The following is a 66862-nucleotide window of genomic DNA, read 5'->3' as shown; positions in this document are numbered from 1 at the left end:
CTCTCTCTCTCTCTCTCTCTCTCTCTCTCTCTCTCTCTCTCTCTCTCTCTCTCTCTATGTTAATTTGAAAAATATTTTAATTTCGTGATAAAAATAATTGCTCGATCGAGGACTAATTGACAGTTAATAGATCTCTTATGTTACAAATAGGGTACTCCATTCGCGCGTTCCTTTTTGTTCTAGTCATGAATATTTTTAGTTGATCTCGTACGCTCGATCTCATTTTTGGTTCAGCGTGTCTTAAATAAGTTTAAGTTAATTAGGTGTACATGTACAACGTCCGCCAGTGCTCTTATCGTATATAATACGGGGAATTGCCGATTCAGGGAATATATATTGTACATAATTTATACTTTGCCAATAAAAAAAGTGCATATTTTACCTAGAACGTGTCGGCGATTCATTCTTCGCGATCCCGTCCCACCTTAACAATGCTCTATGAAATGTTCCGATCCCACTTTACAGGAATGGAAGGAACAGTCGCTCGGGAATAAACGAGCACGTGCCGCGACACGCGTCCTGGCGCGGGAAGCCACCGCAAGGCAGATGCATCACAAATCGTTTCTGAAGTTACATTTACCCGTATAATCCGGGGGATTACACGTAAAACAGGCCTGCGAAACGCCCAACGGACCTGAGAGTTGAATAATCGCAATTATCGCGACTAACTCATTTCAACCATTCGCTCTCAAATTAGTTTCGCGTCCTAAATGATTTAATTTTGATAATTAAATTTAGATTTTCGTTTAAATTTTGTCGTTCTTATTATGGATTTTTTATTATTTTCATTATATATTATTTATATATTATTATATATTCTTATATTATTTCATTATCATTATGAATTTATTATTACTATTAATATCATGAATATTATTTCCTTCGCAATTTCAAATTTTGTATACTTTTAATTGTGAATGTTATTTTCTCTAAATTTAGATTTTGGTGATTAATTGTGGCTAGTAATGTCGATCATTGATTTTGATAATCGTTATTTTTTTCATATTACGTTACTATGTTCTCAAGTCATAAGACGAGTCTTGAAATGCGAATATTCTCACAAATGGATCGATCTTAGTGTGAATTCTTTCAGAACAAAGGAGATGCTTGCGAAGAATTCCCATCAGATATGTATGAATTTCGTTGAACTCGTGGAACAATCGCTCCTTAATATGAAGAAGCCTCCCGAAGAAAGCAATTTGCATAACTAGAGCAAGTGGGTGTTACCCCATTATAGCTGCCAAGTGTTAGGAAAATAAATAGGCGAGTTCGATCGCTCGATCAAACGGCGAACGAACGAGAGAGGATCTGTCAAAACAGCCGTTGGTTGGAGCGCCCAAAATGGAAGGATAATATTTTCCCGCCTGGTCCTCGAGAAAATTTTATTCTTTCTCTCTACTCCCAAGGACCACCCTCATTCGCTGCGATAATATTGACTTATGATTAACTATTGCGTCATATTATTCATTTTAGAATTACTCGACATTTTTACCATTAATTATTATATTAACTATTCATTTATCAATTACTGCATGTATATCTAAATTTATCACCTTTATACTACTAAATTGCGAAGATCTGGTCATTATATTATATTAACACTGCTACTGGCAGGCAATTGTTAATCTTCCTTTGCGCACTGAAATTTAATCTTTAGGGACAAATATGATAAGCTCGGATTTTTGCAGATCGCTGATTCGGACATGCCGATCCATCAAAACGGCTCCGCCGCACGAACAAGTAATTTCCTATACGAGGTCTATTTGCAAACAGCCTGCAAGCTGCAACGAATCCGTTAGCACGCTCGATCGTTTCCCTAAATTTCGCCAATAATAGTAATGCCTCAATGGCGCTATTATGCGGACGATATATCAGTGTGCGCCGAGCGCGCGACAGACGGCCGTACATAAAGGTGTTGGATTTTGGGGGATTCAATCAGTTTTTGCCAAGGGATTACACCCCGCATCCCCGTCCTCGTATCCGCAGTGACGTTAAGAAAAAAGGACGATAATAGCGCACAAAGGCAAGCGCAACAAACAGTTCCGTCGCACGTTCTGTCGTTTCCAACAGAATGTTGCTGTCACAGAACGTTCATCAATAAAACAGCTAGAAATTTTGTTTTATAGATCTCTGGACCAATTTGGAGCTAATTCTTCTACAGCTTATTTTATAGTATTAAATATCTCGACAATCAAGCATTAGATTAAATGTATGACAAATGTGTACTTCGATTTTTTTCTAATTTGGGACAAATGTAGAAGTACAAAAAATATTTAGATCTTACTTTTTCATTTTGGTACACTTTGAGTTTCACGGAAAATTTATAGCTTTTTAATGTTCTTACTCCTATCATCAATAAGTGCAACAAAAATATATAAGAAATAAAATTGAATATAAGATACAGTTAAATAATTTTAACAAAATAATTTTAACTAAGACACGAACTATAAATTTCTTTAGGCAAGATTCCAACCGAAATGTTTTAAATTTGTGTTAAATTAATTAAAAATTATTTGGATCTCGGCCAAACCGAGAAAAATCAGGCAATTTTAATTAAAATTTTAACAAAATCGACATAGCTGACATACGACCATTCTAAATTTTTTAGTCGAGATTCCAACTGAAATATTTTAAATCTGTGCTAAATTAGTCAAAAATGGTTTGAATCTCGACTAACCCGAGAAATTATTTATATAAATAATTTTTTCAACTTTTTACAGGTTTTTATATGTTCATTTAAACGTTTTATTATTTATATAAATAATTTTACACATTAGACTTCATATTCATAATCAATAAACCAAAAACGCCTTCTATCTTGTATTCAATTTTATTTCTTATGCATTTTTGTTGCACTTATTGATGATAGAAGTGATAACATTAAAAAGCTATAAACTGCCCGTGAAACTCAAACTTCTATATTTGTGCCAAATTAGAAAGAAATCGGAATGTAACTTTTGAGTAGGTTTACTTGTGAGAAAATAAGATTTCATAACTCCGTGCAATTCCAGGTCGTGTTGTTTTACGAGTAACAGTTGTAACACTTATTTCGCGCATTAAGCATTATTCAGTTCTGCGGAGACAGTTTTCAGCCGTGGATTGTAGTCAGGAAGGAGTAGAAAATAAGTTTAAATATAGTCAGTGACCGACCTAACTAATTAGTTTGTTCTGATTAATATTTATCTTTTTGATCAGAAAAGATATCCTTTTGTTAAGAACTAGAATATCGTGAGTTTTTATTGAGAATAACTATCAGTTATTAATCTGTTTGACCAGCTAATTCTAGCTAGTTTTAATTCAGCAAATACATTTTTAATAATGTCGGCTATTAATAATTTACCTATATATTGACCAATAATTAGTCTCAATGTGATTTCCTTACTGAATTGTTTAATAATTACTGTCTAGTAAAGCTTAAATAGTAAAGACTGACTAGTTTCTGACATGTGACCAGCTTTTCCAAATTTTTCTGAACGATACAATTCTGAGTTTTCCTCAGTATAGAAGCGATATTCATTTTCTTTGCCACTCGTGTAGAAGTGATACTGATTTTCCAAGGTGTTCTCGTGGGTGTTGGAGCATACAAAATCCACAGATAAAACGCCCAACGATATGCTCGTCGCATGATATTTTTTGCGAGCTCGCAGACGCAGTGATTTCGCTTTTCGATCGACCTTTCGTTGGGTTGTTTCCGTCGAGTGCACATATCGATCGCACGGTCGACCCTCATTGTACCGGCGCGCTGGTCTGTACGGTGACATACTGGTGGCTGACAGAGACGGTGGTTCCCCCGTGGAGAGCGAAGGGGGCGAGCCGAGCACGGCTACCCGGGGTACCAAGAGGGTGAGGCGGGTTTTCCTAATTCGGGAAAACTCGTGAAATTACCTTGACCGATCGTTGAGCACTTAATCGAAGATTAATGACGGTGCCTTTGGAGGTCAGCCCTCCGACAGCGATTTGTTTCTCGCGCTGGCGGTTTAATTCGCCTCGCGAGCAGCAATCGCGTTGTTCTCAATCGAAACCACATAGTTCAGCAAAATTCCGCGTCGACCAGACGATTGCAAAACTCCCTGCGCAAGCCGTAATCTGAGAGTACAACAAACAACGTCCGGGAATGTTCTTCAGAGAAGAAAACGATGCATCGATTTAGGCAAAAGAGAAAGTTACAATGAAGACCAACTGATGAGAAAAGCTCACTTTTTCTTCATCCGATCATTTCCCTATTTTTTCGACATAATTTTTACCTAATCGTGATTTTCTGTTTTGTATTATACATGAAAGAATACTATTTAAGTAAATCCTATACTTGTTTTAAGTATTTTATAAGTTTATATATCTGCAAATCTACCATGAGTTCCTAAAAGCATCAAATTTATTCAGAATATATTCTGAATAGTAAGTTTAGCACTTCAATCAAAGGAAGATTAAATTAAAACGAAAATTTGCTTATTGAATGAAGTTGAACCAACTTTTTCTTCGAGAATATCTCAAATATTCTTCTGAAGAGAATAAATTCTTTTTTCGAGTACACGATAAAGAGCTTTCCTGAGATTACTATATATTTTAAGTCTGTTATATCAAGAAAATATTTTTTGTCGAAGATAACCATTACTTAGAAGAAAGAAAGCAAACTGAGTAATCGCTTTGGCTAGCAATAGAATGATATTGAGTGATACTTCTTCTCTATGTACACACAAAAATATATATTATATATAAGGAATATTACTTATTTCATAAATTGTATCATAAATACAATGTGTATCATAAATTTATATATTTATAAATCTATCATAAGTTTATCACAAGCATTAAATTCAAAATACATCCTGGATCCCGGTATATTTCAATGAATATTAAATTAAAACAAAACTTTAATTTGTTTATTACATAAAGTCGAATCAATTTTTCCTTCAATAAAGTCTCACAATACATTTTTGTGAAGAGAATAAATTCTTCTCTCTAATACACGATGAAAAGCTTTTCTAAAATTTGAAATAAATATATTTTAGTACTATTATATTAAAAAAACATTCTTTGAAGATAACCATTTATTTAGAAGAGGGAAAGTAAACTGTAAGTTACTGAGTAAGCGCTTTTCTTAGCAACTGAATGATATTTTTCTCTATGTATCTGTGTGTATAATTGTCCTCTGCTTATTTGTCTAAATTAATTTTATTTCTAATCGTTTATACCGACTGCTTGCCGATTGGATCACTGCCGATCAAATTGTTTGCTAATTTGATGACGCTTACGGAAAAGCGAACACGCACGTCCGATCGTATGTCAGCGGGAAATTCGGCTGACGTGAGAGGTCCAGCGTCGAATTTCCGCATCTGTTTAGACGCGCGCACGCGGGGTAACCGGCTTTTCATTGCGAGTCGGCCTTTGTGGTAAACCACGGACAATACCGCGGTTAGGCTGCATCATACGATCGACCCCAAACGCGCGAAATGAAACTCTCAGTTTTCTCCATTCGCGATGACTCGCGCGCGCCGGAATACGAAAAGCCTCGTTTGAGTTACTGGGGATCGATTGGTCCTAGCCACGAGACTCGCGAAATTAATTAAAACGGACCGCGGATTAACACGCGCACCCTCGTCTTGCGTGATGCATCGGCGGATAAATTTGGCCTCGAAGCAAGGATCAATCATCGTGTTTGTACATCGACATTGCCGAAATTGATGCAGGTTGCGAGATTGGAATGTTTTTATCAATTACTCAAGTTTCAACTTATTAACGCAATTGTTGAATTTAACGATTGAACTTCGATTGCCAAGTTTGCAGAAACCTTGATGGTTGCATTTATCGCGCAAAAATATCCGCGCGCCGCCAGCAAATTCAGGAGTTAGATTAGACTATAAGTCTATTCTTTTTAGCTGAATTATCTGAATTGCTGCACTCTGGTGCAATAAGTTAGAGCGAGACAAATATATTTTGTTTCACTCTAACTTATTGCACCAACCTGCACCTGTTCAAGCAATTCAGCTAAAAAGAACAGACCTGACATCGGTACATTAGTTCACAGATGTATTAACTATCAATAACGAGACTTTTCAGGAGAAATATTTGAATGTTCATGACTTTGTAATAAGTCATAACCTTAATACATCTCTGAAACCGATATCTACGCTGTGAGAAAAAATACCTGAAAATAAAAAATGGTTATTCATTGAATATTAATGACATTTATTTATATTATTTATACTAACATATTAATATACATATCTTTGCATTAAGAAAAACTTTTTCTCAAATGAGAAAATATACATTTTCTTCAAAGCGTAGCTTCTCGTGGAAAAACACAATTATTTGTCCTATTTAAATAAAAATATTTAGATTTAACTTGTAGAAACTTCTGAAAGTTAATTATTGAAAAATAAACAAGTTTTTTCTAAAGTACTCCATTTTGCATAAAAAACATAATAAGATCAAGTGATATTTTGAAGAAAACAATTATATGTAATTTCATCCTTTTTAACTAAAATCTTTCATAGTGAAGTTTGTGTTTTTCTTATAGTGAACATTTTCAAGAACATTTAACGAAATATAAAAATTGCTTATCTATCTCTAATATATTTAAAACTTATTTAAACCTTACGTTCCCATTATATATACATTGAATATATACATATATTCTATGTTGAAAATTTAAATATTATGAAATGAATGTCCAGAATTAGGTACGTGCCCGGAAATTGGCATTTCCACCTCAATCCGTAACATTGATCTTTGAAACTCGAAAGAGTCCTCGCGAGTTACATTTGCAATTTTATACGAAGAGCGATTCATATCCTGAGTTAAAAATAATCTCAGGCCCAATTAAACACATAGGAACGGTGAAACGTTACCCGGCCGTTAGTCGTACCGTTCTCCGACAATCGGTGCTGCGAAAATTGACGGTTTCGCGAAACGTCGAGCCGACGACAGGGAGAACTTGACGAGAATCCACGTGTACACAAACACCCATGCGTGCGCTCGCGCACGAACCCCGTACGTTTGACTCCAGCGCTAGACGCGCATGGGGGACAGATGTCTATGGGGGGCAGGTGTACCCCAGTGGTGCGCGTGCCAACCAACCCCCCGCCGCGCCACCCATTGAAGACTATAATTTACTTGAAGAATGCCCGACCCAGCCGGGCATTCATCCCGGAGTAACGTGGGTCGTGCTGCTTTAGGTGGCAGCGAGGCTTCCGATCGCGAGGAGTCGATCGCAGATCACGACGTCCGATTGCCACCCGTGAAACCTCGGATATCACCGTCACGAATCGTGTTTGTCACAACAACGACGACACGCGTAAACGTCAATGTATGTCTGACTAATTAGTGCGAATGTTTCCCGAGGATCTCGGGCCGCAAATCTTCGAGCTTCCTTAACTTTCTTAGATATTCTTTCTCTCAGTATGTAACACGGGATTTCTCTTTTTTTATTGTGGAATTTTGTGGTGAATATTTATCCAGGTTTACTATATCTGATCGACAATATTTGAATTAAAATAAACAAAATTTAACGTATCTAAACATAGATATGTTTGATGATATATGCATGACATATGCCAGTATTTCTGAGAAGATCAATTTGCAATTAATCGAGTTCTGATTCAAACTCAACAGTATTATTCATTCAATTTACAATGTCCTTAGTGTTTCTGATTCAATTCAACCCGCCCTTGCTCTCGAAGCATACAAATTTTCTCGCTACTTTATCGTAACATAATCGTAACATATTTTTTTATTAAATGAACAAAAGGAATGAACGATTTGTAACTCAAAGTTCGGAATAATCAAAGCTCGCGACGCTAGGCTGTTTGTAGTATTGATCAGACTCGGGTGCGAGAATGATGCATTTTCGTAATGGCATCAACCGCCTTGACACTTCCATCCCGGGCTTTAATCACATGTAAAACCGGGATTAAGTTCGCGCCAGAGCCCCGCGTCGGACAAATCATTGATTTACCTTCATTGTGAAGCGCTCGTTTTATTGGGCCGGTAGGGCCGAGCTTACGCAGGATTACACGCGCGCTGAAAGTATGTTTGATCTCTCGTCTGCTGTCTGTGTCTGAGTTTTATTCGAATCGAAGGGGCTCGAGAAAACAATCCATTCGAATCCCACTAAAACTGGACTTAGTAGACTCATCGAAACAGATAATTTATGCTTGCTTTGTATACTTCATTTAATCATTAGGCAGTTATTTTTACCACTGTTAATTGCTAATATTCTTAGTCAATATTAACTAGATTGTCGTATGTAACTGAAAATAGCAGAGAAAATAATCGCCCAAAAAACGTTCTCTTCTTTGATTTCTGCTACACTATTCAGCTCAATATGAGATGCGAACGCGACTTTGACAGACTGCTCTTCAATTTTATAACGGCTGTTTACAGTTATGCGCGCGTTATATCCGATACGGAATTCGCTCTGAAAGGATCTTCCCGTGCAAACAGTGGATATAGAGTTTCCTCTTCACGGCCAATTATCGAATCGTCAGGAACGAGCGATTTTCCCTGACCGTTCAAATCGTCTGCAAATAGTAACACAATACAGTAACCAAGCAGAGCCCTATGTGTTTCGAAATGGCTAAGCTACTACTAACTACCGCTAGCGAATTAGTAATTTAATATCATACAAGCTCCTTCTCCTCGTAGGAGGAGGAACTCAATGGGAAGAAGCCACTGGTCTGGTTTCACGGAGACGTTGTTCCCTTGAATAGCGGAGCAACCTCTAGGAATAGGCGGTCAGTTGAGCGCAAAATCCGATTGACACGTAAAGTGAAATAACGTGGGCGCATATTATCATAAATATTAAAACGCTTCATAGAACGCGGACCTTCGATCGATCAAAGCCTGATACAAGTTGCACGTATTAAATTATAATTTTGAGATAACAATGAAATTTATAATTAATGAAGTTAATCATTATAACGAAGTATCATTACAATGATGTTAGACAGCGTATTAAATTTAAAATTTAAATTCAAGATAAAGTAATAAGTAATTTTGTATGTTTTTTTTTCAGGTAGAATTAAACGATTATATTTTGATATCGTTTTAATTTTATGAAACAACGTATGTACTAATTCAACGTTTGTAAATAGAATTTACCAATAAAACAAAACGATTACACTTCTCCAATATATTGTACATCAATCTCAAGAAATTATCGGGTTGTGTAAAAAGTAATTTCGGATTTTTCGAGTATAGAATAAGACGATTGTACTTTTATGTCGTTCAAATTTTATGAAACAATATATGCGTCGTTTCTATATATAATCCTTTGCCATGTCTCGCATGCATAGTTTCATAAATTTATAACGATATAAAAGTATTATTAATTTTTTAGACGAAAATATCATTTTATCCGAAAAATCAGAGATTACTCATTGCACACAAGCCAATGCAATATCATCGATTCTGTATTTGTCTAAAGGTCTCGGTGCTATTTTCGTTACTTGATCAGTTGACATGCCACCTGTCATTGTCGATCTTCCTTTCCACGGCCGATGCGCGAGGTCGAAATCGACGAGAGCGCGTCGCGCACGCGGATCCTTTTAAATATATTCAATGTTATTCCTACACACTTTACACCGCTGCCGGTCCCATAAGCAGTCAAGTGGTGCCGTAGCTCGTGCCCCACGTATCCCCCGTCCTCGTCGCACCCGCCGGGTGCTCCGAAATCCCGAATCCGTGGACTCCCCCTGCAGACCCCCTCTCGTCATCCCCCTTTCAGTCACTGGCTGGCAGCTCATTAAACACCCACAGCGCCCTCGGTCGCCCCTCGCCCTGATTTAACTATTGTTTAGCGCGTGTGTGTGCGTCGTCGCCCACACGGGCGCGTATACACGACGGAGAGACTCGCCGCGTCGTGTACAGGGTGCTCGAGAAATTAATCGCACGAGGAAGGAAAATCGTGCGCCGACGAGAGGAGTCCACGCTCGCAACGCGTGCCCTTCCGAAGCGCGCTGGAGGAAGCGAGGGGGCACGTCGAATCGAGGATTCGCGGATGCGAGATTGTATGAAGTGGAAACTGTTGTTAATGAAGCGTCTGCGAAAGAGAGCATCTGTGGATTCGAGTATCCACGAAAATAAGAGCTGCTCAGGGAAGCAAACGTCTTCTGGAGAATGTGCAGATCCATGAATCCGAGGACGGCGAGTTCGAAGACCTCCGCGGGATCAAAGGAAATTTTTCAGAGAAAGAATTTTCACGGAAAAGGAATTTTTGAAGTCCACTCGCGCAGTACGCCGATTGCTTTCGGAGTGAAGACCGGTCGAGCCAGCGACTTTCGAACACCCTGTATACGGGGATGCTAATGTGTGCGCGTTCAGCAACGCCGTTGTTACAAACGCTCGCTCACCACTACCAGCGAAGGGATCGAACGAGCCATCTGTCCGTATTTTGATGTCGTACGTATCGTACGAATGGCAGTGGTTCTTACTTTGATGCACTTCGCGCAGTTCATGTGATGAGTTATGCAGGCGGGGTGAGAAGGCGAAATTTCGCGGGTCCTTTTGCGAGAGGCCGATCCTCCGACCTCGAGGGAGCTCGTAACGAGGTCGGCGACGGTCAGCTAAATTCGTTGGCGCGACCGCGCTTTCAATTTAATTGCAACGTCAGCACGGAATCGTTATTTCACCTGATTTCCAAAAGATAAGACCGACGAAATGGCGAGACGTTGCAGTAAATTCCGGAAACAGATTTCAAGTGAATTTTATTCGCGATTATCGAAATTCAATGTTGAGTCGTAGATTGCGGTTTAACCCTTTCGGCCCTATTCTCTACCTGAGGAATTTCAGATATGTATGTACTGTTATATGTAGAAAAGTCAGTAAAACAATGTTAATGTGAAATATATTTTTAAATTACTTTATAAAACACACACACACACACACACACACACACACACACACACATATATATATACTCGTATATATATATATATATATATATATATATATATATATATATATATTAGCCTGATCCAATAAGTTCGTGCGGATTATTAAACAAAACTGAAATGCACTTTATTCCTGTTAAAAACAATGTTAATCAATAATATATACGCCATTTTTTTACAATCTTCTGTCACTTTTCACGCAATTTCATAAGACCCCTCTCATAAAACTCTTGTGTTTTTCCTGCGAAGAAACATTCCAAGTGAATTTTCACGGTTTTTAAAGAAGCAAAGTTTATACTGTCAAAGAAATTTTGTAATGAGTCAAACAAATGATAATCGGAGAAAGCAATATCAGATGAATATAGTAAATGAGGCAAAATATCCCAGCTAAACTCTAACAATTCTTACAGAAATAAGTAAACATAATGCACCGGAAAAACTTATTACTGCCTTCCATTTTCAGCCGCAACAAATACAACTGTACGTTATACACTATTATTTACATTATAAAATACTCTGAAATATATGTATATATATATATATATATATATATATATATATATATATATATGCATATATTATATAAGGAATTTAGAACTGCATATAATTATTTTCTTCTAAAATGAAAATTATGTCCTTAAATCTTGATTTTTCCATTAATTTCGAATTAACATTAAAATGCAATATTAAACCCCAGATTGTGATTTAAAAAATCTATATCTGCCATAATTTTTCACACTTACATGTTATTGAATCATATTTTTCCTACCAGATTCTCACTAAATTCCACCGGAGAGCCTCGATTTGAAATTTAGCCTTGAATTCCGCGTTGAAAACCGCACGATCAATAATACGCGCCAGATTTCCGGCGGCAGATTTTTAATCGTCCCTCATTATCTACCTAAATCCGGTCACGGATATTGAGCACCGCCGGAAATACAGCAGTGACGTGGCCCTCTGCCGACGTATACACCGGCTTGAGCTTTGATTGCGATCGTTCAACCCCAGCAACGTAACTCACCCCTTCGCGCCGTTACGCTCTCGCCCTCCGGTGCGTCGAAACATTATTATTTCATAATAATTACACCGCATGCGCGCGCGGAACGCTGTTTGTCGCGGGTAAGCAACCAGTTAAAAGCCCGATCAGAAACGCGCGCGATAATGAAAATCTCCTCCGCCGATGTGTAATAGGAGAAGATGGACAATTGCCCGTCGGTTTGTCCGGTTGTCCATCCATCTGTTGAATCATCTGCCGACGAGTTTAAATTTCATCCGGCGGCAAGCTAAAAGTTAATTAACTCTTCCGCTGTCCACTTCGGCTGAAGGATTGATAAAAAAGCTTTCACTCGCTTAAATGACTCCCCATTTATAAGTCTTGAGCTAAAGACTTTGATGAAACTCCTATTACGTAATCAGAAACGTTTTAATGGAAAAACATCACGATTCTGTCAGGAGAAATGGAATAATCAGTTAATACCTACGATATAGTTTGCATATTTTACAATAAAAATATCATTTTTAGCAAAAATATTTTATAATACATTTATAAATAATTCTATACAATATTATATATATTGTATATATACTATATATTTATAAAAAATATTCATATATAATATTATATATATATTATATATTATATATATTATATATTTTATATATTATATATTATATATATTATATATTATATATTTATATACATTTTATATATGTATATATAATGATTTATATATTGTTTGCATGTATAATATATTATATTCATATTTATAATTATAAAACATACTTATTAAATACTTATTTCAACAAAATCTTTTAGAATTTAAAATAATTTATGTTCTACATATTTTATACACCTTTTATTTTGTTACCATGATTTTATATTTATAAAATATAATATTATGAATAGATATTTTTTTACAAAATTATAAATTACAGATTACAAAAATACAAATCCAAAATTATATTAATAATACTTTCGCGTAACAAAGCATTATTATAGACGAAAGAAAAGTGGTTTCCCCCAATCGTCCACTTTTGTAAAAAATAATGTGGATCCCGCTGAAAGACGAAAATGTACGGTGAGGCGAACGCGTCCGTCCTCGAGGACGCTCTTCCTTGAGCGAACAGATTTCAAGATCACGTTCCTCGATCACACACGCCTCAGTGTATCCCCGAGGAGAGCGCTCCCCTCTAGATAGGAGTTATGTATTTCATAAATTTCCGAGTCCTTTCGCGCAAGTCCGAGTTTTCTCACGCGCACCGGCCGGCCAGCGTCCTCACGAAGGAAACGCGTTCCTGACCACCCCGAAATCTTGCTGAAGCGTGCGCCCAATTTCATGGTCGTTTTGTAGAACGCGGCACAAGAAGCCGGCCCAGGGCGGTCCTTTGAAACCCACCACTTAGCGGCGAAGATCTGAGGCGAGCCGTCGAGAAAGGATTTTCGCGCTCTTGAGTCATCAAAGGGCCTGACTCGATGGGCCTCGCCAGGCCGGGACACGTGTAATCTCGTGTGCGGATCATGAAGGATCGCTGCACGGGCGTGATACACCACCCTCAATTTGCCCAACTTTCGGAAATATCGATTCGACCGGGTCCTTTTGATCCTCGTAACGTAACGTAGCGGATCCGCCAGATCAAGCATGAGAAGGACACCTCGAGGGTGGATCTCTTAATTTATCCTTCCGACCGCGAAAGCGCCCCTCGTGAGAATGCGTTAAACATCGATGTCGCATCCGGATAACCGTAAATCGTCGACAAAAAGAAACACGAAGCAGACAGGAAGTATTGCGCGTAACCACGGAGATCCCGTTATGTCCTCGTGGAAGCTGAAAGGGTTGCGTAGGAAGAAAGGTTGGTCCCGTTTGGGTATCTGCTACTCGACGAATCGATTTGTTCAGAAGGAGCCTAATAAGCCGTGCCGAAAATAACTGAACTGCTAAATTATCGTACATCACCCTGAGTGGCGATCATGTATGTATTTTCTTTCTAAAAACGCAAACGCGTGAAAAGTAAAAAGCTTTGTTTCGAATTTTCATATTTCCATTGTTTGAAAAGATACACGACCGCTAAAGTCATGGAATTTACATGTAATTTTTCATATTTTCGCGCTCAGGAAAAAGTGACACGTTGATTATCCTGAATACAAAACCGTAAGATTCGAAAAACGAATCGTCATGTACACACATATCCTAAGAGGACTTTCGAAAATCCTAGAGTTTGTCTCTTAAAATCATTTTCAGAAAAATTAGAAATTTTTATATCAACTTACCAAAAAGAACTTTCATTCTCTTTATATTTGCAGTGAAATGAAATACTTAAGTGAAAATTTGCGATCTTCTGCGATGAAAATTTCTGTACATAATTCTATTCTACAGACTTAAAAGTGTACTGATCATCTTTTATAAAAATATCTTTATTAATACTTTAGGAAATATAAATAAGCGAGGATGAAAGCGAGACTGTATGCCAGATTGAGGTGCTTAAGATATGTATGTTGTGTGAAGGCGAAATCATGAGGGACATTTTGTACGTCTGAAATTCGACGAAAAGAGTTAAGCAGTGGATTGAAAAGAAGATTCTTGCTCTCTGCACAACAGAGAGCATATCGCCGTTTGTCCCGAGCAATCTGCTAGGAAAACTCTTATTTATTATTACCTTCCTGGCATATGCCTTCATTCCGGAAACAGTCTGCGAGGAACGAATCGGTATCGCCGGTGTCCCGCTTCGATGTTTTTGTAGCGCTGCTTCCGGAAGGTGGAAAAAAGCTTCCGTGGGACTATTGCATCGCGCAGTTGTTGCGGACATTCGCCGCGCGGGCCAAGTTACATGTTTTCCACGCGTGGTGCGCGGAAGGAACGAGGGGAAAAACGCGGAGCAGGAAAATCGGAGCCCGTGGCTAGTCGCGACGACCATGGCGAATCGATTAGAATGCGGTACGGGGGTGCCCGCCACCTTTGTGAGCCACCGAACGTGTAATTTCAAGGTAGTTAAGTCGCTTAACGAGATTTTCATCCCGCTTGGTCCCATTCTGCCCTAAAAAGCGGGCAATTTCCATCATTAAACGTGTTTATTACCGCTAACTTTTGACAATTTGCATAAATAACAAAGTCATTTTGTTATTCTTCTTTTACTTTTATTTGTATTTGTGTTTTTTTAAGATGACGAGATGTTTGATAGCACACGGGGAGAAAAGATATTTAGAAAATAGTAAATATTGATGTAGGCACTAATAACATGTTTACTCAAATCTAGATTCTTTTAATTAAATAGAATAAACAATTGCTTTCACGAAAAGCTAAAATTTAAGCTTAAGATTTTAAGAAAATGTATATCTTCTCTTTTGAAAAAATATTTTATATTACACTGAGAAAAAATATTTAAAAATTAACAAATATTTATTATGCAAATATTATTAACAAGTATTTCTTAGATAGATACAATTTACTTTAAGTCAAAATTTTTTTTATTTAAATCAAGTATTGTTTACATGGTTTACGTAAATAATACTCGGTTAAAATGAAGAAAATGTTGATTTAAGTGATTTATATTAATAGTATTCTCATCTAATAAATATTTGTTAATTTTTTAATATTTTTTTCTCGATGTAGTATAAGTAAGTGTGTTATTAATTTGTGTATGTGTGTGTGTGTGTATCCACCGTGCAAGTAAATATTTCTTATTTCTTAGATATCTTTTCTCTCAGTGCAGCGACAGGTGACCGGAAAACAGCGAATTTGTTGAAGCCGTTATTAATACGCAAAAATTACGATCCGCATGAATGTTCTCCCATGACGGAAACGCGATATGATAATTTGACAGGCAATTGACACACACGTTATCGTATGATAATCCTTTCCAGGCAATTGGCCACGCCGCTCTTCACTTTCGTGCTCTGCGAACTATCGCGCGCGACACGTGTCAGCCACGTGTCGGAACGGATCGTTACCACGCATCCCTGTGCGTATATTTGCCTACACAGAGTATAGGCGTCAATTTGACCAAGAATCACTCGCAGATAACGGGTGTCACGATAAAATAAAAAAAAGAAAGAAAGAGAGAGAGAGAGAGAGAGAGAGAGAGAGAGAGAAAGCGGCCAGAAGGATCGCGGTGATAAAATAATAATCTTCTCGTCTGCGACAGCGGCAACAGCAAAGTCACGTGGCAAGGTGAGTGGCTTAAAAAAAGAAAAGAAATCGTCGAGAGAGAAACGGGGAGCAATAGCATTTAGGCGAAACACCACCGTCACATGTGTAAACGGAAGGGTGATGCCCTTTGACACGTGGATGCTGAAACAATCCATATGTCGACGGAAGCGCCGTTACGTACAAAGTAAGTAGATGCGCTTTTATAAGAGAAATGTAATGCAAAATAAATAATTACTATCTGTCTCCTCCGAGATCCAATTCCTCTAATTCATTAAGATATACTATACTTAGATATATAGTACTTAGTGTGTTTTTCACCCCAAATTCCAATTAAACTAATCAGTGATTAACTGGCAGGAATGTAAACAGCAGTTTCTAGTCATGTGATTTTTCAACCAACAATAACAACAAAAAAGTTATACTGTATACGTTAACAAAGTAATATTTGGCTAATATACAGAGTGTCTGACAATTAACGACACATCTATTGCGCGCAGATGGAACTGAAGAAAAAAAAACTAGAAAAAAGAAATATGATACACATAACCAGAAATATTTAATTGTGAGCAGCATGGCTGCATCACCCTATTCATCTTTGTATGATGGTAATATGTATGGCTGATACGACTCAATCATTCTGGTACATCAACTACGTCAATGTTCTGGTTACGACAACCAGAAATCAGTTGGGGTGATATCTACCATAGATACACTCTGATTGGAGTAATCTGATATCGTCACTTGTAACTCAGCAATTGCTTTGTGGTTGTAGCGACCACATAATTAGTTGTTCCGTGTTTTACTGTTAATCTAGTTGGAACAATCGGATTTATGTGTGGACTAACCATATTGTTTTTCTGTGTAGTTTTTAATGTAAGAGAATCTTTTTTACGTTTCAATAATAAATTGCTTTATTTTCTATGTTGGCAACTCTACTGTCTAAGTTAATCGTCGATTAACATAGTCAGAGTTTAATGAAAGTCATCCTTATATCGCACCGAATGAGAGTAAATATATACAATAAAAATAAGTAAATGTGATATTAATTCACAAAATCGTGACGATCGTAAGTCGGGGACGCAAGTGCAGGTGACACACTGAGAGAAATTATTTGATAAAAAATTAACAAACGGATATTTTCGGTCAAATTCCAATCAATTTTTATATCCGATCATAATAACATTTTATGAGATAAATTTATAAAAAAATTATGAACCAATACTTCTCATCGAATTTTTCTTGATCGGATACAAAAATTTATCAGAATTTTGATCGGAAATATCCGTTTCTTAATATTTTTTATCGAACAATTCCCCTCAGTGTGCACGCGAGATATTCCATCTTCGTTAAATACACAGACAACCCTTATAGAAATATCATACTAAGAATCATTGATAATTACTTATTTTCAGTATTAAAAATACTGGATAATAAGTAATTATCAATGATTCTTAGTATGATATTTCTATAAGGGAAGATGGTGAGAATATCCGAACGGGCGAGCAGCCACGATTTATCGTCGCGTTTTCACGCCCTCGTCATTTTTCCCACCGTTATCAGCCGCGTATCGAGACGTATCGTCGCATCCGCCATCGATCTCCTCTCTTTATAAACGGATATCTCGAATTAACGCGCTGCACGACGGCAGTCACGTGCGGCTCGCAGAGCGCGAGACAGTGGAGCCAACGCCTCCGCCACGTGGCCGTATCACCAACCCCGAGCACGACAACGGCACGTGCCAAGCGAGCAGCGTGTAAAAGTGACCGTAATTGAGATATCATAGCCGAACGAGAGATTCCCGGCTAATCTCGGCGGTTTCGCGCCGTGGCCACGCACACGTGCGACCGCCACGTGCCGCGTGCTCGCGGGGCGAATTCGTTATTTGTTGCATTCTGCATGTCGATTAAAGGAATTAGCATCAGAATGAGCGGAATGAAACGCAAACCGCATGCAAGCTGACACACTTTAACCCTGCACCTCTTTCTCTACTTGTCTAGTAAGTTTTTTTTTTTTTTAATATCTCCCCTTCGAATCACTTTGAGCATTTTCTCTTGTAATTTATTTTCTGTATTTTCTGCAATCGTGCACTCTCTTCTCTTGCATTTGTACTTGGTGCTTTGCCATTGTTATTTACACTTATGTATTGCCATTATCATTATATTTTTGGATTATACCTTAAATAATATTAGATTATATTTTTACATTAGATTGGGTGTGTTTTACATTAAATTGTATGTATTCTTCAAATGAAATATTATTTTTACAAAGCCGTCTTCTTAATCTTAAACTTAATCATATTGCATTTAGCCATGTGAAATTAGTTTATGTTATATTAAGCAATACTATATTTTCCTTTTTGTCTCTTTTTTTTAATTATTTTATTATTACCATAATACTTTCTATTACTATATTATACTACTTTTATAGTATACTATCTTCATGTATAATATAAAATTATCATATACTGTCATATACTATACTACTATCATATTGCATTTCAAGCCAGTTATAATTACGCATGTTACTTTTTGTAATACACTGTATTCATTGTTTATATTTCAAAGATTTCTCTTAACTTCATAATTAAGAAATAAATCTATTTGTCAAGAGAAAAAATTTGAGAAATTTAAATTAAAATAATAATTAAAATAATAAGAGGAAAAACAGCACAGATATCCTTTTAATTATAAAATTGATGAATTTGATAAAATAAATTTGGAGACAATAATAAAAAATAATAAATACATTAAGGACATCAAAATTCATTGTTTTTCACTTGCGCCGCGCGTATTCAAGCCCACAACGCTAATAAATAATTAGTCAACTCCAATAAAAAATGCACCGCTGGCAGAAGCGATTTTGATGATTCAGGCAAACTCAACAAAACCGTGATCAGAGGAGAAAAAAAATAGCACGACTGGGTCGAATTGTATGGGACGGTATTAAAGAAATTGCCGGGGGATATTGGCTCACGTAAATGTTTGCGGCACGTGATGCGCCGGTGGCGATTTGCGGAAAAGTTCAATTAAAGCGGACGGTCTGTCGAGAAGCGGGTTTGCACGACTGTTTAGGCGAATACGTGATGGACATGTATACACAGTAAGACAAGTCGAGCTTTTTTCGTTTGGATATCTCGTTGGAGCGAAGCCCTGTCACACAGAATAATAATGAATAGTACCATGCGCCGTCGTTCTCATAGGACTAACTCTAGGTACGAATCTCTGTGATATCGCATAATTAGAAGCAGGAAAGAGAAAGAAATTAATGTATTGCGACGCGTAAAAAAGGGTATTGATATCCCGGCTATAACGTCGTTGTGCCGTTAGCCGTAACGACTCGCGCCGGGGTTTCAATCGTTTCGTGCTCAGACTGTGCACAAAAGCTGCCCGGGCCCCCATGTGGACGATCATAGACGTCCGCACTTAAATTTGATTCAGATAACGGCTCTCCTCCGCGCGAGAGTACAAACGAAACGGACCCAGGGCGTTCAATCGCCGATGGTAACACACGAGATGCCCGGCGACTCGATTATCCCTCAAAGAGAAGACCCTGAAGATCGAAGCTGCAATGAGATACACTGCGGAGTAAAGAGAAAAAGGTTACCCTCTGTACGAAGGAGCCCCACAATGGCTGCAAATTGCACGCCAATATCTAATTAATTCGTAGCGTCGCGCAGGGTTATTTGGCCGCAGCGCAGGACGAGTTTGCGATTCAGCGAAAATCATTTTCGAGTCGCGCAACGTCCGACGGATGGATCATCGTGAGGCCTCAAGAGTGAACGTCAAAGATAAAAGAAAATATACTACTAATAATTTATTATTGATCTTTTTAATACCACGCGGTGTTACACGAAATCCACAACGATGTGCAGCGCATTAATCATTAATTACACATTTTTTATAAATTTATTTATATATTTAGAGAAAAATATATAATGATAATGACTGTGTAGATAACAATAGATGGGTATAATTTAATAAACTATTTTGTCGTTATTGCAATTAAAGCTGAAAATTATTATGAATTGTATATCACAATTGTCACTTTAAAATAAATGTCACCGTAACATTGAGTATTTCTTGTAAGCTATACTGAGAAAAATATATTTGATGATTTGAAAATTGATTTGTGGAGGATACAGAAAGTTTATTTCATAGAAATAAACTTGATTCTAAATAGTATATTTTGCAGAAATAAAGTTTGATGTATAAATAAATGTTGAGATATTTTTTTCTCAGATAAGCAGAATTTAATCATCCATAATTCTGTGTATATCAATATATTATTTCAATATATTATTTCATTATTTTATTATCAATATATATTTTAAATACATATAAAAAGAAAATAAATATATACATATAAAAATAACATATATACATATATACATATATACATATATACATATAAATATATACATATAAAAAGAAAATAAATATATACATATAAGAAGCTGTGAATGGATGGAAGAATAAACCACGGGATCAACGTCTTTTATACACGAAGATACAAAGATATCTGAAGTCCAATCGGCCGAGAACAAAAGAAGAAGTATAAGGGTTAAGAGTTAGGTCGGCGAATTTGATTTCCGTTGGCGGATGAAAGGCGCAGCGCGGTCCGTAGCGCGGAGCCCGACGGCGCTGCACCCCCGTGGATCCCGGGAGGGTGAAACAAAGTGGTCACATCAGAATCCACTGTGAATCTCATCCCGAGGTCGGGAGACCTTCGATCAGATACGTTCGCGCGGCCGCCAGGTGAGCCAATTCGAGCGAGTAACGCCTTTTGACGTTAACGCCAGCGCTCTCTTGGGCCCGCCGTAAACGCGGTCGTCGCACAATGGCCAAGCAGATCTTAATCTCCCACCTTGATTCCCGGTTACGGACGACCATTACGAGCTCGTACTCGTGTACTATCACCCCATTGTCTCACTTATCTGTCGGAGCGCCGTCGAAAATGTGCGGGTCGTTCTCTGCGTTAACGGATTCGCGTGGCCGCCTCCCGACATCGAGGGTGACGTCATTGCCCCTCGTCCTCTTCACGATTGTAATCACATCCAATCTCGGATTATTTGTCTTATTATAGTTACATATTCTATTGTACTCACGTTGAATTGCATCTGCAATTTACGCATTCATACGGCTTAATAAAAGCGTTTAGCTGTCGCTTCGCCTTTTGAATATCTTGTCTTAATTCTCACGAAGACCATACCACAGTATGGTACACTAGGATTTTGTTTTTACTTATTTACATTCCGTAAAAGTATTAATAAAAATCTGTAAAGTATAATAAATATACTTTCTAGTCTGTAAAGTAGAATTATATAACGGAAATGATCGCAAATATTACTTAAGTACTTCATTTCACTGCAAATATAAAGGAAAATGAGAAGAAAAAGCTTGTACATTTTGTTAACATTTTCCTATATATTGTATATAATGTATGATTAATACAAACACACGCAGTATATATATTTTAGCTATATATTTGGCTTAATTCTTTATTTAGTATTAATTGAAAAATAGGATAACCCGAGCTCAACGTAGGTTCCCTTTCTTTGTTTTAACGAGTATGTTCGAGGAGACTCGGTTCGCCGAGTTTTCCCGACACGTGAGTCATTGATTACAATAAAAATGGGATTTACCGACTCATCGCATCGCAAAATCCGAGACGGCGGGATCGATTCGGGAGGGACTGCATCTCGTTCCTGGGGAATACTCAACGAGGGAGAGCCTTTGTCCGCGTAGTTCGCGAGAATCCATCCTCCAGTCCCGAGGGATTCCTCGTGTATTATATTACCGGTCGCCCTCCTAGGAGCGATCATTATCTCTTTAGGAACTCGGGGCCAGGAATATGGGCTAAATAACACAGGTATTATCCGCTTTATTAATAACAGCGAAGCGATGCCGCTGTGAAATATTCGTAACCAATTTATGAAGTGACATGCACCTCTCGAGAGAAATAAGATTCTCACAATCAACATATTTTCCAGAAAAAATACTTTCATGTATTTCATTGTTGAAATCATTGTAAAATTTTAATATTATAATTTTGTGTTAAAATATATTTATTAGCTAAATTTAATTTTTCCCGTATTACCAGTAGAAAGAGAGGGAGGGAGAGAGAGAAAGAAAAAGAGTGAGATATAGAGATTTGTGGAAGCAAGTAAATTTTTAGGCTTTTAGAAACCCAAATATGAAAAGAGCTCTGAAGAGAAACAGAAGTGTTCATATTTTGCATTAAAATTTTAAAAAAGTATCTTTTTTTACCATCAAAATGTAGATTACGCCTGGCTACAAGAAGAACTATAAAAACTGTTTAATTCTTTTCTTCTGTTTGACAAATATATACCCTTTTGTTTTCTACAAACGATTTCTTACTTTGTCACTCCTTTCCACTGAAAAATCCACCAAAATTTGCATATTTTTCATTTTTTAAGTATTAATAAAAATCTTTAATGTCATAATAACTTTATGAAAATTATTATAAAATTGTCGTATCTCCCGTAGTTCAAAATTCCTCTTACTCCTCCTCTCAGTCGTTATATTACCGAGACTCGAGATTGTCTTCTTCATTCCTATTAAAAAGTGCAAAAAAGCAACGAACTAGTTGCCGAGAAGATCGTTATGTTCCACACAGTAGCACTCGACCCGATCACGAGCGGGTCTTCTGTAAAAAGCGAACACGCGCGCGTGCCCGCGTATGTTGCACGTACAACGATGATCGCAGATGTCTGTCGGCCACTTGAGAACGAAGTGGCCCGGCCGGCGAACAAGTAAAACAGTTGCCGTTGGCGGCGAAATAATATCGCCGAGGGAAAAAAAGACTGCACGCGCCGTTGCATCTCTATCGACGTTATGGAGGAAGATAAACCACATAGGGTGGCGTAAGTAAGAGCCCAAGAGCGGGTCAAGGTAGATTCGATCGCCGAAACCTCGAATACACACATCACCCGATAGATCATCCAATAATTTAATCGACGGAACGCGCGCCTCTCCGAGGTGAGTTCGCCTCGTTCGCCCGACCTAGATCGCCCTCCAATTTGACCTCAGAGATTGTTTGACCTCATTTGTGCGTTACGCGCGTCACTGGGATCACGCGCCAAGATGCCTCTTCTTCAGTTTATTTTCATCCTTTTTATCAAGCTAAAAATGACTTGTTGAAGAGGAGTTTCAGGTCGCCCTGCTCCCTGAAGAAATGAACTGAAATATTCATGAAATGTCAGAACCAAATACAAGAAAGACATGATTCAAACTCAGAAAAGCGAAATACGACCTGAATCTTAAAGTTTTTAATTTATCTCAATTTTAATTTAATTTAATTTAGTTTAATATAATTGTTTATTTCGTCGAGAACAGAAGTCACAAAACCTCATCAATTTAAAGCGCATTCAATAGACAGCGAGCCTCAGATGTTGCGTCCATTCCACCTTGCGTTCGGGCTCGTGTGCGCTTTTCCCTCAGCATTGAAAACACAGACTCCCAAGGGACATGGTCTCCCGCGAGACACGGAGCGGCGATAAAAATCGCGACGTTTCTCCGGGAAACAAGGTCTGACCAGGCCAAGCGGGCGAGAGATGGACCCTCCGCTTCTCATGTCACCCCCTGTGTGTGTGACAAGCGCACGCTGTCCGCGGAACGGTGTCTCCTAACTGGGGTACCTGTAACCCCCACAGTCTTGCCGCCCTAAAAACGTCCTTCCGGACGAACGCGCTGGCAGAATGGAGGTCCCTTGTAGCCGGTAATGCGAACACGTCAGTTCCTCTCGCTCCGGGAGTTATGAACTGCCGCACGAAGACGAACGGTAATCAGATTCCAATTCGTTCGCGTGTGTCACGCGGATGGGATGTGATTGGATTGTAGACGAATCGACGACGAGTATTCGCAGGTCGGAGCTGTGTACATGTACGTAGCAGCGTGTAAGCCATTGTCTAATTGTTGAGCCGCGTTCCAGCCAGACGGCTGCGAGGCTTCGAAGAACCAGCTGTGAGTGAAAGGTTCACTGGCAAAAGAAGACTTCTTACACGGGAAAATAAAGTTTGGTTGGACTGATTAATTTCTGCTTAAAGAAAGCTTGTTAACTTGAACAGAATTCTGGTAATTTCAATTGAATTTCTGATATTTGAAATTTTGATCAGAAATAATCCAAGCAAACTTTTTTCGTACGTTAATAAACGAAGTTGGTTCCAGGCTCCTCAGAGGTAAGCTCGTTTGCAATCTATTTCTAATTTAATTCAGTTGATTTAGTTTTAGCTTATTGTAGTTCAGCTGAGTTCAATTTGATTTAGTTTTGTTTAATTTATGCTTAAATTAGTTAATTTAGTTTGGTTTAATTTAATTTAAAGATAGTTTTAGTTTATAGCCCAATTTTAACTTAGTTTAATTTATTTTAGTATAATTAGTTATTTTATCGAAGGTATTAAGTCACAAAACCTCATGAAACTTTACAAGTAGTGTTTATAATTCAAAAATTGAAGGCATTCATGACCTGGGTGGATTCCTTCGCATCGTTTCAACTTCCGAAAAAATAGTTAAAGAATTAAATTTTGACGCTAAGGTTAACGGAACACTGTCTATTATTGCGCCCTGCTTCTGTTTGTATAACTATAACCGACATGGTTGATGGATCACACACGAAAGCGTGATGGGCACGATATGCTTGAAAAGAAGCGAAAACTCGGGTGCAAAAACACCCTCCGCGCGACAAAACATCTCGTGTGCTCTTGCGATTTTTAGTGGAAAAAAAACATTGAACGAGTTCTGGAAAGAGAGGAGCGGCTACGCGGCAGCTGCGACGAGTGAAGCGTGAGAGAAGCGCGATCGAGATCACACTTCTGGAAGACTGCCCTAAGTCATGCTAATCGTACAGAATACTGATCAGGTGTTTACCTGTCTACGCGTAGATCGCGCCCAGATAATCGTGATAATATATTCAAAGCGACGTGTGAAAAGCGTGTTTACCGGTTAAAGTAAATAGAGGAATGAGAAAGTTCAATTTTTCGAAAGTTCATCGTTTCGTTTAATTATTTTGCAATATCCTCGCGCTTGAGTTTTTATGCGTGCATTACATTAAAAACATTATGTAGAAGCAGAAAAAATTTAAATAATACTATATTAAAAATCTTTGAGAATTACAATAAGGTGAAGAAAATTGTCGTAAATTAAAGACCACTAAATAATTGTGGAGTGATTTTGTAAAGTACTATGAGTGGATATAATGGAGTAAAGAATAAATCGCCTTCAAAAGTCTAAAAATCCTAAAAAGTATTAAATAATTTTGACTCAATGTTTCCTACAAACCTATTTTAATATTCTAATAATAATAGAAGTCAGCACAAAAAATTGACAGTTATATACTTAGTTAGTTTCTGCCTAATTTATTTTTTTCACCGATTTTTGACAGATCCATAGGTCACATATACACATATAGAAATATTAAGACAAAATTATACCATATCTTTTATGGCATTTGAGGTTTTTGAGAACAATTGTTTATTTTTACTTATTAATTTATATCTGTTAAAGAAATCTTAAAGAAAGGATTTATTTATTTTTGTTAAAGAAGTCCTTTATTTCGTACTTATAATTATTTACTAAAATTTTGTTCTTTAAATTAGTTAAGAATAAAAGTTTCGTCTTATACCTCTCGATGTCCACAGATTTTCAAGAAAATATCGAAATTATTCAATTTTCAGATCACTTGGACAAACTCAGATAATGACACTAATCTAAGAAACACGTAAACAACATATTGAACATAAGTTACAGAAAGTTTCTCCTCAATATCTCTGAAAGTTTTCGAGCTATGAGGAAACATACAAATAAACATACATACACGCAGGATAAATTAAGAATCTCCTCTTTTGTTAAGTCAGTTAGAAAGTCAGTTAGTAAACAGTGCTTGGTCAGCTCTCGGTACTTTCAAGCGGATTTTATCAAATATTGAGGTGTATGGAAGATTATTCAATTATTTATTAATTACTAGTTAGTTTTTTAATTTTTACATACACCTTAAATCCGCGCAAGATACCTACTGCACATTTTATATTCTACTGTTAAAATAAAAATTATAATGATGCAAAGAAAACTGTCACGAGTTTTCTGAACAAGGAAAGTTTCATATCAAATTCATTGAGGAATGACTTTCATTGAGGGACTCAGTTTCATTGAGGAACGACTTTGCAAAGCGGCATAGATAGCATATTCCATAATTGTCGACGATCTCAACGTTCTCACTCGCGCGACATCGATTCTCGTCGGTGGCGAAAGGGTCGCAAGAAATAAAACGGCGCCGTTCAGTGTCAGCCCATTATCCACCGGGGAAAACAAACTGGTCATCTCTCGTTACGCGCATTATCTCCGGGCTGTCACGGTTGTACAGGATTACACGTCGATTACGAGACGCAATTTTAAACCGTCTCCCCGCCCGCTCTCCTTTTCTCTTGCTCTCCCTTGCCGCGCTGGCGTTACAACCCTTTGTGGGTTACTCTATGGTTTTACAATCAGTCACCCGTGCTGTGACACGGCCGATGGGTCGTCTCGAAGGGGTTGCCTCATTTCGAAAAGCGGATTACTCGCCGTCCCGCTCATCTTTTTGGTTTTCGCCTCACGCCGAGCCGACTCTGTCTCTCTCTTTCCCTCTTTCTCTCTTTCTCTCTCACCCTCTCTTGTTCTTCTTTCTCTCATCTCTCAATATCGACGGCTTTCTCACTCGACGGCTGCCGTTTCTCGTGTGATCGATGAGTCCGACTCAAACTGATCGTTCCCTTCTTCTGACGATCGAGCACCCTCTTTCCTCGTTCTTCGATCGTCGCGACACGGATTCGCGCGTTTTCCTACATGCCGTTACGATTTTCGCTCGTCATTGTTTACACGCAACCCCTGCCAACGAAAGGCGCCAGTCCTCGAAGGGGTAAAAATTCCGCCTCTGAAAATGTGGTGGCCTTGGGAGTAACTTGGAATAAATTTCGGAGAAATTTAACAATAGTGGTAATCCCTATTAACGTAAAAAAAAAAGCTTTTTATTTAGTACACATGACAGAATAAAATTATAGATCGACAGACAAGTAAAGAAATAGAGAAAAACAAGAGAAACATCTTAAGTAAATTATCTTAAGGTGAATGAATCATAAAACAAATTTCGTAGGAATTTGATGAAGCTATGCACAATGAAATATTATCTAATATCTATGTTCGCGCGTGTAATTAAAAAAAAATTAGCCATTTGAGAGCTGAGATATTTGCAACTAAAGTTGACACTTTTCTTGACGTGTTCTTTGAAGCCAACACGTGTTTTTCACTTTTATTTTTAATATCTTCTAAATTATATGCGAAATTTTGATAAAAAATTACTGTGATATTAAAGACTGATATACAGACGTTATATACAAATTTCAGAATTACTAACCATGTTGTTTTCAAAGTACAACGGTGGAAAGCTCATAATTCATAATAATACTCGAAATATGTATACATATATTTAAATATTTATATGCCTCTTTTTATCGTCTCTATTAAATAAACTGATGCATAAATAAAGCATTCGTCTGAAAATAAAAAAATAATCAATTTCTCGCATTTGTAATATTGTATACATTTACCTCAATTTCGTTTCAAATTTACAGTGATAGAAAGTGAAATAAATCTACAGTAATTTTCTTTGATAAGTAGTACATTTATGAGCATCACTAAAAATATAGCGTTTAACAATAAAACTAGTGTATGTGTGTATATATAAATATAATTTATTAAAATGTTTCCAATTATAAAATAATTTTAATAACACGAATTGAAAGATATATGAAGTTTATTTCATATACAAAATTACATACATATTATTTTCAATACAAAAATTGATAAATCATGATCGTTTCATCGCCGCCTCCAGCAATACAAGCGCAGCTTCCAGGTCATTCCTGGGGCAGCCGGGAAATCAATCGGCGAGCGCCGCTCTTTCGTCGGTAAGACACGACGCGACACGACAGACGCAATTTCTCGATATGTCGGGATATATTTGATGCGGAATACTATTCCGTACCTCGAATGTGTCTCGCACTTCCCCCTCTCGTGACGCGCGCGCACTGCAAAGGTGCCCCCCGGCTTTTTTGCCAGTATGAATGATGATGTATGGATGCTGGCTGGGCACCGGGGGCTCGGTAAAGGGTTCCATTGTTGCGCCTTCCCCTGGAGAACGGAACCCACTCGCCCCGCAGGGGAGAGACCTTCGTGAAATATTACTGCCGAGCAACAAACTGCATTCTGCTGGCTGTATACTGTTAATTTTATGCCCGATTTTTTGCCCACTCCATCTAGACTGCCCTCTCGCGCCGCGGACCCACCGACAGCCGCCCCTCAATGTTGCTACATCGACGAGAGCTCGTGATTCGAAGTGTGTCGATATTATAATAATAAATATTCATCGGATAATTCTTGGACATCATACGAGCGAGTCGGAGGCGCGAGATCGCCTCTGTTCTACAAGCGAATTTATTTCTTAAAGTTCACCGCTCGGCGAATTTTCAATTTCCTTGTCACAGTTTCATAAATACTGATGTGTACATGATGTTTGTTTGTATGTTCTGTCATGACTCGAGAACCGTTAGACTTTCGTATGATCTGAAAATTGGGTAAGTCCTTTACTTTCTTGAAAATCTGAGAACATCTAGAGATCAAGACGAAACTTGTACTTTTAATCGATTTAAAAAATAAACTTTTAATAAATAATTAAATAGTACGAAATATATATAAAACATATCTAATAAAAATAAACAATTAATATAAGAGACATGAGATTATTGACTCTCAATCAGTCAGGTTTTTGTGCTGTCTTCTAATATCGTTAGAATATTAGAATAGGATAATGTAAACACATAAATATATTAAAATAAAATTATTTCATACTATTTGGACCCTTTAAAGTTTTTAAAGGCAATTTTGAGATACTTAATTAACGATAAAGGTAACTGTAAGAATTCTATAAGAATACAGCTCTAGTTCGCAAATCTTCTCGTACAAGGAATTCGCACGAGAGAAATGCAATAATTATTACACGCCTCGATTGATTATTGCACGTCATATGAGAAGAATACTTCGCGATATGAGGGAACAATGCGAGATAACAATTAGTAGGTCCCTCGATAATCGGATGCACCGCGAACGCGCTGCCCGCACTCTATGCAAATTCGATCGGACACGGTTTTAGAAATTCGCCTTGGCCCTTCTCGTGCGCCAACAATGCCCTTCAAGTCTGCCGACAATGGGAAATAATAAACCGTGATAAATAGCTGAGCAAATACGCGCGCGGTACGATCACGGAGCTGAACTTATACCGCGTCTCTCTCGTTCTCTCTCCTTTCTCTCCCTCTCTCCCTCCCCCCTCTTTCGCTCGCTCTCTTCGCATCGGTTCCAGGTGCTGCCGCTCGAATTCCAAAATAAATACCCCCAGCAAATACCCGACCCGTGTATTTGCCTGTCCGGAAAAACAAACATTCTCTATTAATTTCCCAGCTTTACGCGAGAACAACCGGTTTCGATTTATTGAAACGACGAGCATAATGTCGCGAAATTTATATAAGAATCACGTAGATTGTCAAGTTCAAATTGAAAATTATTTGTCGTGTGTTAATGAAAAGACACGGCCGAGTTTTAGAACGCGTTTGAGGAGATTGTAAGGCTCAGTGTCATATTTTTAGTTGCAAAGAGGATCGCTCATAAATTTACTATTTATTGAACAAAATTACATGTCTATACGTTTGTTCCATTATCTAACTAATAAATATAATATAATAATAAATATTATTTTAAGAGAGACAAAGTTGGAATAGATATGTACATATATCTATATATATGTATGTTGTGTACGCGTGCGCGCGCGCGTGTGTATATTAATACAATATCACGGAAAATATTATTTCCTTATTTTTCTTATTAATTTGTGCATCAAATATAATATAGATCCACCAAACAATTGAAAGAAGTATATAAATGTTTAAATATATATGTATATATCAAGTATTACTATAAATTATAAACTTTCTACTGTTGTATGTTTTAAACAAAACAGTTAATAATTCTGAAATATGTGTACAATATCGTTATATTAATCTTTAATATTATAGTAACTTTTCATTAAAATTTCTAATTTTAGTTTACAAGGAATTAAAAATAGAAATTAAAAATAGCACACCAAGGAGCATATATAAAAAGTGTCTCAATTTTAATTCCAAATATCTCAACTCCCGCATGATCAATTATTTTCTAATTGCACAAGCAGGTAGACGACATTTCAATTTATATGCAACGCAAGTTTCAATGAATTCCGAACAAACTCACTTTGCTTTACGACCTCCTTAAATTTAGCCGGGATTGTGAGACACGTCCATCACGAGACGGCAGTTTCGGAGGGAAGTAACTTGAAGAGGCAGCACTAATCAAAAGTGGTCCGCGGAGACAGATTGAGGGGCGTGCGTGAAATAAATCAGTCTTTTGTTTTACAGCCCTAAAACGGCCGTTGGGGATGTATGCAGCGCGAAGTGACGTCCATTCATTAAAGCGCCCCAGCTGCGAGATCGAAAAGGCTCCCGGCGCCGATTCAACGACTCCGTTGCAGCGCGATTAAACAATCGGACATTGTGTAAGCGCCGTTATTTACGATGTGAGCTTATTTATTGTTATTATCACACGCGCTATGCAAATTTTATCGTACGCAGATTGCGGCGCGTACAATATTCCAGCCAGACTGCAGCGACTCGAGAAAGGATAAATTGAGGATAAATATTTTGAGAGAGAGGTTATTTAGTGGCCGAAACATCATTGTGCATGGAAAGAAAATTTCAGTTTAGTGCAACTGAACGGAGATCAGATGAAAATACGACCGTCTCCATCAGCGCGATCCAAAGCATTCGTTTGAATCAGAGTTGTATAAAACTACAAATTAAACTCCTTTCAATTTAACGATTGATTTGAACAAACGTGTTTCTATTCAACTAACTGACGATCGATCCAAACAAATTCAATCGAAAAATATTTAATTGTTTTCAAGAGAGTGATGTGTTTGATTTTAAGAGAGTCCACAGTAAAATAATCCTCCTGCATCGTCTTTTTTTAGGATTTTTCTACTGAAGAGAGTGTAGATGTTTGAGTAATTACGTTTGAGTAATTCTTAGAGAGATTTATTTGGAATCCCATTCTTTATTTTACGCATAAATTAAGTGCAATTTCTTGGTTTACGAATTTTGTCAACTTTGTTCGTTTGGAATTGATTGTGCATCTGAGAGCCTTGATGGTTTAATAATCCGTTTTCAGTTATTTCAACCGAGTTTCAATACAACCGCATGTTCAGACAAACATTCCCAGTCATGGAATAACAGAAATATCATTTCACCGTGTTTCCACGTTCAGTTGGATCAGCTGAGATTTCTTTTCCGCATGTAACATTACACGAATTGTTTTCTTTTTTTTCGTGTTTTTGAATCCCAGTCACTTTACGTCACTTATCGGCGCGTTAAAAACGTAGCTTCCGTTACGAAAAGCAAAATTGACTCGCGGCGATAACGTATCTAAAGGCATGCGAACGTCGGTTAGTACACGGAAAAGAGATGCTTCGTGAGGAGACGTGCACTCTGACACGGCATCCCGCAGATACGGCTTGTCCATGTTGTGGTCGTTTGACGTTCGCCATCGTTGCTTTCTATCCGGCCCAGCGCGAGAATAGTTATCGCGCGAGTGCCACGAATAGTCCAGTTCGCGAATTGTCATCACAATCGCGACTGCACTCGTCGAGTTTTCCGCCGCGGTGCAAGCAGCGCGATGAGAAGCAGCCGTGAACGCTTGACAGTGGTGCAACATCGCAACCCTTGAAAAGTCCGATAAGGATTAATAGAAGTATATGGAAATTTCATTTAAGTACTACATGACTTTGTGTGAAATTATAATTTCTATGGGAAATTTCAATTTCTCACATTTCAGCTCATACAAAAATGTTATCAGTTTCTTTCGTCTGGTACCGTTTTATACCATAATTTATTTTTTACGGTTTACGGTACCAAACAACTGAATATTTATCGATTTAGTGATTTTATCATGTTTTATCAAAAACGCGATTCAGTTACAGAGATGTTTCTTACGTAATTCTATCAAATATTTTATGCAGCGTAATGACAACAGGATAGTCGCGTGTTGTCACTACATAAACTTCATGGAAAAATCTGCACGCGATAAATCGCTCGTTACTTACTTTAATTAAATCCGCCTCGGACACTTTTATCGTCCAGATAAGATTGAGTCGGACATAATTTACTTCGTAATGTAAATTTGGAATTTATCCGAGAGACATGAATCTTTCGAAAATATTTTGTAGCATAATCGTTACAATGAGAGCAAATCGATTTATGCTGTTGAGGAGACTCTAGCGTTTGACCAAATACAAGATAAACTTACAATATGTACATAATACGAAGACTTACCGAACTAACAATAAGTAACTGGAATTTCGATGATCTTTGCTGTATCGTTTTCGAGATATTTAGATCTTTCGATGAGAATACTTGTGAGATCGACAATATATGAGTGAAAAAATGGCAGCACATACATACATATAGCGTCAAATCTGAAATAACCTATCATAATGTCATTTCTATATTTATTTCTATATTTATTATTCATTTCAACATGATATTTATGTATTTCCAATTAAAATTCAATGAAATTGATCACTTATTAAATACAATAACAAGTATAGTGGATTGCAAAACGATTTACACATAATACAGTTGGAAGTTCACCAAACTGTCAAAACTGAGAGTCATTATCGATGGACTTACGTAATAATAATATAATTAATAGTATAATTAAGAACACTAAATAATAATAATTAATTATTATTATTATTGTTAATATAATTATTGAGCAAGTCAGTAATGTCTCTCAATTTAAACAGTAAACCTTCAACTTCATTGCGTCTAAATCGTTTTACAATCTACTGTATACTTTACTGTCCATTTCATATACATATTTCTTATAATTAATATTAATATTAAATCACAGTGTCTTACAACTTACTATTATATTGTCACTTTTGAAATATTTAATTTAACGTTTAAAATAAAGAACGATTGCGACATTTACGAATGTAATCTCACTAATATCGTTGCAAAATCATTTTTTAGACATTTCAAACAATCTTATTAACAAAATACTGATTGAAACTAGAAAATAGCGCTAGAAGCTCCTTTGATGAGGAGGAAGAGATTCGTCGGGGAAATTGCAACTTTATTATGCATGATATGCGATAACAGCTTCGGCAAAATCAGTCGAATCGGATCAAATGAACCGAATAGAATCCGGTCGGATGCGATTTATAAAAATCCATAAAATGAAAAAACCTACTTGCGCTCGGCCATTGTTTGGAATTTATCCGACAGACGTGAGTCTCTCGAAAATATTTTGTAATGTAATCGTTCCAATAAAAGCAAATTAATTCTGTTAAAACAGATGATTGTTCGGGTTAATTGCTACTTTGTACCGCGCGATACGCGATAACAAGTTGGCAAAATCGCTTGTCAGAATGTCATTTGGTGTCGGATAGAGTACGGCCGGATTTGTAAAAATCCACACACTAGTAAAATGCAAATTTTCCAAGAGAATAATCGCGGAATTCAGTCGCTCGCTTAAGTCGTGATTGTTGTTTATGTCTGTGTATGCGTGTGTATTGTGGGGGTAATACAAAGTATACATGTATACAACTAAAAATAGCACATGGCTATAATCTAAACATTGTTAATGAGATCTTATGAATCATACGCGCTAAATATAGAAGAGAACACATTGGACATACATACATGCCATAATTCATTTATATCTGACTCGTCTAATAGAACTCCGCGTATCAGTTCAAAAACAATATTGAAGCATTGAATCTCTCAAACGCAATGCAGACCTGAAATTTCCACCCGTTTGCAGTCCCATCATCGCTGCTAACGAAATAATTACATCACCCATCAACTTCTTTTTATTATTGCGTTAACTAGCTATAACTTACAGTAGAGACAATTTTTCAATAGCTTAATAGTTTAACAGCTCTTATAAATTTGGCAGCATTTTATACTTGCTCATCCGAAGAAACTCGAGATTTCTTTTGACGCAAAAGTGGAGTCTATTCGCCCTTAATTTCACACTGAGGAAAAAATGTTTGGTACTTGTGACTATAATCACATAGATGAATAATTATAGTAAATATAATTATAGTTAAAATAAAATTATAGTACAAATATTATAGTATAAAAATTATAGTATAAATATAATTATAGTAAAAAAATCGTTTTCTTTTTGTTAAATTCTGCTATAATATTAGTGATAATAACTTTGTATGCACGTTATATTACTACAGCAAAAACTGTCAAAAAATAAGAATGAGACCGAAAGTGATTATAACTTTAGTTACATCGAACATTCTTTTCTCTCTTCAGTGCAACTTATCGTAATTACGATCACTTTCATTTAAATTTCCCGAGGGTGGATCTCACTTTCGGAGGAAAGACCGACGGCGTTTCGTCGACGGAGTCCTCGCGTGTGACGAGCGCGTGTAGGATGAAGAAGTGCCGATAAAGTGTAATTATTGCGCGGGCGCGGGTCAATAGTCCGCCACGTTGCTTGGCGACGGTATTCCTACTCTGAGCCTCCGGAACAACCGGCGCGAAGCTCCTCTTCCTTCTCCGACTGCTCCAGACTCCGGACAGAGACTGGCCAGTCTACTGCACGACGCCACGAAGAAGAACGCGAAGACGACGAGATCGTATCTTCCAACTGCTGCGGCAGACTCCTCACGTCGCCGTCGTTATCGTCGTCGCCGTCGACTCCTTTCGCGCGGGGAGCCAGCTAAGTACGATTTCAACTCGCTTCTCCGTCTGTCTCTCTTCTTCTCGATCCACTCGACATCTCGATGTTCTCGAGGTCGCGTCGAGATTTTCGCGGGAAGTTCATACCATGTGTGAAATATTACGGATATCGTGCGAAAACGGAACGGTACGACTTGCTTCGCGTGCACTTCGAACGCACGTTTCCTCAAAAGCGTGACTGCACCGTGCACTTTGAAGTGCGATACACCTTTCGAGTTCCCTCAGATCGATGATCGGAGAAACAAAGTTAATGGAAAACCTACTCTTGCCCACAGAAACTGAGAGCAGTGATATGTGGCGAGAGAAAGACGAGTCGACGAAAAGCGCGCCCACGTCGACGGACGATGAATCGCACGTGGCAAATTGCGCGAGGATCGCGTCTGGGTTCTGGTCATTGTGGTTACTATCGTTCAACGACAACTTCGAGAAACTCTGCGGCTGCAAAGTGAGCGATGTGTTGAGCTTCGAGAAGTTCACACAGCTCCTTTATCGTCCGACCGATCCGGCCAGTCTGGGAGTGGCTAGAGCTCTATTCGGTAAGTGTCTGTTTTAAATACACGATTTTTTTACGAACATGCAGTGTTCCAAGTGCAGTGAAACAAATGTACCGAAATTTAAGAAATGAGACACGATTTTGTGAACAATCGTAATATCGGAATTCAAGTATCGAAACAATCTCCCGGAATGCAACTTTATCTGAAATATTGAAATTGTCTTGTTGTACAGCTGGATGTATTGGTATCTATTCATGCGAGTATAGCAAAAGTGTAGCTAAGTGAATAGAAGATGTTCATGACAAAAATCGATCGATATTAAATATTAGTTTATCTTTGCACACTAGTGCGTAAATGAATCTGCAAAATTCAATGCAATTTTTAAGATTTCTTTGTTTTCTTTTATATAACAATCGACTTTATTAAAAAAAGTGTTAAAGTGAAATTTTTAAAAGTACAAATAAATATCTTACAAGATATTTCATATCTTGTGAATTGAAAAGTACCCGAATAAAATATAAAATATCTCAGAATGTATTCACTTTTCAATGACATTTTAGTTTCGGTACTTTTATATGCAGGATGATTCTAGAAATCAATTTGTGTTTAAAAAAAACATATAATTCCATTAATGAAATTCAAACTGATCTTAAAAAAATCTTACACGTCCACTACAAGGTTAAGCCAATGGTAGTATTATGCATCCTTCTTGAAACTCTAAGAATTTTATCTGAAACATTTTTTTACATGACATTAAGTTTAGGAAATATATATAGTTGTTTCTATTAAAATATAATAGTTTTTCCTATATAATAGGAAAATATATATTATATAATAGTTTTTCCTCGGAACATTTGTATATTTCGGGAAAATTATATTTCAGAATATAGTCTTTAGTACTCAGGTTTCGATCTTAATGTTTTTCAGGAAATTGTCTCTCAATTTCTAAATTTCAAGATTCTGATCTTTCGGCAATGCATGCCCACGCGACCTTTAAACCAATTATCTTCCAGGATAAAAATATGTGAATGCCGTCAGAACGACATTATGTGGTTAACGAATATTTTGTTTCCACTGAATGTAAAAAAATAAAAAATAAAAAATAAAAAATCTAGCTCCACACACAAGCCAAAATTATAAATAAAAAAGTAGATATTGGAAAGGATGTAGGCTTTAAAAATGTTTAACTGGTATTTTGTTACTATCTGAAATGATTAATGTCTACATTTGATCGGCAAAACGGTTTAAAAGAACATTCCGCAAATCTGCGCGCAGACTTGTCGCTGGTAACATACAATTTAATCCTACTCACTGCAACACTTTACAAACGGAGAGTGGAGAATTTGAATCGTAATAACTAGACACAATTTAAGACCTATTAAAGCGGTCATGAGGATTAATGGCTCGAGCCAATGAAAGCACGACCGTGATTCTATGTCGCTCGTAGAAAAAGTGGGACCATGGTGTTTCCCTTTGCTTAAACAATGCCCGCCCTAATTATATCTTAATTATTATTAAACGCTGGAATTACGTAGTCAGCAAAAGCGACTAGCTATTTCATCCGATTCGAATGCAACTCGAATTGCAATCTCACTCGATTCAAATGATACAGATCGGTAAACAATTTTTAATTCGAACAGAATCTCTTTCCTTCTCTCGAGATTATTCACAGACTTTTCGCAATATCGTGCATGAAGAGAAAAGATTGTTTGTATTAAAGTGACAATGACAGAACTAAGTACATTGTCGTTGAAGATAAAAAATTTTCTTGTTCTCAAGGGGAGGTTCGGATTAAAGAATCCGAAAAATAGGAGAGTTTTATTCATTTTCTTAAAAAAAATCAATAAAGATATTCATATAGATTCTTTTTCAAACAATCTATATGAATATCTTTATTCATATATATTCTTTGAAAAAATGTTGTGGAATTTACTATTTTCGGCTATCTAGACTAAAAACTTCCCTTAAGACCTGAAGTTGCTTCTTAAGAACCAGAAATTCTGTTTCCTTCAACAAAGACATATTTAGTTGTGCCATGTTAATTAAGTCAATCTTTTTCTCGATGCCGATTCTCAAGATCTAACACTCTTTTCGCAGGACTGTGCATGGTGATAGACGTCGTTGAGGAGAGAGGGTTTTCGAACATCGACATCAAATGGGGCGACCCATGGGAATGTCACTTTCCGTTGATCCATGGGATGGGGCCACCGTCGCTGCCGTGGATGATAATGTTGTACACTGTGATGTGGATAGGTGCCTTCGGGATCGCTCTCGGTCTGCGCTTCAAGCTCGCTTGCGCCTGCTTCGCTCTGCCTTATTGGTACATTTTTCTGTTAGACAAGAGCTACTGGAACAATCATACCTATCTGTATGGCATCGTGGCGATTTTATTCTGGGGCACAGGGGCGGATAAATATTTGTAAGTAACAATTTGCGAAAGAGAGAGAGAGAGAGAGAGAAATTAAGTGTTTTTTACTCAGCGCTCTAGTACAAAATTCTCTTAAGTGATATTAAAATATGTACTCAAGAATAATAAGAATAACAAAGATAATCGATAATTCAATTAATCAATAATTGAATTAAAAATGACAGAGATGAGAGAGAAAGAAAAAGAAAGAGAATGTCGATTGAATATTAATTTATTTACGTTTCCATAGCGCATTGGATGCGAACAAGGCGAGACACCACGACGACTCCGTACCATATTGGAATTACTTCATCCTGAAATTTCAATTTTTCCTGCTTTACTTCTTGGCCGGCCTGAAAAAGTCCAGCCGAGAATGGCTCGAAGGCTACGCCATGACGAATCTATCTAGACACTGGGTCTTCTATCCTTTCCAGTAAGCTAAATGAAAGCCAAAAATATATACCAAGTCATATATTGTAATGATTGTATCATGCAAAACGAAAAAATTTTCGCCTACTATAAAAGAGAGAAGAGATTTTAAACAGAAAGAACTTTAGGTTGTCCTAACTCGAATTCGAAATTATTCTAGTCACGTAAACGCGAAGAATAGAGAAAGCTTTCATTGAGGATTCATGAATCAAAATAATATTCTTTACAATCAACTAAAAACGAGAAGAGCCAAAATGGAAAAAAGATAAGAAAAGAAAGCGATGGCGCAAGATATAAGTTGCGAAACTCCATCAATATACGAATAAAAAAGGGAGTTTCAAATAGTCCTTTTTAAAAATTACCCAAATTCTTGGCCCGGTTTTCGGAAGAATTAGTGACACTTTCTTCACAAATTTGTTTTCAACATGAATATTCCAGTTCATTTCAGAGAGAACTTTCAGATCGTTCCTTCCTTTACCCCAAGAAGTGAATTAAAATATTCATGATTGGTTCACCTTCACGTGGGAGGAACCAAGCCAGAAGCCAGGTCAAGCATTTTGCTACACCGCGAAAGTCTAAAGTATCATTTACCTAAACATTTCGCTCGTTATTCTCTTTAGTGAAAAAATTCCGAAAATGTGATGCATAAGAATTGGTCACCAACTTATCCATGTAGAACACCGGAACCTGAGAGAATTCTTCCGATTTCATGATTGACACGAGAATCATTTATTCATATATAGCGTTACTTACATACAGATCAGTACGACGGGTTGTCTGTTTATTTCGTTGGCAGGCGCGCGTAGTCGCGCGCGATCTCAGTAGATCTGACGGGATACGCGCTTATTTTCCCATGAACTTTACGTTCCAAGTGAGCATTCTATCAAGGCTCATTAAAACCATATATAAAGACCACGCGCGCCTGCCAATAAAACGCATAGGCAACCCGTCGTATTAACTTGTAAATAAGCGTAACACTCTGTATATCTTCTATTAGGTTTTTCTGTCTCTAGTTGATTGCATCAAAGAGCTTTGATAAATTAATTACTTTTTTATTAATATTCTTCTTCTCTATTCTACTGACAAAAACCGAAGATCGATCTTTTGCGTCGACTTCACATAAATTGAATGTGTCGTCAGTAATACATCAACGCAGCCAACGTGTTGTAAAGTCTAATCTACAATGTGCTCTTTGCTTCCTGTTTCCTGTTCTCTATCCTTTTCTGGTTTAAGGCTCAAGGTTTAAGTATCACACAGAAAGAGTTAGAAAGAAAGAAACAGGAAGCAAGGAGCACATTGTAGATAAGATTCAAAACTTATAAAATAAATGCCACGAATTCTAAAATCTCTTCTAAAAGACGATTCTTTTTTATTATAAACGCGCAACAGATGATATGAAGAACGGAAAGTAAAAATGCTTGTCTTTGCAGTTTCTTTCTGACTACTGAGCAGACGGACTACCTAATTGTCCACTGGTTCGCCTTCATCTTCGACTTAACCGTCGGTTTTTGGATGCTGCTCGAGAAGACACGAATACCAGCCATGGTACTTTGCACAGCTTTTCACTTAATGAACACGAGGCTATTTAGTATAGGTAACTAGCACTGGAAATGAACAATCGGCAAGACTGTGTTAATTAGCCGCGAGAAATACAATCGAGAATTCCTCGTATCGCCATTCAGAGGGAACACGGGAGAGACGAAAATTTCACGAAGAACATGCTTCCAGGAATGTTCCCGTATGTGTGTCTGGCGACGATGCCGCTATTTTGCCGCGTTGACTGGCCACGTAAATTAGGTCATTACTTCAACTGGAGACGAAGAGTCTCCGCTGCTGATGTCAAACCAATCGACGAGAATCGCGCGAAAGCAATTGACGATCAAAGGAAAGATTCCACGAGGTTTGAACGTTGCGCGTCCTCTTCGAATGAGATCTTGGACAACGAAACGACACATGAAGGTGAACGACATTTCTTTCTTATTTCATAAAATAATATACATTTTAACGAATTCTAAGCTGGAATGTTTACTTCAATTCTTAGGAAAAGAAGAAGTGAACCGTGATTATTTTACTGGACCGAAATCTGAAGAAAAAATCAACAAGGGTGACGACGACACGCAATTACCTGAAAATTCGATTGAGTCCGGTAAAGAAGAGGACGTGAACGTTCGCGAAAAAATTCCAAGAGCTCAGCGAGCAACAAAAGTTACGAAGAAACAGAAGCTCGTGGTGTCTATATTGCTGTGTCATATCGCACTGCAATTCTTCCTGCCGTATTCGCATTTTATATCAAAGGTATCGAGTTCGTTAATATTGTTTTACTTTACTGTACGCTAACGTTATCTGATTAGTATGAATTGATTAGCTGGGTAATATAGTCCATCTTTGCAAAAAAGTACATTGTAAAAATAAATATAATTTTAAGGAGTAAAATTTATATATATATATATATATATATATATATATATATATATAGGGTGTTCCGCCATCACCGCATTATCTCTTAAAGACGGATTCCTAAGATAATTTGAAGAAAAAATTCCTAATCCAAAAATGTCGAGGCTATAATACTTTTCAAATTATAAACGATTAAAATTAACCAATTATATTGGCTAAAGACATCCAGCCTTATGGAAATTAGCATGACTTGAAAAGTTTGCTATACATTAAGATTTTCTTCAAAAATATTAAAAGAAGATAATAACTTTTAGATAAACTCTTACCGACAATTGTCGGATTAATATGTGTCATTGCGCAGCTTTCAAGGCTAAAACTATATTCCATACACGTTTACCGACTGTATATTATATATCTCTTACCTTAAAACGAATTGATTTCAAATGATCAATGTTATCTCTCTCATACTGAAATCATTATTTTCATGTTGAATTCAATGATTATGTTAATTAAAAATTCTTTCAGCGATTCGATTCGATTCGGAAGAAATTTCATCGATTCGATTCGAAGTCGAAATTAAAATCTAAGATTCGATTTGATTCGATTTGACATTAAAAATTTGACTTTGATTCGCACATCTCTATTATTTATATTATATCATATTTGTATTCATAATTATTGTATGTATTCCAGGGTTACAACAACTGGGTGCCAGGACTATATGGCTACTCTTGGGACATGATGGTACACGCGTGGGACACCGTACTCGTGGTGATCAAGGTGCACGACAACGTGAACAACAAGATCCGATACTTGGATCCTGAAGCGTGGGTACAGAGCAACCGATGGGTAAGACACGCGGACATGGCGATGCAGTATTCGCAATGCATGAAGGTAAGATTTCAACGACCTGAGCGAGCCCTGAAGCAAACGCGCGATTGCGTTTTATTATTTTATCAGAGAGCTCACGAAAATTCGCCGGATTTTCAGCGATATTTCTTCTACTAAATACTTCTCTCAGATTCAAATCCGTCTTATCGTATAAAACGTTGTCCACTATATTTGATCCATTATATTTGATTCGCTATTCCGCAGGATAATCTGATGCGCCGGAAGAAGGAAGCGTTGAGCGACAATCGGCAATCCGAGGAGATGCAGATGTGGATAAAGCTGTCCGCGAATTTGAGCATCTATATAGACGTGTGGTGCTCGTTAAACGGCAGATTTCAACAGAGAGTGTTCGACCCGCGCGTCGACATGCTGACAGTCGACTGGCATCCCTTCAAGCCGGTTTCGTTCCTAATGCCATTACTTACGCAGTACAACTCATATCGGTATCTAGTCACGATCACTAATTCCAATTGTTGCACGTGAAAATTGTAAACCGCATTCAAAGGCGACGCCGACGATTAAACTCACTATTGATTGAATAATTGACGCGTCAGCCGCCAAAGTATCATCGATAACGCATTTCAATCTCAATAAGAAGAAATATAAGATGTTTTGCAGTAATAAATGGTTCTAATGGCTCTAAAATTGGATAAATTAAAAGATATAAGGAGGACACAAGAGCCAAAGTGCTGATGTGGTACGCTAGAATTTAATCACGAAAATCAATTACAAAGTGAAACAAATGATTTTGTGATTAAATTCTAGTGCACAACATCAGCACTCTGGCTCTTGTGTCCTCCTTATATCTTTTAATAAGATGTTTTGCTTTTATGCTTCATTATGTCATGTAAATTTCAGAAAAGAAAGCTATGTGTTTATATAATAGTTGGACGGATTTCAGGTACGAAATGGAGAAGATCTTGAAGCACGTATACACCTGGTCGAATTACACGGACGTGCTGTTCGTGGCCGATTTTCCGGGCATGCATCTGGAGAACTACATATCCACAGACTTTACGAACGTCTCTTTGGCAGTGCTGGAGGGCGAAGTGACTTACATCGACGAGAAATCGCCAGACTCGACCACCGTACTGAAGGGTAGATCGATACCAGTAAAAACGGGAATGTTTCACCGAGTAAAGACGACGAGCTCATGTCCAGCGTGTTACATGTACACCTACACCAATCAGACACAACAATTGAATAACGAAAGGTGAAGACACGTGTCACTTTCGTGTATCTCGCTTGCGGTCAAGTCTTTTCGCGTGGTTCTTCAAGAAGGAAAACGTATTCAAAGGTTTGATTTTTTTCTCGAGGAACCGCGACTTATAAAAATTAATTTTCCTTAAATAAAAACTAAAGATACCTTCTTATGTTTCATTTGCACGAGTTAAATGCATCACTGGTGAATGCAACTAGCGGCCAAAAAGTTAATCATTCAATAATGAAGATATTCGATAATAAAATAATTTAGAATTCTTTGAACGAATAGAATAAATAAAACTTAAGATTGCGGGTTTTTATAAGTTAAATTGCAAATCAGTCAATCGGTTTCACAATTAGTTGGCCGTAGTTATGTGAGAAAAATCCAATTCACACAAAGTACGTTTCGAGAAAAATAAGGATGAAAATTTGATGCGTGATTTAAAAAGTGTTGACTTAAAAACAGTTAGCACTAAAATTCTTTGTTCAAGCATATTTAATTTTTTTTTTTAAGGATATTCATTGACAAGTTTAACTCTTGAAAAAGTATTAAAAAACTAGTAAAAAATAATGCAACTAATAGAAAATAAAAACTGTTCTTTACTTAATTTCAAGCGCCCATCTCAAGGCTTGAATCTTTTTTGTTTTATGTAGAAAGATGTATGGACTCTAAAAACTCAAAAATCATAATTTTGTGGATTAGATCATTTTTGCACAGCCGTCCCCAATTAATCTCTGATGCATTCATATCTCTCTTTTCATTTCAGAAGAACGTCTACTCCGATACAAACAAACGACACGCAGCCACTATTGAAGGAAGTTAATTACAAAATCACTACATGGACAAGAACGCTCTCTCACATAACGAATGCCTTCTTTCATTTAGTATACGACGTTCCTATGGTACGACGAGTGCGCGTCAGCAAATAATACGAGTCATTTGAATCTCTTAATTGATCAATTGAAGAAAGAAGCTGGAAATCGCCTATCAACATCTCATCGGCGCGCTTGTTAGTTTCATTGAATATCTTTTCGAAACTTTCTTTTGCTTTTTAGAATTAACGTAAGTCAGACTCGACTATACCGAAGGGCTTGACAATGTGATGTTTTTGAAAAATGAAAGTTGCCTTCATGTAAATTTATACATGTTTTATAAAGTATCGTTCGAAAAAGAGACAGAAATATTAGAATAAACCGTAAAATATTTCTCAAGCGACTAACACAGTTATTTTTTAAATAGTCGTAAAAATATATGCAGATATAAAAGAATACGTATATAAAGGATACATAACATTGTTATCATGAACAAACAATAGTATGGTTATTTTTATTATTTTTCTAGCTTACGATGCAACCGTATGATATGTAAAATCTAGTGATTCACATGATTCTTGTCGTGAATCATGATGTGATAATCTATCGTAACTTATGAATCCTAAGGAAGAACTGCTAATTTGTTATAGAATTAATTTTAATATATGATTTAATATGTCAGTATACAAAAATAAACTGTCACATACTTTATACATTATTTAAAAAAAAATACGATTTATAACAATATTTTATATAAAGTTTGAGAGAGAGATGTCCCAATGCCTTAATATATTTAGTGATTTATTTCTTATAATTCTGTGTGTATATGTGTGTATCCCACCTTTCGAGTCCATAATACAATCCAAACAAACTTTCCAAGGGACGTTCTGAAGACGCCCTGAAGACGTCCTGAGGACATAAAGACGTCTCCAAAACGTATACAAGACGTCGCTTGGAGACGCGTCTCTGTCTGGGAGAATGAATACTTTGATGTTAAACAAAACGCGCGCGTATTCATTATACTTTAAAAGATAAAAATTTTATAATATTAATGCACCAGATTAATATCACAATATAAATTAGGTTTTATTACGCTCGTAATTAATCGTATTAATTATTTAATTAACATTATCAAATAACATATAGCATATATATCAAATATTACCAAATATTATTGTATATAAATATATATGAGAAATGATAGAACTAACGTATAAAAATAAATATATAATTTCCTTTATGATCATTTAACATATATAGCAAATTTTTAACAATAATATTTACAATAAGCAATAATATTACAATAGGACTAAACAAACTCAAGACAGAAATTGAAGATCTCTAATCTGTCGTTGAATGATTCGTTGAATCATTTTTCTTTTTAAGAACAGTTAGTTTTTAATAACACAGAATATCGTGTGCAGAATGTTATTTCTTAAATATACATTTTATTTGTTTCGGTATCTAACAGTTGAATTTATCCGCCAAATCGTTCGACGCCATACTTGTATTGCAACTGCTTCACCGGGCATTCCGTAATACCCATATGCGTGCACTTTCTACAATATACATAACACAAACTATAGATAAATGCGCATATTAAGCATATTAAGAAATGCATATGCATATTAAGGAATGCAACTCTCGCGAGCTGTAGTAATCGCAGTGGCTATTCATGACGTCACTGATACACGCAGCATACTGCTTGCTAATAAAGGAGCAACTTTTCAACACTGCTGACACTGGCTGTGAATAACGGAACATAGCTAATAGAAATCTAGGGAGTAACGGAATAGTTCCGATCGAAATTTATTCCGAAGAGTTCCATAATGGTTTATGCACAAGAAACATGGCAGCAAGCCGAACTTCTATCTCTTATGAAAGGACGGCAAGTTGATTGGTCGTGTCGCTTCTTGCCGCGCAGTAAGCGTTTCCACGTGCGTTTTGTGCAAGGACTATATTCCCCAGGGGCTCAAGGATCCAAGAGCCCAGGAATTATATTTCTGATGCATATTCGAACGTTAAATACGAAGTTCTTTTTATTCTAAATTCTATTTTCTTTCATGAAAATTCTATATAAGATTGTTTAGCTTAAGAATCAGAAAATTCGAATGCGCATCGAGAACAGCTTCCCTAGTAATGAATAGCGAAGTACACAGTCTCTGATTGGTTTGACTTTTAGATCTTGATGAAATCTGAAAGTATATACTAACCAGATCCAAGAACTCACTGACCGCTCAGTGAACGATTGGACATTTTTACTATTTGGACATTTTTTTCTCGATGCAATTTAGAACGTAAACGCTGGTCTAATAAAAAAATTTTATTAATTTTTAATTAATTTTTAATTAATTTCCAAAAAGTTACGTTTTTTGAAATAAATAATTTGCACAAATTATTGCTTTATACTTCCATACGATCAATCTATTTGAAAATTTGAACAATTAAAATGTAAATTAGACTCCGTTCGAAATACCTGAAACAATAGAAATAATTTTAAGTTAATTTCTGAATTGAAACATAAACTACTTTTAATAAAAAGTAAAGTCTTTTTGTAGAATAACATTACTATAATATTGAAATTAAAAACAAATGACAAAATGCAAGTAAAAAAATTAACAAAATTGTTGTTAGAAAATGCAAATTGAAAGAGACAATGAGAAAAAACAATTTAGCCTTACGGGTCTACAAGAGCCGAAAGCAAAACATGATTTGGCTTTGGAGACTTCGTGCGGCGAGAACATGAAACACCGTTCTGTGTGTAATTATATGTCCATACACATACGAATACTAATGCAACGCTCACGCGGACGCAACAACTGCAAGTTAGTGCAGCTGGGCTACACTTTCCGTAGTAACCTGTAACTTGACATATTTTGCTTCATAGATATTACATTTACTCACCAAATAATTTTTTCTTCCTTATATTAATACTAAAGATGAAAGAGCCAATTTTGCAGTTAGACCCTTAAAAATTTATAATAAATTAAAATATAAACTTGTACTGTGTATGTGTATTTCAATCAAATGTTCAAATAATTTAGACTATTTTTGTTTCGATCTTTTTTCCCAAAAAACGCTCTGTAGTACTCTTCGGATTTTTATTCTGGTTATAAATATCACAATTATATTATTTTCTCTGTAGCTCAAAATTTTGTAAAATACCAATGTTAGTTCTGGAATTTCCGCGAGAGGTCTTCTGCAGACCCTTAATTTTAAGAGGCCTACTTAATCAGTTGGCTCTATCCCGAACAACATAAACATTGGACGAATAAAGAATCTACAGTAGTAAATTATTAGCTAACTAATATGTGCTACTAGGGACAATAAGATATACTGAGAAAGTGCATGAAAAGTGCAAAAGAACTTTTAAGAAATGTTTATGTGGACATGATTCTTAGTCTTACAAAACTAAGGTGCAAAATACGCATGCACACGCAAAAGCTAAAGAGATAAATCGTGATTTTGAAGTATACAACTAATGTATACATGGTATAATAAATTTAGAGTATCTGTATATTGTATTTTCTTTTTCTAGAAAATTAAACTAGATCTTAACTAAATAATAAATTATTTCGATGAAATAATGATAATTTGACGAGATAATGATGATTATTTCACTAATGAAGCAATACCTCAAGAGGAAGCACTTGTATTATCTGTACTTAAAAGGCAGAAGTATGGAATGTTTAATATTTGCCAACGCTTCTGTAAGAATCTCGAGGTAAAAGTTCATTTTTATGAAAATTTGTGCCAATTAAAGACTATGTAACGTGAAAGATTACGACTTTATCAATTAGATCAAACTGCGAGTGAATTGTTCTTAAAGACCAATTCAATTTCCCGCAACATTATAGATTCGAATAAATGTAATGTACATAAATTTTAATATTTTAATAATATTATTTCTTTTTTTATGTAGCTTTCAAAAATCAGTTGTATGAAGATGCCAAACAAGAGGAAATTTTGAGATCATTAATGAAGTGATGAACTAGAACATCAGATTATAAATGCAAATACGGCACTACGAAGAAATGGTAAATATATTTCTATCTAACACTTTATAGATATTACATGTTAGATACGTGAATTTTTGTACTTTCTTATATTAGTAATGAATTTAAATTGCAGAAGGAAAGAGGCAAAATTCAGAAGTGTCCGCTTTGACTAGAAGAATTGGCTGATCTTCACAGTTTGTATACACATTTTAAATTTCTCTCTTTCTCTCTCTCACTCACTTTCTTTCTCTCAAACATAAGATTTTAAGATAAGTTTTGGCATATTTTATTGGCATTCAAAAAATATAATTTTATCTTTAGCTTTTTCACTTTAGCTTTTACGTGTGAGTTTATTTTGCACTTCGGTCTTCTCTTTTGTAAGGCTAAAACTCGGTTGCAACAATATTTTGATTTTAAGCGAGATTTAAACATGTATTTATCTTTATTTTTCTTTCTAAATAAATAAAGAGACATATATTTAAATCTCGCTTAAAACCAAAATAATCTTGATGCAACCGGACTTAAAGATAATTGTCAGCAGTTTCCTTAAATGTTCTATTGTACTTTTGATGCACTTTCTGCAGCATATGTTGTCATCTCTAGTAGCATATATTAGTTAGCCAATGATTTGTCACTGTAAATTCTATAATCGCCCAATACTTTGTACTGCTTGAGATAGAGCCAACTAATTAGTAGGCCTCTTAAAATTAAAGCTAAATTATTTTTTGTTATTGTCTTTTTCAATTTGGTATTTCCTAATAAAAGTTCTGCTAATTTTATATATCTTTTACGCATTTTGTCACTTGTTTCCAATTTCAATATTATGACCATAGAATCTTACAAAAAAAGAAACTTTACTTTTTATTGTAAAATCCATACAGCAAAAATGTCCAAAATATATTATAAGGATATCCTAAAAATATTGCGACGTCCATAGGAGAGACATTCATAAAATGTTAAGATAAATATATTGGCATCCAAAAATTAATATTTTTTAACTTTACCTTTTTACCTCAAAAGTAGAATTACTCGATCATTTTAATGATTCAATTCTTAAACAACTTGCGCAATTTTATTTTTATTTTCTTATATTCTCTTTTCTCTTAAAAAAGCAATCTTACTTTGAATCTAGTTACTTTTTAAAAGTAGATTCCTTTTGCACAAACCAAAAATCTTCCAGTACTTATCTATGAGAGAATACGATATTTAACTGAATAATATAAGATATTTAACTAAAGAACATTAAGTTTTATATTTAATTCTAGTACTAATAGCAATAACTATAAAAGAGCGATAGATTTAATATAGACTTTAGATACTTGGATTTGATACAGATTTTAGATACTAAAGATACTTGGAGCAAATATTCCTCTGTGTCTTCTCGTTAGTTCCTCGAGAAGCTATACGAGAGGCTATGCTAGCCTCACTTTGGTATTATAAGAATAATTATTCAAAATCAGATTCAAAATTTAACAAAGTTCCCAAGCTTGTCAAAAGTGACTAAAGTTAAAATATCACACTTGAATTTATTTTAGTTCAACTTGTTTGTCATTGCGTTATCCATAATATTACACGTCACAGTGTCTGTACATATAATCATTCATACAGTGTAACAATATTATTAAATAAATAGATTATTTCTATAAGAAACATTTCAACAAACTTTATTAACCCATTCTGTGTACGAAACAACTATGTATATGTGTGTGTGTGTGTGTATGTATGATAAATCTATATGTGCTACACACATCTACACTAAAGGTAACCACGTTAGACATACAGCTATGAACAGGCATGCATACACAAAATAAATGTTCCATATCTCGTGTACATGTAGATTAAGTCAAACTGAAACACAAAATTCCTCTACCATTTTATAAACAACTAAGCAGGATGTTAAGTTATTAATTAAAGAAGATTAGTGAATGATTATGCGCGATATGACAGATGTGAATTATGAAAGCGGCGCTTGCCGTTACTTGTAGATAAGGTCAAACTGTCAAAAATCCTCTTTTTCAAAAAACGACGCAGATTTTTTAGTTATTAATTAAAGAAGATTAGCGAGCGATCGCACGTGATAATGCACCAATGTGTTCTTTAATTAATAACTAAAAATCTACGTTATTTGCAAAATAATAGAGGACATTCAGTTTGATCTAATCCACAATCATATGATAATATATGTCGCGTCTATCACAACTATCTACGTGATTATTTGTCAATCTTTTTTAATTAATAACTCAAAATTTTACGTTGCTTACAAAGTAGTAAAGGAATCTCTCATTCAGTTTAATCTAATCTACATGTACACGAGATATGCGACACTTATCTCCAGATAGCCTGTATATTACCGAAGCCACCAATGCTGTTCGATGCAATCGCAGAGAAATTGTTTTTCGAAAAGATTCCTCGATTCCACTCTGTCCATCGATCGATATTCCGTCTCTTAAGTATTTCAGGGAAATGTATGTAAGTGCATCTTGCAATATCAATTATGAATCCAACATCAATTATGAATCCATTATGCATCCAATCGAGTGCCGTATCAAATCTATCGCGAGCGCACTTCAGGAATGTACACATACTGCTGCTTACTCTTATTTATCTCGAAACCTCGAAACCCGCGAGGAACGCGACATTCACGCCCGAGCGACAACAAAGACCAAGTCAGTCGGATACATGGTTATTGTGGTTCCCGCGAGGTCCATCGGAGCGGAGAAAAATATTCAACCTTGACTGGAGAAGTTGACCGCGGTCAACGATTTACTGACTAAGGAGATGTATGTCTTTTTGCACCACGTCACTGTGCCGCGTCGTCCTCACTCTTTTCGTAAATCGGCCGGGACCGATCGCGGAGGCTCGACGACGATGACGAGTCCGTGTTCAAGGTAGTCCGGTTGCTCGTCCTCAAAAATCCAACTTTACTACCAGCGAGCGGGTGCCAGTTTGGTCGGCGCAACGTGGGGATGCCCCCGCGAACGCTAACGCTAACACTTTCTCGCAGGTATATACTGAAAGACACATACTACGTTTAAGTGAATGTTATTTCTCTCAAGTATTTCACAGGTTCATATATCCGCGAATTTATCATACTCTGAGAGACATTATCGGATAAAAAATTAACAAACGAATATTTTCGATAAAAATTTTTATATTTTATCAGAATATCTGATTAAGTTCAATCGAATATTTCCAGTTATAATGGCATTTCATCAGATAAACCGATATTTCTCATCAGATGTTTCCTGATCGAATAAAAAAATTCATCAATATTTTGATCGGAAATATCCGTTTGTTAATTTCTTATCAAATAATTTGTCTCAGCGTAAGCTCATCATAAGTATCGAATTTATTCAAAATACATTCTGACTCTATTAGATTTAGTATTTCAAAAAAATTATTAAAAGAAAAATTCGGTTTGCTTACTAGAAAAAACAACTTTTTTTCAATAAAGTTTTACAACATTCTTGTAAAAAGAATAAATTCTTTTTTTGAGTACATGATAATGAGTTTTTCTCAAATTTGTGATAAGTGCACTGAAAAGAAAAATATTTAAAAATTTATCTATGAGATATATAAAGTTAATTCACAGAAATAAACTTTATGTCCTACAAATATAAATTTTCTAGTATTTTTTCTCAGTGTAGAGTTGAACTAACTTTTTTTATAAAATTTTATAATATTATAAAGAGAATGAATTCTGCTTCTGAGTGTACGATAATAAACTTTTCTAAAATTTGTGGTGAGTATATTTTAAGACTATTGTTAGGAAAATATTCGTGGATGAAGATAACTATTACTCAAAGGAAGGAAAGTAAACTTAGTAATCGCTTCTCTTAACAATAGAATAATACTTTTCTCCGTGTGAAAGCGTATTAAAGCGCGACGAATAATAATCAATCTATAGATGTACGCCATGTCGTATTGTCGCAAGAAAATTAAAGAAGGAAAAACTGAAGTTAAAAAATTAATAATTTTTAACTTATGTAAGTTAATTTTAAATCAGCCAACTTATAACTTCAGTCAGTTATTTTAAGACGCATTACCTTTAACGTAATAACTTTTAGTTAAAGTAATTTATAATATAATAAATTAAAATAAATCACCAATACTGTAAAGTCAAAAAGAGAAAATCAATCGATATAATTGATGGCAATTGACCTCGAAAAGTTTCAAGGTAATTGCGTCACGTAATTTCCGATTGTACTCTCCGACGAGAGGATTCGGATTTTCGGGAAGAGAATGACAGGAAAAACCCGAAATATTTTGTATGACAAATGCAAGGTTCTCACTATAAAGTCCAGCAATTCAATCTGACGCAAATTCCCGTCGCTTCTTCTGCTTGAGTAAATACGGATTCTTGCATGACAGAAAGAATGCGACCCTCGGCGTTAATTGCAGAGTAATTAATGGTCACTTCGGGGAATCACTTTACGCACAACTTAATGGACCGGTGGACTAATGGATGGATGGTCAAGAATGCTCTCGCTGTCCCGCAACGCCTTCTGATTTGCATTCTAGCGATGACGGAAAGGCGCAGTGCTCGTTAATTAAGATGACACACGGAAACGTGAGCGATGGCTAATCTCCATTCATAACACTCTCCATGAAGTTGTAGTCGCGAGAAAACAGGAATTGTTTTTCATAGAATTCCGTTGCAAGAAAACAGAAATGTTTTTCCAATTTCGTTATCGAAGTGACAAAGCTGGAAGAAGTTTCTCTTGAGAGAATCTGTCGAAATAAACTTATCTTCCTTCCGCCGAAAAGGGAACACGCGTTAAAAAAAGAAAGAAAGAGAGAAATTCGTCGATGACGAACTCGCCCCGTTATCATTCGATCTTTAGCAAATACATAAAAAACATTTAAACGCTAAGTATATGCGAATGAATAAATTTCAACAATGTTACCTCTACAAAAATCCTCGATCGTTCTCGAGTTTGAGACACAGTTAAGTCAAATAAATTGTGGAGCGTGGCGTGATATAAATGTCAGGTTAGGGTATTCCCGAAATGTTTGCATATTATGTGCAACTCCTGTTCGATGACAAGTCTCTGTTTTCTCTCTGTATAATCTCTGACATAATTCCTCTCTGTAGACGTTCCGACAATTCCGCATACCGGCCTTCTCTAAAAAGATGTGACTATTATGATTAAAATCCGTTGATTATCCGCGAATTGCCTCGACCGAATTTTTCGACTTGAGCGTAAACACGTCCAGACGCATCATTGCCTATAATAGCGATGCAAATGTTTATTGCTTAATAAAAATTGCATAATGTTAACCTCACGGAGATGCTGGCTCACTTAATTTATTGACCGAGTTGTCATTTCGCGAAGTCCTCCTTTAAATGAACACGGCAAACAAAAATCAACTTTCACTCAAATAAGACACAGGCAAAGTCTGTGGGCGGATATTAGGTCAGGGCCATTGTTAAACGAACAATATGAGACCTTGCGACAAAATCATTTACGTAACGACTACTCAAAAGATGCGTACCCATGTTGCCGAAGCTTTCGCGATCCTGCTGATCTTCGTGGTTAACTAACTTGAATTTTATGTTGAGCCTCTTTTTCAACCAGAATTGGGTGAGTCGATTTTTTCCTTTCACTGAATTAAGTTTAGGATTACATAGACAAAAACTAATGTAATTAGAAATTGAGTTAAAATTAAATTACTCAATTAAATTAAATTACTCAAGTTAAAAGTTGATTATTGAAAGCAATATATGTTTGTATCTTCTATACAATTATCTTCTTAATCGTGGGTTAAATTTAGATAAAATAACGGAAAGGTTGTATTGTACAAAACAATCCAACTCTTTTGCGCTCACAATTTCGTATTGAAAAAAATACTTGAAAAAAAACTTATATGTAAGGTATAAAGTTTGTTCACAAAAATAAATTTTATACTCGACAAATAAATTTTTAAGCATGTTTTTCTCTGTGCGTATAAGAAAAAACGTGACATTCAGAGAAACAAAAAAAATTCTACTGGTATTTTATTAATTTGTTTTTTACATTATTAGTAGTTCGTACTGACTTTAAAATATTGGTGATTTATTTTAATTTATTATTATAAATTATTTTAACTAAAAGTTGATAAGTTAAAGATAATACGTCTTAAAATAATTAACTGAGATTAAAAGTTAACTCACTTAAAATTAACTTAATTAAGTTAAAAGTTATTAATTTTTTTAACTTCAGTTTTTATAATTCTTTAAACTCCGATTTTGTATAATTCTGATTGAACTTTTACTACCCAACTCTCAATACTAAAGAACAACCGTTGCGAAAAGTGAATTGTTCTTTGTGAATTGTTGTTATTATTGTTAACATTTTTTACAAATTTCATTTTTACAAATCCATTATATATGTAAGGAAACGCGCTTTATGCAATAATCCCATATCCATTTATTTAAATCAACCAGCCGTACCAAGGCGTGCTTCTGATAATTTCATAAATATTCAGTAGTTATTACATAAAAATGTATATCTTAGATACTTTTGTGCAATGAAAAAGCACGCTGCGAAAGATCAAGCGCACTATAACCGAACCTGATACGCGACGTCGTCGAATGACAAGGACAATAGTAAATCGCCTACCACCTGTCCAGCGTTTCTAATTCAATGACCGCAAACGGTCGGCAAGTCATTCCCGTCCAGGGATATTTTTTGCCCATAAAAACGCCGCAGAATTCGGAGAACCATGATTTTTATCCCGCCGCTCATTATTGTCCCTGATTGATCGCCCGAGAAACGCCTGCAACACGAAAAAGAAAAACAAAAGCTCATCTTCTTAGAATTCCTTTCGCGGCAGAAGCAATACCAAGAAGCGCGTCGTTAGAACACAATTAGATGAATATTAAATAAACATAAAGCATATCCCAAATTCTTAAAGACTTCTTAGAAACGTCTAAAAACACGTCCTATCTTTTTTAGACGTTTTTCAGAAATTCTTTCGTAATCTTTTAGAATTCTGTACTGTCTAAGAGTTTTTTTTGTGTCAACCAAGCATTTGGTTGTTTAACTTCCCAATCTTTAATTATTCGCTTGATTCACTATTATTTCTCAAAGTTAAAAACCATTTTCCATTGCTAAAATTCGAGTAACTCAGCTGTGTCCCTCAAAATTTCGAATAAAATTTAACTCCAAGAAATTTAAAGAATACAAATCGTCACATTGCTCTCTAAATTTCTTGAAATTTCACTCGGAAAGTAGAGTGAATTGAGTCACTCTAATTCGAGTCATTTTTCATTCATATAGAGTGAATTTTCCACTCTGAATAGTCAAGTGAATATTTTTACTTGAAATTGAAAAATCAATCTGATGTACTCTATTGTCACAGCAACATATTCACTCTAATCGAATAAAAAATTCATTTATATACAGCCAGAATTAACTCTGAACTTCAACTCTGAGCGGAACATTCACTCTTATTATTTCGCGATTTGTAAATTCCGCGATATCGTAGCGCAGAGAAGCGAAACATTTCCTTTCCATGATAAGATCGGCAACATTACAAGGTTTTTTTTGTATAAGAGTATTTGAACATTATTTCTAAGATAATTTTTAATGCTAAACACAAATGTGCCAAAAAGCTTCTACCACGTCCGGTGTTCTATATACAAAAAAAGTCATTTTTACGATAACGAATTTTTTATTGAATTTAGAAAACAAATTGAAAGTATTGAAAGCATTGAGAATTAAATTTTTGTTTTTTTTATATGACTTTGGACCGGTTTCGCGCATTAGTGTCCAGCAATAATCATCTAGCATATTTTCGTCTCAATATCTTTGATAAAGTTCTTCAATTGTCATCAAATTCTGGTGAGAACCAGATTCGCCTTGCTCATTACTTGTTGCACCCAAATTATACGGAAAGAAATCAAGATATGAGTATAAAAAATGAATTTTGCGCGAGACATACGTGCATTTCTATGCACGTCTATTTCGTTATAATTTTTCAACAGTTCCGCAATAATTGTCACTTTTTTATTTTCTAAGAAACCATGTATTGAAATGATAACCACGCTGCTCATCTATGGCTCTGCAACTATTGCAAAACAAGTGCGGTGCCCGCATCATAGTTATCGACCGCAAAACTAAAGTAACGTAAATAGAAAAATGTTAGCGATTCTGTGATTATGCAGTTCCTTTTCCCGACAATATATCGCCCACAAACATAAAAATAATTTGAATCAGTCTTACACAATCTTCTCTATATTTTTACGTAATAACATAAGAGAACACGTTCGTGTGATATTTTCGTGAAAACGGTGATACAATAACATTGTAAGATAAACCGCAGTGCTGCTAACTTGCTAAATCTACAAAATTAGAGATCTGATGGAATTTTTCTGACAGATTCAAACTCCAAATACGTTACACAAAGTTATTTTCATTTCTTGCACTAAGAAAGTGCAAAATTTGTAAACTAATGTAATTAGTGTACTTCTTGTATTTCTTGCACTAAGAAAGTGTAAAATTTGTAAACTAATGTAATTAGTATAGAGACAGGAGCCCTCCGACAAATCGAAGTATCGACGTGACGAGAACGCGAGGTCAGCTGTGTTTACCGCGAATTTCGCGGGGATCACGTCGCGGTCGTCTTGCACCGCTGCGTAACACGTAGAGTCCTCCGCGAGCCCGAAAAGAAATGAAAACACGGCGTCGACATCCTCATTTGTGGTTCTTTGTGCGGCTCTACGTGCCGTTGCTTGTACACGTCCCCGCCCCGCTCTGTTATGCGCTTTTTATCGCGTTGTCGCGAACGCCCGCGCCCGCGCGCGCACGCGGGATTGCGTGTACCTGGACGCGGACGCGAACAGGTAGTCGGACACGTGTGCGGACGAGTGTGTGGGTGCCGTGCGTGCCCGCGTCTCGAAAACGCGTCGGGCCAGACGGATATATAAGGCCCGCCGCTCTCGGAAATGGAATCAGTCTTCAACATGTTGCGCCCATTGCATTTCGTAAGTGACTCAGGGCGAACGCCAGTGCGCGTCCTCGCCGACCGCGTGAAATCTTCGCCTTCTGCATCTCCGTCTCGTCGAGACGTTCCTCGCCCGCAACGCGTGTGTTCTCGACCAGTCGCGGGTGGAAAGTTCAAACAGCGCAATCGGGAACCGCGGAATTTCCTATCGAAGCGAGCAGGCAGAGCTGCACTGAGAAAAAATACTTGAAAATTTATTTATGGGAGATATAAAATTTATTTGCAGAAGTATACTTCACAGAAAGAGAATCTTAATATATCACAAAATCAATTTTCAAGTATTTTCCCTCTCTCTCTCTCAGCGTGCAGATTCGATACTTGTGATCGTACACTGAAAAAAAAGTCTTGAGAATTTGTTCGTCGGTTATAAAACTGATTTCTGTGGAGTATAAAGATTTATTTCTGTAAATAAATTTCATATCCCACAAATAAATTTTCAAGTATTTTTTCTCAGTGTTGACACTTTCGTTACCGCGTTGGGTTTGGGAATTCTCATAGCTTATAGTGTATTTTTTTATGTAATTCCATAAAACAGACTCAGAGCCATATTTTCATAGTCAAATTTTATATTTATTTTATATCTGAGATTTTAGGTTCATCTTCAGATTCTGTACAGATCATCGCTTTGATTATGGAGTATCTAAAGCTGGACTTAAAATGATCTTAAATATAAGATCTGACTATAAATATCGTCCTTACACTGAGAAAAAAATATTTGAGAAATTTATTTGTGGGATAAAAGTTTATTTCACACAAATAAATTTTATTTCACAGAAAACTTTATTTTACAAAAGTAAACTTCACATATCCCACAAATAAATTTTCAAGTATTCTTTTCTTAGTATAGTTTGTTTATGTGGACATAAAAAAATTATTACTGTCATATCTGAAGATGAACCTAAAGCGATTTTAAATATAAGATCTAACTATGAGCGGTATTTGTAGTCCTATCTTATTTTTAAAGTCGTTTAAGTCCAATTTGAGGTATTTTACAGTTATATACGATGTTGATAGCGAACGCGTTCTCCGCGACACGACATTTCCAATTTCGCAACAATGCGTATTTTCGCGATTTCGACGACAATCGACTAGATCGAGATCTTCAGGACGACTGGTCTTATCGCATTGCGATCGTAATTAAGCACGAATTGTAATTAAGAGGCTCGTCGAACTGATTCCAGGTGCTCCTTCTCTCTGCGTTCGCTTTCCTCACCTTCGCCTCTGCCTTAGAGGCCAAGGAAGCATCCGCTTCCGTACAGAGTGAGATCGAAGCACCGGCTGCTGCGAATGATTTAGAAGCGGACGCCTCTGGCTACTACGGAGGGTGAGTTTCTTCTATTTACGAATCGATTTTAAAATATGCGACACCTGCAAAATTTTCCTTTTTGTGTAATTTTCTTCCCAGATAACAGAAATCTCTAAGAGATCTTAGGTTTGCGCTCATTGGTCGTTACTTGAAGCTTACTTCACGTGAGATACGCACATTTTTATTTAAAGTTACACCCAAGTTATTTAGTTGAATCATATGACATATGTGACATTTATATCTGTACATGTGATTCAAATAAAATGCTCATCTAACTCTAAATCCAAATATGAGTATCTCACTTCAGACAAGTTTTAGGTAACGACAATGAATACGAGTCTTAAACTCGTATTAAGTTACTTAAAACGTATGTCAGATGAGACATTCAGATTTGAATTTAGAGATTAATGTAAGTTTTTAGCTGAATCGCGATACAAATATAATGTTGTATATATTATTTGATTCAAGTAAAAAGAACTCAAATCTGACTCTACATTCAGAACTGGTTATCTCATTTGAGACAAGTTTCAAGTAACAAGTAGTAACTATTAATACAAGCTTCAGGTCTACATTAACAGTTACCATCTGAAACTTATCTCATGACAAGTGAAATACTTGGACTTTTACTCAGAGTTAGATCCAATCTTTCTAGTTGAGTTATATGGCATATGTGACATTTACATCTGTAACTGCGACTCAAATGAAAAACTCTCACCTAATTCTCTGAATTCAAGTCTAAATCACTTGAGACAAGTTTGAAGTAACGACTGTTAATACAAATCTTGAGGACATCTCAAAGACGTCCGACTTTTCGGGCGTCTTTCAGTCGTCGTTTAGACCTTTCTAAGACGCCTTTCAGAAGCTTCCGCTACGTGAGTTCGCGGTGCGGACAGCACGGGGAAAGAAAAGAATTTCAACAAGCGCAATAATCTGCGGAAACAGGATCTTTAATAATTCAGAGGACCATAATCCTCTCAGTGAAGCCCACTTGCGGCCGTGAAGTATTTAAATAGCGATCACGTATTCCGCCGCAATCGGGGATTATTCAACGATCGCGGATACACTTCTTCGCGCGCTTGTGTGCTTTGTATGCGAAGTTCGCGCGACCGCCACGACTCGTTTGCAAAATTGACGATAGCACGCGAGGACGTTCGAAAAAATATTGCACCCACTGTTTCTCGCAGCATCTTCATTTCGCATTCACGACCGCTTTTACTCCCCCCGTCCTGTCACGGATGGCCGCGCATGAATCACGCCGTACGTTACCGTCTTAATTTCGTCAACACGACCGGTCTAACTGATCGCGTGCACAAAGGACGCATCTCGGCGCGACGAAGAACCGACTTCCGATGCGGTTAATTTGCAACGACTTAGCGGACGTTTAGTATGCGACGCGTCTAATTTTGCCCGTGACGCGTCGACCACATGCGCAATCGTATGAAATCTGTCGTCGTTGAAAATTTATACGAGACGCCCACTGCGTGCGCGAATTACCGGATCGCGTAGCAGCCACTCGTTCTTTCAACCCTTTAAGGTCGGACATCGGCCCCCACTGGTAAAGCTCTTTTCTTCGTAAAATGGCCTCGAAAGACTCTTCCGATGAAGAGTTACGTGGTCCAAATCAAGTAGCCCGTCGAGAAATACGATTTTCTGTGAACACATATAATTGTGCACGTTCATAACTATAGTATTATAAAGACAGGATCATTGCTTCGCTAATATAAAATTTGGGAAGGATCTAAAGCGAATGTCGACTACCAAACGATTTATACACATTTTTCCAAATGAAGTTGAAGCAGTCCTACTTGTCATAATTGAGAGACACTGCTGTGGCAATCGGTTATGTCAGAAGCCGAAGTGACGATACACGATATAAGTATTGATTCCTTATTACTCTTGTCTGATAGATAGAAATGTAACAAAGATACTCACGTTTTCCCTGAATCTTCCGTTGCATTTATGACGTCGGATGTCTCATATATCGTCACTTCAGCTGCTGTCACAACCGATTGTTGCGAGAACGCGTCAGCAATGTCTCTCAATTGTGCGAGAAACATAATAATCAAGCGATTATTCGGAACCTCGGTGTAACTAAACGATCTACGAATGCAATTCCAGATACCGACCATACTACGGCGGCTACGGCGGCTACGGCGGCTACGGCGGCTACGGCGGCTACGGAGGATATGGATACGGTAGAGGATACTATCCTGCAGTCTACCGAGGAGGATACTACGGCGGCAGGGGCTTCGGCAAAGGATGGGGTTATGGCGGCTATTGGGGTTGATGCGACTCAGCACCTCCTAACTGAGTGATATCTCATCACTGTCAACAAGTCCCTGGCCTTTCTTACTAATGTCCGAATTCTCTAAAAACACGCGAAGCTTTCGACAGCTTTGTTAGTTCTGTAAGTTTTATCGGAGTCTGCATTGCATAAAAACGAATAAATAAAATGTAAAAAAGAGATACGACACATTCTTTTCTTGCCGACCGACCCGTTTTCGCTCTTAGCGGCACATTGTGTGCGATCAAACACACGTACATTCAAATAAAAGATAGTAAGGAAAGTAAGGAATATTTGTTCAGTGCCCGCATGACACAAAGCATCCTAAAGATGTCCTAAATGACGTCTAAGAAAAGTAGAAGTCTTTGGACGTTTTTAAGATTTCTTCAAGACACACGTGTTGTGTCGATAAGTACTACACGTACAAGAAAAAGCGATTACTTAATTCACTCTTTTTCTTTTAAGAAAAGATTATCTTCGATAAAGAATATTTCCTTGATAATAGTCTTCAAATATCAAATCTTTAAAAAGCTCATTAGCTTGTAATCAAAAGAATTATTATCTTCTTTATAAGAATATTATAAGACTTTATCGCAAAAAATAAAGTTAACTCGACTCTAATAAACCGAATGTTTTGCTTTAATTTAATATTCTTGAGTGAAATGCCAAACTTGCTGAGATTCAGAATGTATCTTAAGTTCGATGCTTGTAGTTTCTGACTTTTCACCGCGGATCTCTTGATTGACAACGTCAAAAATGAGAGAATATACGCTAAAAGTTCTTACAAAATGCATTGCAATAGAAGGATGTTCCATAAAATGACATTTACAATCGATCAAGCAGACTTGTGAAATAGTTCGAACACTTTTTTTTTATTCAAACAATGAATAAATAACCGCAAAATTAATGTAACGCGCAACCTTTCTTTTTTATCTTTTCTTAGAATCTTCGCGTTAATTTTACAATTATTTATTCATCATTAAAATAAAAGCAATATTCAGATTCACAAGTCTGCTCAATCGATTGCAAGTATCATTTTGTAAACATATTGTTTTACATGGAGGAAGCAATGCTTTTTAAATAATACATATTTTCTCGAAACCACTTCAAGAGATCTATTGTTTATTCTGTTTAAATAAAAAAATCTTGATTTAAGTGAATATGTTATTATATACAGTATCTACTGCCTACTTTTTAATCTTTGCTCCTTTTTATTCTTTAAATATTTTTTTCAGTACTAACAACAAACAGTTGAAATTCCATAGAAATGGAAAATGCATCACACTCGATTAATTCGTTGACCATAATTAATTATTGTAATGAGGGTGTTGCGAGAGGGTGTTGATCAAATAAGAAAACGCAGTATGTAAAAAACTGTAATTATTATTAATCGTAATAATATGATTATAGAGACAATTACGCGACTATGTGCACATTAAAACACCTTATCCATATCTTACAAGACCAGCTTCTTGTACACTATATACAGTAACTAAATATCATAGTACTCATTTGCAATATAATAAAACTATCTATATTTATATATATATATTTATATATATATATATATATATATATATTCATATTTATATATTTATATATTTATATATCCACATTTATATATATACACATATACGCAATCATACATAGATATATATGTGTATGTATATAGATATATATAATATTAAATTCATCGTTATTTTTTCTTAGTAACGCTATCGTTATTTCAATATATATATATGCATGTAAGAAACGATTAAAAATTAACCAAATATTTATTTTTCAATTCTGTACAATATAGGCTCTTAAAACTCTGCTTATCACTGAAAAATGTACAATACGGTACGTGTGTGTAAGGTATGAAGTGTCTGGAAAAATCTTTTCGCTCGCGTAACGCATCGAAACGAATCGGCGTCGTCTGTCGGCTCGCTTGTCGATTCCCTCGTCGATCGAGAAATCGAGCGCGACACACGCGCGTCGGGGGGGAGGAGGGGAAGGGACTCGAAGGGCCGCGAAGAAATTCGACCTCCGGAAAGAAATCGCTTCCGCGACCGATGAGAATTTTAAGAGCGTCGACGGGCGCGCAAGTCGCCGACGCTGTAAACAATACTTTGTTTGATTTGATTTTCTGCGCTGCAATAACGAGCAACTAAAGAGTTATGACAATAAAGTGGGACGAAACGCGGTATCGCCAGACTCTCTCTTTCTCTCTTTTCTCCCTCTCTCTCCCTCTCTCCCTCTCTCTCTCGCACACTCTTATTTTCTCTCCTTCTCCCTTCCTCCCGCACTTATTCATTCTCGCACATTCGCGCGCACACATGCACACACTCTTGCAAACTCTCACACACACAATACGCTCTCGTATTCTTTCTTTCTCTTTCTGTCACATTTGTTCTGTGACTCTGTCCTCTCCCTCTTACGACACGCAAGATCGCGGCAAAAAACTGCTTTACCTTTCAATCCGATGCGTATGCATGTCAGTTGTGTGTTTTGTGTGTATAAATATAGGTGTTTAATGTGAATGTATGTGTGCGATCTGTACGGAAGATGATTAATTGATCAATAACTGAACCGACGACGAAGGTGATTACAAGATTCGCCGTTTATAATCTTTCTTATATTAACCAATTTTCTGCGGGCTTTTCGGAGCGCGTGATCTTGAAATCGAGGGAGCTGACAATCGTTCTGACGTTGTATAAATTTTTCGGAAACGAGACTCTGAGACGAGACGCAACTTTTCGTTCTTCTCGCATCTCGTTGTGTTTCTCTAGCAGGGGAAGGAAAACCCGCGAAAATTGTGTTTGCCAACAAAATCACGCCGCGAGCGTTCTTCTTGTAAAAGTGAGCTTTGAGATGTTCGTTCGAAAGAGGCATCGGAAGTCTTTCAGCGCAATCTTGCATTCATTATCGCTCCCTTCTCACCTTTTGAGAATGTGCTCGTCCAAAAAAAAAAGCAACTTATAACACCATCTGGAAGATTCGATTCATACGGTAACACAGCCGTTGTGTAAGCTTCATACCAATTACAGATTCTCTTTTGTCTTAACCGACATACAAATATATACAGTTTCTGTTTGTTGTTCGCGTTCCCTGAGCGCGCGTCGCGTTGCGATTGTGGAACGAAGGCTCGCAAAACACCAAATGCTACCCGCAGGATGTGCGCACAAGGTCCTGAGACCTCCCGCGAGCCTTGCATTACCTGTCGTTAACATATTCTCGTTATGTTTCTCTAGGCAAAGAAAAGAGAACCTGCGGAAAGCTCGGGTAGTTCGCCAACAAAACCGCGAATGTTCTTCTAGAATGACTCCTCAATGTTCACTCGAAAGATATCGAAAGTCTTTCGGTGCAATTTTACATTCATTATTGTATTTATTTCAAGTTACTTTAACCTAACGTGCTCGTTTTTATTCTATTTGGATTTTGCCAAAATGAAAAGACATTCTCTTATTGCTAAAAATTCTATCCGTATCAGAATCTTTCATTTCACAATCGACACGACACGCAGGTCGGGACGAAGGACCTTCCCTTCGGATGTCGCAACAATTGCACATTTCACATACATCAGCGCTCAAGACCACTTCGGACGATTCGTGAATAAAAACAGTCGCGAATGAAAATCTGAAATGTCTCTCTCAGATTGAATCCTGCATCCTGCGGCGCGCGCTGCGAATCGCCCAAGGTGGTCTTCAAGGTACAACAATTTCGACTTTCACATATCGCACACGTCTTATGAACTACTCATCTCGATCACACGGCGTAAACTTTAAATTTAATCATTGCTCGCACTCATATTCGCGGTTACAGACTGGAGCACCCAATCACTGGCACCCCCCACAGTCATTGTCTGCGTTCAACAGAAGCGATATGCTTTGTAGAATACAGAGTGCTTGATAGAGTTAGAAGAATGTATTCATCAGGAGCAATAATCACTAAGCACTCACTTCTGTCGAACAGAAACATTAACACTCTGGAAAAACTTGGACTTCCTTGCGTCCAACGATATCCGTTCAGAGTTTCAGTCGTAAAGATCTCTTTTAAAGTCGCATAAAGTGCAGGCAAGAAGTTCCATTGCATTGGTAAGTCGCAAGTAAAGCCAGATTAGCTGAGGGGGACACGCCAATAACTGAACGTCTCAGCCCAATTGTTCAACAGTTTCTTCCTTGGATACCAGCAATTTCAAATATATCGTCGAGATGTATCCCGAGGAGTACCTCGGAAAGGAAAGCATCTAAAACGCAGAGATATACACAGGTATGTCATTTACGTATTTGAGGGCGTATTCGAGATGCTCGCGTGAATAATCGTGACACGATTGAATTCCGACAATTAGCCAACTCCTACAAACACTCAGACCCTTGGGGAAGCAGAGCTTTATACAAGAGTGTGTCGTTTTCGTGCACCCTTGTGTGCGGATGGATAACTCGATATGTTGCTACAGTTTTCTCCGAATTTCGCCGGTTATACTTGCTTATTTGCTACTCAGCCCGCCGACTCTCGTGAATTCGCGTCGTTAGAAATGTCTCACGAACACACTCGCTATATTACATCTCGCGAAGTCTCCGCTTCAACGTGCCGGGAACGGAATGGAGTTATTCGAAGTTGCTGGTACTAAGTGGTGGCGGTAAGAAGAAGCAGAAGAAGCGGCTAGTCCGAAGACAGGGCGGCGTAATCCTTGCAGGAGCCTCTTCTCTCACTGTCGCGGGATGATGATGATGATGACGACAAAGAAGAGGGTAATGTGAAGTTCGTCGGGCACGAACCCAATGTATACACGCCTTTTACGCGATATCTTTGTTCACAATCTCGTCGAACGTGACACGCGCATGACACGTGTCGGGAAGGAAAAACGCTCTCCTCCTTCGTATTTTATCAATCCCCTCTCTCTTAACGCACGCAGTCCGATCGCACTCGAATACCAATATACAGAAAAATGGCACGCCGCTTCATCAACCATGAGTATTTTATGCGCATAACTCTCGTTACATACGTGGCGAGATTAAAACAATACGATTGCTTAGTACAAAAACGAAATACATAATAATAGCAAATAGTAGCGTGTGTATATGTGTATGTGTGTGTGTATGTGTGTGTATGGATGGAGAAGGGGCCGTTAGTGTGCGTGTGAGTGTAGTAATAGTAGCGATGCGTTAAGAATAAACGGAGAGAAGGAGGGAAACAATAAGCATTTAAAAACCGTGCTCGGGTGGTTTTACTTCGTCCTTTTTTTCCTTCGGGAGACAATCCGTGGTCAATAAATACAGCATCCTACATTGATCGTTATAAATAAATACACGTTAACCCGCAACAGAGCTACAACGTGAAAAGGGATAAAATATGCAATCGCGGCGCGCTAATAATGACGCGTTGGTCCTATAAAAAAAAAGAGACTATGTAACAAATCGCGAGGCGCGAAAACGTAATATATCTATATATATAACGTGTAAAAAAATATAATAAAAAATATCTTCCAACTCGCGGCGTTCACTGATTCGTCAACTTTTTTGCGGCTTCGCGGCACGCAAATTGCACACCATCAGGCGGGAACGAAAAAAAGAAAAGAGAACGGAAAGAAGAACAGATGGGGTGGGTTTTCTTCTTCGTTGGTTTTTTTCGTCTGTTTGTTTGTTTGCTTTTCCGAGAGCAACAGAGCGACACATCGTGGTGGTGTATTCGCGGCTTTCAACATTCGTCCATTTGCGCGCGAAAAATGAGAGACGCGTGCCGGTTGTTCATCCTATCGTCCTTTTCTCGATTCTTCCATTCCGTGTACGTGAACAGCGCGAACGGATGTGCTCCGTCTTGAAAATAAAAGTCAAAAAGGAAAAAAAGAAAAAGGAAACAACGGAAGATGACGAAGAGAGAGAAACGGAGACGCGTGTCCCTTTTTCTCATTTCGCGTTTCACGACCGGCTGATAAATACGCCTCCTTGCCACGATAGTCGATATACAATCGTTCGATCGAAATATATATTCTACGGGGTGTTGTGGTTTATTAAAATTCGTTATAGCTAGCGTTTAAAAATCACGACCTAGGCGGTGATTTGAGAAATATGCCTTTTGTACAAGGTAATTTTACGTCGCCGACGTGGATGGCCCGCTAAGATGTCGGCCCTTCCGGCGCACAAGAAGAACATAGCCGTCGTCTTGGTAAAGACGAGCCCTGATGAGAAATGCTGAGAGATGCAGCGTGCGTCGATTTGTGCTAAACTCACGCGGCAAGGTCGTCGCGTTGACAAGCGTGGGAGATGATTTTTGAGTGTCGTACATCAACGTCCTGTCGAAATTTCTCTCAGGCGAGAATTCAACGCGAACTCTACACGCGTTCCAATAACGCGAGACGCGACTCTTACGACAAAGTATAAAGAAACATTGTGGCGTTACTCTAAATGACTATCAAAGCAAGAGAAAGTAAGTGGCGCGGTATCTGCGGATTTCTCGATGATTTAGATCCATATTAATAGTTATTACTGTAAACTTGTCTCGAGTAAAATACTCAAATTTGAATTCAGAATTGGATGAGAGTTTTCCAGTGAAATCGCAATTACAGATATAACTGATATGTGTGTGTGTGTATATGCGCATACGTACGTACGTATATACATACATACATATACTCATAAGTACTTATATATATACATATATGTGTGTGTACATATATATATATATATATATATATATATATATATATATATATATATATATATACACACACATATATATATATATATAT

General features: G+C 36.9%; 2 protein-coding genes and 2 long non-coding RNA genes across 13 annotated transcripts; 3 read left to right on the top strand and 1 right to left on the bottom strand.

Moving 5' to 3' along the window:
* The first annotated feature begins 23926 nt into the window (after positions 1 to 23926).
* On the top strand, positions 23927 to 44252 carry LOC116843718 (vitamin K-dependent gamma-carboxylase). 8 transcript variants are annotated; one of them, XM_032814392.1, is made up of 12 exons: positions 23927 to 24230; positions 30525 to 30661; positions 35198 to 35458; positions 37514 to 37835; positions 38074 to 38256; positions 39683 to 39846; positions 39981 to 40211; positions 40294 to 40547; positions 41343 to 41543; positions 41745 to 41983; positions 42442 to 42753; positions 43514 to 44252. In XM_032814392.1, the coding sequence occupies exons 3-12, from the start codon at positions 35215 to 35217 to the stop codon at positions 43671 to 43673; spliced, it is 2310 nt and encodes a 769-aa protein (XP_032670283.1). In that variant the 5' UTR covers positions 23927 to 24230; positions 30525 to 30661; positions 35198 to 35214; the 3' UTR covers positions 43674 to 44252. The 8 variants fall into 8 exon arrangements, with proteins under 8 accessions (XP_032670283.1, XP_032670285.1, XP_032670284.1 ...); XM_032814394.1 differs by having other exon boundaries at positions 23929 to 24230; positions 40303 to 40547; positions 43511 to 44252; XM_032814393.1 differs by having other exon boundaries at positions 23929 to 24230; positions 40300 to 40547; positions 43511 to 44252.
* On the bottom strand, positions 31490 to 32461 carry LOC116843720. The gene is made up of 2 exons (XR_004377919.1): positions 32264 to 32461; positions 31490 to 31882 (listed from the first exon to the last, which is right to left on the bottom strand). It is a non-coding gene; the product is annotated as an uncharacterized LOC116843720 (long non-coding RNA).
* A 2519-nt stretch (positions 44253 to 46771) lies between the features above and the next one.
* Positions 46772 to 48542, top strand: LOC116843770. 3 transcript variants are annotated; one of them, XR_004377926.1, is made up of 4 exons: positions 46772 to 47026; positions 47095 to 47280; positions 47479 to 47593; positions 47688 to 48542. It is a non-coding gene; the product is annotated as an uncharacterized LOC116843770 (long non-coding RNA). The 3 variants fall into 3 exon arrangements; XR_004377927.1 differs by having other exon boundaries at positions 46773 to 46972; XR_004377925.1 differs by having other exon boundaries at positions 46775 to 47280.
* A 7816-nt stretch (positions 48543 to 56358) lies between these two features.
* Positions 56359 to 60314, top strand: LOC116843750 (keratin-associated protein 19-2-like). The gene is made up of 3 exons (XM_032814472.1): positions 56359 to 56522; positions 57724 to 57866; positions 59967 to 60314. The coding sequence occupies exons 1-3, from the start codon at positions 56484 to 56486 to the stop codon at positions 60133 to 60135; spliced, it is 351 nt and encodes a 116-aa protein (XP_032670363.1). The 5' UTR covers positions 56359 to 56483; the 3' UTR covers positions 60136 to 60314.
* The last annotated feature ends 6548 nt before the right edge of the window (positions 60315 to 66862 follow it).

This window comes from Odontomachus brunneus, unplaced genomic scaffold (genome assembly GCF_010583005.1).
Source record: "Odontomachus brunneus isolate Ranch 3 - 2012 unplaced genomic scaffold, Obru_v1 Obru_scaffold_035, whole genome shotgun sequence".
Classification (NCBI taxonomy): Eukaryota; Metazoa; Arthropoda; class Insecta; order Hymenoptera; family Formicidae; genus Odontomachus; species Odontomachus brunneus.
Note: the sequence above shows the minus strand (reverse complement) of the source record. Positions and strands in the feature narration are given on the sequence as shown.

Bases quoted from the DNA above. Each gene is read 5' to 3' on its own strand.
- LOC116843718 (XM_032814391.1), top strand. From the start codon at position 35,215: ATGTGGCGAGAGAAAGACGAGTCGACGAAAAGCGCGCCCACGTCGACG. The intron at 40,548-41,342 runs GTATCGAGTTCG...TATGTATTCCAG, and splicing joins ATTCGCATTTTATATCAAAG to GGTTACAACAACTGGGTGCC. The intron at 41,984-42,441 runs GTATCTAGTCAC...GACGGATTTCAG, and splicing joins ACGCAGTACAACTCATATCG to GTACGAAATGGAGAAGATCT.
- LOC116843750 (XM_032814472.1), top strand. From the start codon at position 56,484: ATGGAATCAGTCTTCAACATGTTGCGCCCATTGCATTTC. The intron at 56,523-57,723 runs GTAAGTGACTCA...AACTGATTCCAG, and splicing joins TGTTGCGCCCATTGCATTTC to GTGCTCCTTCTCTCTGCGTT. The intron at 57,867-59,966 runs GTGAGTTTCTTC...ATGCAATTCCAG, and splicing joins GCCTCTGGCTACTACGGAGG to ATACCGACCATACTACGGCG.